Raw genomic sequence first — 70,869 nt, 5'->3', positions numbered from 1 at the left:
CAACAAAATGGTGTGGCAGAGAGAGAATCGGACCATTCTCGACATGGTTCGATCAATGCTGAAAAGTAAGAAGTTGCCAAAAGAATTTTGGGCGGAAGCTGTGCAATGTGCAATTTACGTGCAAAACCGATGTCCACATGCGAGTTTGGAAGATAAAACTCCACAAGAAGCTTGGAGTGGTAGAAAGCCGACAGTCTCACATTTCAGAATATTTGGCAGTGTGGCTTATGCACACGTGCCGGATCAGCGAAGAACAAAGCTAGAAGATAAGAGCAAGAAATTTGTGTTCATTGGTTATAACAAGAAGACTAAAGGTTTCAAGCTTCTCGATCCAATAAACAAGAAGGTAATGATAAGCCGAGATGTTAAGATAAATGAAGCAAGCGAGTGGGACTAGAAAAACTCTTCCGAGGTGATAGTAGAAAGGGGAGAATCATCAATCACATCGACAACAAGCTCCGAGATCGAGATAGTAAGAAGCCCTCAAACAACCGATGATGAGGAAGAATCTCGACAACCGAAAATACGAAGTCTGCGAGATCTGTATGACTCGACAAGCGAGGTACATCTCATATGTCTTCTTGCAAATGCTGAGAACATAAGTTTTGAAGAAGCAGTAAAGAACGAGAAATGGCAAGCAGCCATGGACGACGAGATCAAGTCGATCGAGAAAAATGAGACATGCGAACTCACAGAACTACCTAAAAATAGTCGGCCTATTGGAGTAAAGTGGGTATTCAAGAAAAAGATGAATGCTTAAGGCGAGTTAAAGAGGTACAAGGCACGACTTGTCGCAAAGGGCTACAAACAAAAAGCGGGGATTGACTATGATGAAGTCTTTGCCCTGGTTGCAAGAATGGAAACAATTCGACTTCTCATCTCGCATGCAGCATAGTTCGGATGGCCAATATACCAGATGGATGTGAAGTCAGCATTCTTAAATGGAGTGCTAGAAGAAGAAGTATATCTCGAACAACCACCCGGTTACATGAAAGTCGGGAAAGAACATAAGGTGCTAAAGTTAAAGAAAGCGCTTTACGGATTAAAGCAGACACCTCGAGCGTGGAACACTCGCATCGACAAGTATTTCAAAGAGAACGGGTTCATACAGTGCCCATATGAGCATGCATTGTATGTGAAGAAAAAAGAAGGTAAATTGTTGGTTGTCGCTATCTATGTCGATGACCTTATTTTCATGGGAGATAATCTCGGGATTGTTGAAAATTTCAAAGAAGAGATGAAGAGAGAATTCGAGAAGACAGACTTGGGGTTGATGAAATATTTTCTTGGTCTCGAGGTTCGACAAGGACCATCGGGAATCTTTGTGTCGCAAGAAACATACTCGAAAGACATCCTGAAGAAAAACAAGATGGCAGATAGCAACTCGGTTTTGACACCAATGGAACCAGGTGCGAAGCTCTCGAGGTATGATGGTGGAGATCGAGTCGATTCAACAAGATACCGAAGTTTAGTAGGAAGTCTGCGTTATCTCACATGCACGAGACCAGACATATCCTACAGTGTTGGAGTGGTAAGTCGGTTCATGGAAGAACCAGTCTATACACACTGGAAAGCATTGAAGAGAATTCTGCGATATATCCGAGGTACAGAATCACTTGGGTTATTTTTCTCGAGAACATATGAGTATAAACTGGTGGGATACTCCGACAGTGACTGGTGCGGAGACATAGATGATCGAAAGAGTACATCGGGATATGTATTCTTTATGGGAGACACAGCGTTCACATGGTTGTCGAAAAAACAACCCATCGTGACACTCTCAACATGCGAAGCAGAATATGCATCATGGTGGTTAAGGAAACTGCTAAGTGAGTTGAATCTCGGACAAAAGGAAGCAACCGAGATCCGAGTTGATAGCAAGTCAGCAATCGAACTCGCAAAGAATCCAGTACATCATGAAAGGAGCAAGCATATCGATGTTAAGTTTCATTTCATTCGAGAACAAATTCAGAAAGGAAGCGTGAGATTGAATCATGTAGCGAGTCATGATCAAGTAGCTGACATGTTCACAAAACCGTTACCCACGGTTTTGCTCGATAAATGCAAAATGGCAGTTGGCATGAAGGACGGAAGAGATTTGAGTTTAAGAAAGGAATTTGTGGAAAATAAACTCAAACAAAAACGGACAGATTTTAAGGCAGTTTTAAATGAGGAATTGAAGGGGTAATTCTAGATCATTCTGAGCAAATGAAGAGTCTATTTCGTGTGTTTTTAAGTCTAGTTTCTGATGGTACAGATTTCAAGTCGTTTGGAGTTATCTACAATAAGTTATGTCAGTTTTAGTTTTAGTAACAAAGGATCAGAATTTACTGCACTGCACGTTTTTCTGTTTTTAGTTGTTTTTGAATTATGTTTTAAATACGAATTTTAAGAGTCATATAATAGAAAGATTGATTGAGTAAGTAAGCTTGTCTTGTGTCTCTTCTCTCCACTGAAATAGCTATCTGTGTCTAACAGAAATCCGATTTGGGGCATGAATCAAGTAAAATTTGACGAAATTAAAGATAATTGGACACAATTTTTACAGAACGGGAACAGATTTTAATTGTCACTACTAAATTATGTTTGCTGAAAAAAGCATCTGAACTGATTTCTATGGTGAAACAAAATTACATGTTTAAGAATAAATGAACTTATATATGCAGGAGAACACGCTCTTAATCCTTTCAGGAAAACGACCTCACCTACACAGTAACACAGATACCAGCAGCACCACAGAAAGAGATAATTAGGGGGAAAAAAGAGAGGAGAGGTACCATTTAGAGCTAGAAAGAAATTAGGTAAGCCTGCTGATCACTTCTCAGAACCAGAGCAAGGAATCACGATGAGATTTCCAAGGAAAAACGAAACTAATGGTCTCGTTCTTTGTTTTTTTTTTTTTATTATTGGAGTCCTTGGTCTTTACTGGTCTTGTAAGTCAATACAATCAAATCCGGTTTCTATTTCCTTATCAATTTCAAGATAAGTATAGTGAGTCACTACTCTTGTTTAAGACAACTTGTTACACACTTGACCGTAGTTTTTTCTTCCTTGAGTTTGGGGGCCTTTTCAAAGTCGTGGAATTCATTATTTTATATCTTTTATCAGCCGAAATTTTTATTAATAGAAAAAAAAAATATATCAACAATGAGAAAGCATTTCGTGAAAATTCGATTTGTAGAAAAAATGTGATAGTTCATAATATTCAGGGGACGTTATAGACCACCACGGTCAGCTTAACGAAATCAAGTTACTGTTAATTAACTGAAATAAAATCTGGAGCTGGTCGTTATTGTCTATCACGGCCAGTGAAATTTAAAATAGAAAAAAATTATGGCCGTTGTTGTCTATCACGATCAGAGAAATGTCAAAACAAATTATTGAAAGAGTCCTAATTGAACTGGTACAAAGGTGTTGTAACTCATGTAATCTTGTGCATCAGATTTAGTTTTTTTTATCAAAATTAATGGTTCTAATTTGAAGAAAAAAAAAAAGGAAAAAAGGATAGCAACTCTTTGAAGGCCAAACAGAATCAGATTTATTCAAAACAAAAGAGAACTTAAAGGGAAAATTATGATAATGACTCTAATAATTGAATCTGAACAAACAAAAAGGATGTTCTGAATGCAAAAACAGATCTGACAATAAAAATATGCAAAAACTGTAGATTAATAAAAAACACTTCGCATGAAATGTTTGAACCACTTCCCCAATGCATTACTAAAAGTTTAATATTCTCCAACGCATGAGCTATATTAATAAAAACTGTAGATTATATTACAGTTAATTAGCAGTAACTTGATTTTGTTAAGCTGGCCGTGATGGTCTATAACGTCCCCTGGACGTTATGAACTATCACGTTTTTCCTACAAATCGAATTTTCACGAAATGCTTCCTCATTACACTCTTAAACCACAACAAGTTTACTATATGTTCTTAAATTGATTTATTTATTATTAAGCACCAAATATCATTAATCATTTCAGGTATACAAAGAAGGCTAAGATCATAAAAGAAGTGATTATATAAACAAAAATAATATATAGCTACATTGTTCTCTTCTTTTTTTTGCCAGTACCCATTCTTATATCTCAAAAAAATATATATATATTAATCATCTATGAACAACAGAATATGCTTTTAAAGTAGAACAGATATGAAAAGAGGTGTATTCTTAGATTGTAACAAATATTCATATAAACCCACTTCTATATTTTTTATTACAGAAAATTTGTTAAAGCTTTTCCAGCCCATTACTGATACATATTATCAAAAGCTACATAAAAGAATGAAAAATATAATCTTGTTTTAACTTCTGATCTTCTTGTTGATCTTCATTTGTGGGAAGAAGCTCATTACTTATTTCTTCCTCATTTTGTCTCTGGTTTCCCAATTGTCCAATACTCATTACTATATCCAGCTCAAGAAAGCTCATGTGTTTGCTTCGATACACTAACCTACATTTTAAAATTTGAGTAAATTGCAGAGAATACAAAAAAAAAGAACTAATCTCAGAAAAGCAAGACTAATCATAGAAAAGCCTCCAATTCCACATTTTAATCGAGTTTAGAACAACAATTGAAGCCAAAATTCATAGGAATGGCAGAAGAAGTGTAGGGGTAGCGGTGTGGATGCCGTTTCAGTTGTGGTTGCGGCTGCGATAAGAGAATAGGGATCGATAAAGGGAAGCACGATGAGAGCGGGGCTTGAGTGTTCGAGGGAGGCGACGGCGTTCGACCTTCTTTCCTTCTTTAGCGGAGCGGGAGAAAGAAAAATCATGGGAGACGGAGAGAGGAGATGAATTTCTGATCAGATCCATCGAGGAAAGGAAAGAGCTGAGAGTATTTTTGGAATATACGAAAATACTAAATATATTCTGTTTATTTTTTATTACAAATACTAAGTATAATAATATGATATTTGTGGCAATTTTCTTAATAAATGTGATTTGGAGTGTTATTTAGCAAAAGAGAAATTTTGAGATGGCATTTTCCTAAATTCATTATTTTAAAGTGGCATGGAACTAATTTCCCCTAATTAAAAACCCTGAACCCTATAATCGAACAAAGCTGCAATCAATTAATATTCAGTGGTATTATGTAAAGAAGGGATATCTACAGTTTGATATCTTACCTTAAGAGAAATGCAACTGTGAACGATCAGGAAAGGGGTAATCGTGCCAAAGAAGTGGGTTTTTTTGGTTGTGCGAACTGTAGAGAAGAGAGCGATGGAGGCTAATCGCACCAAAGAAGTTGTTTTTTCACGATGGAGAGCAGAGACCGACGGAGGCTAAACCCGATGGAGGGCAAATGGAGTTTGTCGGACGGACGAAGTCTTCTGTCGCGGTGGAGATCAGGTATTGTAGGAGCAAGCCGGTGGTGACGGAGAAAGAGACCGATGGAGGGCAAATGAAATTTGTGAGACGGACGGAGTCTTCTGTCGCGATGAGGAGCAGAAATCGTAGGAGAAAGCCGACAATTTTGGTGGTGAGGTTTTTGGAGAAGCTGCGCGAGGATAGGGGAAAAGAAAGTTGATCCGGGTCGCTGCTCAGTGGGACCCAGTTGTCATTCAGTCTGTAGATTGTACTGTAGATAAACAGTGCAGTGCAGCCTCTATCAAGGATTAGATTAGGACCGGCAAAAAAGCTCGTGGCTTGTGGCCTGCTTGGTATTCGCCCGTGACTCGATCGGTAATAGCTCGTTCGGTAGTGGATCGAGTTAAAATTAGCTCGCTTGCTACATACTCGAGCCAGAATTAATGAGTTTGAGTTTGGCCTGACTCGGCACGAGCCAACTCGGTCATTAACGAGCTATTTAATATACATAGTTTAATAGTTTAATCGGATCCGTTCACTTCAGATTGGGGATATTATGGTATATGGATGTTATAGCCAATGTTATGGCAATTGCACTTTGGACTGTATTTAAGTTGATTGGTAATTTTGTATAGAATATGTGTGAATTAATTATAAGCAATTAAGTTAATTTGTATAAATTTGTTTGATTTGGTATGCATGAATTTATTCTGTGAATATGTTTGTATGAATTTAGGATTTTGATATATTTGTATGTATGAATTTAGTTATAAAGTTAATTTATAGTAGTTGATTTGCTTAATTATAATTGAATTAAGAGTATTCATCAGTAATTAGTTATATAAATATTCTTTTGTTTTAGCTATAATTGATAAAATGTGTTATGAAAATTTAAGATATAACAGGAAAAAAAATATACAAATTTATAAATCTGCCAAGCTATTAACGAGCTAGCTCGGCTCGCTCGGACAAGCCACGAGTCGGTCTTGAGTAATAATTTTAGCTCAGAACCTAAAATCCAAACTCACTCACTCAGCTCGATACACCAACAAACCGAGTACGAGTGTGACCTAGCTCGCTCTTTAATAGCTTGTTGCCACCCCTAGATTAGATACATAGATAGATTTCAGTTCAGCTGTCACATTTTGCAAAAAAAAAAAAAAAAAAAAAAATATATATATATATATATATATAGAGGAGGGTTCAAATGCCTCTATTTTTTGTGCCTCCATCATGCCTCCATTTTTAAAAACTTAAATAACTCAAAGTTTAAAACTTAAAATTCAAAATAAAACCGTTGGATATGAACTATATCATTTTATCTATGCACGTGTAAAAAATTATGGCATTTCAACTTTATTTTGATTGTCATCTTGAGCTTGTAAAAATGTATACAAATGTGGATAATTTCTAGACGTTGATTTTTCAACTTATTGATTCATATAAAAGCAAAATCAAAATGTGATAATTTTTTATGGGCACATAGAGAAAATAACATAGATTACATCTAACGGTTTATTTTGACATTTAAGTTTTAAATTTTGAGTTATTTAAGTTTTTAAAAATGGAGGCATGATGGAGGCACAAAAAATGGAGGCATTTGAACCCTCCTCATATATATATATATATATATATATATATATATATATATATATATATATAGCTTTATTGAACTAGTGTTATTAACTCAGGTACACCTTTGTTAATTGTTAGTCTATAACGTTTAAAATTTAAAGAAATTATCTTAGTCTCCCGTCTCCAATCTCTCAAAAATTTCACAACCCACTTTTTATTTTTTTTTGAACTCATGTAAATTTAACTTCCATTTATTTTTTGCGCATACTTAATACGTTATGTTTCTCTTCTCTTATTAAATATGTATGTAGATATCATGATCCGCCAATAACATTGATTAAAAGATGAAATTTCGGATTGAATATCAACTATCCGATTAAATAGTCTGTTTTTTTTTATTTTACATGTAGAAGTCTAAATTTGCTCACCACACTTGTTTAATCGTCAGATACTCGATTTTTAGATTGGTCATGATTTATTTCTATTTTTAAAATGTCATTTAAGAAACTTTTGAATTGATTAATAATTGATTCGTCATGTCTTTATTTTTATATCATTTAAGAAATGGTATTGTCATTCATGATCACTTTTAAGTAAACATAATTATATTCTATTGAAAAGATGTGTTATTCCAAAATAATATATATAATAATACACACCACATTTGTTGTCATCGCTATTTATTTAACTACTTATTTAAATAAGTTGAATTTTATCAATCTAAAATACAGTAATAATTAATATTAACAAGTTGTAACATGTTTTGAAGCATACAAAAGAGAGATTGGTGCACAACTTACAACTTTTTTTCATAAAAAAACTAGCGTATATCTAAATTCATGTATTGCGTCTTAACTTAAGTTTTTATAATTAAAACATAAATTTGAAATTCAAAAGAGTATTTTTGTCAGTTACTATTCTATTAGTTGAAAAAATAAAATATTATGCTTAAGGAGTGTATACCAAAAATATAGTTTATCGAAAGGTTTTGAGCGAGAAATAAGATATATATGAACCATAGTAATTTAACGTTTATAATTTTATTATATGTTTTCAATTGTAGAAATTGAATTGGAGTCCATCTTTAATATTTTTTTGGAACTTTTTTTTTCTATTTTTTAAATAGGTGCAAAATTATTGTTTTTCGGAAGATTCTGAACCAATCAAAAACGGTAAATTTGTATATATCTAACATAATAGTAGAAAAAAATCTAAAAATCTAAAATTTGATCTCCAAGTACATTTTAATATGAATATCATAATCAACACTTCAGATAGATTGCTTTTACTTTGAAAGCGAAGATAAAAAAAATATAAGACATCATTGGAGCATGAAAACAATGTGACACTTTAACCTACTCTTGTTATATATAATAGTATAAGCTTAATTTAGGTACAAAATAGCTTAAAGAAAGAAAGAGTACAGTTCACAGTCACCAATGTTAGTTTTGGATATAAAGAAGATCATATAAACTTCTATTTGTTTGGCCTATAAGAACTAAACTAGAGACACGTTACCTAGAAGGTACCTTTCATGCATGCTATGTGTTGTGACTCGGCGTGTCGTGATTCGTGTAGTCTGTATCATGACTATTTTTTGAAAATTTTACACGATAAGGCACATCACGTAAAAGATTTTATCACAGCACGACACATGCAGTCACGTGTAATTAGGACCGTTAGATGTTGATCGAATGGTGAATTCTGAATAAACTAACCTAAATTATGAAAAAAAAAGTTAAACGTGACCAAACATGACCGGTCACGTTTGGACACGTCACATGTGGTCACAACGTGATTAACATATTCTGATCATTCACGTGACATAACCATCCTTCCAAATTTAATCACGGAAGAACACAACACGTGATCCAACTCACTGTACATATTTATATCCTTAGTAGTTGATATATTTTTTCTTCTAACGAATCAATGATTCTTCTAAATGGAATAGTGAATTAGACTATGTTTTTTTCTTTCTTTCTTTCTTTAACGCGAAACAGTCTGAACTGACTTTCTTTTCTACGCAATTTTCTCCACTGGACCGTGAATTAAATTTAGGGGTAGGCATTGTATCAATTCAAAAGTAAGCACAAATATCAAATACCACTGAGTTTAAAAAAAGTTTAATTTGAATCCCGGAATAGACACTTGCCTACTCCTAACTCCATTTGAGTCCGCCAATGAATATTGGCTTAATTTAGGTACAAGATAACTTAAAGAAAGAGTACAATTCATAGTCACCAATATTGTTAGTTTTGGGTATAAAGAAGATCATATAAACTTCTATTTGTTTGGCCTATAATAACTAAACTAGAGACACGTTACCTAGGAGGTAACTTTCATGCTATACGTACTAAGGTGGTCGGCACTAAGTATTTGCTACATTTTTTTCTTTCTCCGTCAAGCTGCTGAGATACTGACAGCAGTACACTACTATAACATTTTTCATCGATAGATTGGTGAGGTGGTCGGCACTAAGTAAAAGATACAAGGAAGATTAAAAAAAACAAAAACAAAAGAAAGTCAAATACTATGATGTTAGCATCTTTCTTTCATTAATATCTCCTACAATCTTATCCCTTTAAAGGGCTTCCTCTTACTTGGTCAATTTCCTAGATATTTTTTTTTTTTTTAAATGGATAGAGATCCCGCCTCCCTCTTTTTATAAACAGAGTTTTCCAAGATCTGTGAAAGCAAAACAAGAAGAAAAGAAAAGGATACCTCAAATGGAGCTCCTCTCAAATCAACCTAGGTATGACACAGTACCTGAGAAATACATCTTTCCACCTGAAAAAAGGCCAGTAAATAATGTTGTCAACCGTTCGATCAATCTGCCTGTGATTGATCTTAGAGGCGGCTGTATTGATTCCGATATTGGTCGGGATGAAATCATCAGAGATATTATGAAGGCGGGAAAAGAGTTCGGCTTCTTTCAGGTTTGTGTAAATGTAGTAATATACATATATAACTGAAAAGTCTCTATATATATGATTTTTTTTAGTCTAATGTACAGAAAGATATCCTACTAAACTACAGCAAAAGTTAAGAATTACCAGTTACCTCTTAAAACTGGAAATATAAAGGGGATTTTGAATGGAGAAAAAGAGATCATTTTGTTCACAACAGCACCGTATCAAAATTCCGTACAATCTAACAGGGTGAATCCATGAAATAAAGGAAAAAATTATGTGAAGTTCAGTGTTAAAACCATTTCCTTCAAAACATAAAAAAGAATTTTCATGGCAAATTGTAAAAGGTCGAAAAAACAAATGCTAAAGTTTTATATAATTGCTTGATAATATTTCTGAATTTTAACGTAGGTGATTAATCATGGCATTCCTGCAAAAACATTAAATGACATGCTCCAAGTTTGCGAGAATTTCTTCAAGATGCCAGCGGGAGAGAAGGAACGTCACTACTCGGATGATATGAGCAAAGCTTTCTTTCTTAATTCGAGCACACAGTACGATCAAAGTGAGACTCGCTACTGGAGAGATTACATGAGAATTTCTTGTTATCCTATTGAAGAGTTCATCAATCAATGGCCCGAAAAACCCGAGAATTTTAGGTAATTCATTCAATCTATGATATTGTTTGCATCTAAGAACATGGACAGCAATTAAAGCAGTGGATTTTAATTATGTATATCAAAATAAACAGGGCAGTTCTCTCAGAGTACACAGTTCGAGTTAGAGAAATCGCATTGAAGCTCTTGAAGCTGATTGCAGAAGGATTAGAGCTTGATAAGGACTACTTTTGCGGCGATTTGAGCAATGGTACAAAAATGGAAGTAAATTACTATCCACCTTGCCCTGACCCGAGCCTCACTATGGGCCTCTTGCCGCATTGCGACCGCCAGCTCATCACTGTACTTGCTCAAGGGACAGCTCCTTGCGGGTTGCAAGCCAAGTACAAGGAGGGATGGATCGATGTTAAACCGATCCCCAATGCCTTTGTTGTCAATTTCGGGCATCAACTCGAGGTAGAATTTCTAACTTGTTTTATTGATTTAATGCTATTAATAACAAATCAACCTTAATTGCTCTTGTTTTTGGTCTTAGAAGACCTCAAGGGGATCAATTTTAACTATTTACAATACATATAAATGTTTTATCTGATGCACATTTACTGGTTTTTCTTTTTTACTATGATGTCAATAACATATTGTCATCTTTAATCCAATTATTAGATAGTCACGAATGGGATACTGAAGAGCGTGGAGCACCGAGCAATTACAAACTCGACCGTTGCCCGGACATCAATTGCTACAATGACGGTACCGACGATGGATTGTCTGATTGCACCAGCAAAGAAACTAGTGACCGAAAACAACCCGCCCAAGTACAAGGAATTCATTTTCCGCGATTTCATCGAAGCGTACGATGTCGCTTTGGCTAACAGAGAGGGTGTTCTTGAATTCTTCAAGCTTTACTGAAACAAAAATTGTCTGTCACCACTCAAAACTTCGTGCCAGAAAATGGGAAAATTGTGCAACTTCTATGAGTACTCCTAGTTTTAATAAATTAAGATATAAGAATGTAAGTGGGCCCAGTTTTATTCCTGAAAAGAAGGTGGGCCGGCTATTGATTTTGTATTAAAAATTAGATCCAGTTATTTATAAAAAATGCTGATTTCTCGGATCTCTCTTTCAATTTCGCCTTGACCCGTCTCTCATGTGAGTATAACTTTTTTTTTGTGAGAATCAGAGCAGATGGTGCGCTAGTTTAGGAGAAGTTGAGAATTTTAAAATGTTGCTGTGACATGTGATGTCAGAAATATCTGAAACTAAATAAATAAAAATCAAAGATATTTCAATTTTACTACTAATGATACATTCTTATGAAATAAGTCAATTCTCTCTTTTATCCAATTTTACTAGTAACAGGAATAGAACTTATATTATTCTCTCTAGCAGAAAAGGAACAAATTCCTCGCCATTTTTTAAAGAAATTAAAGAGAGAGAGATAAGAAAGAAAGAAAGAAAGAAAAATCATGCATCTCATTTGAATAAAGTAACGATAGAAGTCGGAAGATAAGCCAAAAATCTTTTGTATGAAGCAAGGATAAAAACAAGAGTGAGTCTATGGTACTATGCATATCACGGGTTGTTACCGTGCTACAGCTCTATATTTGAGTTTTCAAATCTTAACGGTCGATCCGAACCATTCATCTTGTTCTCCATATTAATATGTGTTTGGAGACCAAATTTTACATTTTTTGAAAAAAATTTAACTATTTTTTTAGATATTTAGAAAATCACTTGATCTGAAAATTCTGGACCATCCAAAAACAGTGATTTTCAATAAATCTAAAAAAATAGTAAAAAAATTTCAAAAAATTTAAAATTTGGTCTCCAAACACATATTAATATGGAGAACAAGATGAACAGTTCGGATCGACCGTTAGAATTTGAAAACTCGAATATAGAGCCGTAACACAGTAACAAATTGTAATATGCATAGTACCATACACTCACTCTAAAAACAAACTTCTGATATCAGAAAATGGTTTTTGCTTTTCAGCTTTCCTACTCTTTCAAGTTTTCAGGTGTTGTATGGTACATTAATGTTTCATGTTTTCGGCTTTTAATAGGCTTTGTTTCAAAGAACATTAATGTACTACTCAATTCATCTAACATTTGCATAATTTTTTTTTTATTAATTTCAATTTTGATCTAAGTGTTTATTAATTTACATTGAACATGATATGATATGCGTGATCAATATAACAAAAATATACATCTGGTAGTATGGATCTTGTTAATTTGCAAAATAAAATCTAGGTGGCAATAATGGACCCCTTGTGTGCACATCAACCGAGAGATTAAAAGAATCTAGTGACACAGCTTTATCAAATGCATTGAATATAAGTATTCAAATTGCTACCAATGATGAGGACAAAGGTGGCCATCTGACCGATTCAATTAAATATAAAAAATAAGGAACCGGTCACCTGATTCCTCGTGGTATGTTTAGTTGTAAAATAAAGAACAGTACTTTGGAATAGTTATTTTATCATTTATCTTATTAGAATGATTAAATTTAATTTTTTTATAGATGCATTTGGATATATTAAGAATAGTACTAATCTGAAAATAACACTATTTTTTTTGAGCTATTTGATATTTGAATGGAGCAAGAATAGCACTATTCTTTGTTTATCTTATATGAGTTAGCTAACTATACTACTAACTCAACCAAAAGTTGGATTAGATATTATTCTCAAGTTTGAAATTAGCTCTATTCTTGCTCTATTTCATCCAAATAGGCTATTCTTATAAGATAAAAGAGTTAAATTCCTGAAATTTTTACAAATATTCAAATCAAATAACAAATTACGGAATCTACCCTGTTTTGCAATGAAATTCGAAAAATACCCAATCCGGTTATCCAATAACCGGATTTAATACAAATGTTCGGTTACCCACTCCCCGGACTCAACAAAACAAATCCGGTTAATGGTTAACCGGATTTGTGCATTTTTTTTTTTTTCAAAACAGAAATTTTTTATTTTTTTTTTGTATTAAAATATTAGAAATGTTGAATATATTTCTTTGAAAATAGATGGAATACAATATAATTTGATTTATTAGAAAGACTGCAACAAATAACCAGGATCAATATTTTTCAGATCGGATTTTTCGCGGCTGTAAGAAAAATTAATATATTTCTTTATGTGCTATTGGAAAAAAATAAAAATAATTAGATTCTGAGTTATTGATCCCGGTTCAAAAGTCATTTCTAGGTAATCCAGAAAATATTGTGACTTTTCTAGTACATTTAATTTATAAAAAGTTGTATCTATTTTGAGAATTCTTTTTGAAAAACAATCATTAAATAAATTAAATTTTTTGATTTTTTTCAAAAATAGATACAACTTTTATAAATTAAATGTACTAGAAGGATCACAATATTTTTTGGATTACCTAGAAGTGACTTTTGAACCGGGATCAATAACTCAGAATCTAATTATTTTTATTTTTTTCCAATAACACATAAAGAAATATATTAATTTTTCTTACAGCCGCGAAAAATCCGATCTGAAAAATATTGATCCGAGTTATTTGTTGCAGTCTTTCTAATAAATCAAATTATATTGTATTCCATCTATTTTCAAAGAAATATATTCAACATTTCTAATATTTTAATACAAAAAATAAAAAATAATAAAAAATTTCTGTTTTCAAAAAAAAAAACAAAAACAAAATGCACAAATCCGGTTAACTATTAACCGGATTTGTTTTGTTGAGTCCGGGGAGTGGGTAACCGGACATTTGTATTAAATCCGGTTATTGGATAACCGGATTGAGTATTTTTCGAATTTCATTGCAAAACAGGGTAGATTCCGTAATTTGTTATTTGATTTGGATATTTATAAAAATTTCGGGTTAAATTCACTATTCTAGCTATTCAACTCCATCCAAACAAAGAACAAACTATTTCAAATAACCTGACACACTAGTCTGAAGTGAATTTTAACATTTAAATACTAAATATAATTTTACCTCAAAACTTATCAGAACTCATATATCACTAATTTTAGAAACATGAATTTCCTGCCACAACAAAAAAGAGCTGAGTCGATACTGAAACCTATAAAATCTCACAAGAATATTAAAGGGTCAAAGACCCCCCTCTAAAAATAAAATAAAAAAAATCAAATTATACTAATGGGATCCATGATCCATCACTATTAATATTTAAACATTGTCAAAGCTGCATCGATTACCAGCTAACCTAAGACGTACCGGACAAAACAACAAAGTGGTCCAGATAGAGAACCACTCTAATTATAGTCTTATCCCTCCTAATTAATGTCCAAGATGCTTTTAAATTTTAATAGTAACTTAACGGAAACTTTTGTTTGTTTATACCAACTCAATATGGGATGATCAGATCTATTGCAATACTTGACTGATGAGTTCTGTGAGATCTGAGTTGTCAGTTTTAATCTAGCTAGCACAAATATCAAAACAGATTCTCTATATCGTACTTTTGGTATTGCTAGGATCAGAAGCAGACTCAGAAATTTGGCTAGCTAGGGATAGTAACTTGCCGATATTCTAGCTAGGGTATTAATGGTCGGGCGGGTACGGGTACCCCGGGTATATTCGGGATGGGTACGGGTACGGGTAGGACGGATACAAGGGTATTCGGGTACGGGTATGGTCGGGTATATTTTTCAAAAACCATACCCTACCCGTCCTGTACCCGTACCCGTGTACCCTTGACGGGTAGGGCGGGTACGGGTATTTTTTTTTTTTTTTTTTTTGCAGTTTTTTTCTTGTTTTTTTTTTGCTGTTTTTTTTTTTTTTTTTTTTTTTGCTGTTTTTTTTTCCGGGTATGGGTCGGGTCCGGATGGGATGGCACCGGGTGGGCGGGTGGGAGGGAACCGGTTTTTTGAATTTTGAATTAAAGTGAACAGTACTCGGGTATCGGGTAGGGGTAGTCGGGTACTCGGGTACGGGTATAGTCGGGTACGGGTAAGGTCGGGTACGGGTCCAAAAATGTGAGTTCGGTCCGGTTTTTGCCCCTACCCGCGTACCCGACCCATACCCGGGCTCGGGCACGGGTACCCTGGCCGGCGGGCACGGGCGGGTAGGGTAGGGTATACCCGTTAAGGGTATTGTTAATACTCTAATTCTAGCTAGTCGTTGAACCCGAACCAGAGATAAACAAACTTGTTTGGTTGCATGCAGTAGGCAAATAGTTCAAAAAACCATGAGCTATTTTATTTTCTCTTTTTCAAAAATCTAGAAGTAGCCTACACCGGAACGAAATCCGCTACTATTCAAAACCACCGAAATTATTTTAGTTAACACTTCAAAAATTAAGAATTAAACAACTATGCACTGTTTAATTCTCTAGATTTCAAAACATACCACCCACGCTTTCTAGGAGCGTGCACCGAACTTGACTGGTGCGCCAGATAAAAAAACGCACCAATTTTATGCCCCAGCTGAGGGTGCACACCAACTTGGTTATCATAGATATGATGGGAATCTCGATCAACTGTATGCATGTGTACATGTCTGCTTGTTATCTTTCAAAAACTATATATATTTGCTACGGAGCTTTATTAGTCAATATTGTTATAATGTTATTGCATGAAAGTTGAAGACATCATCATGTTCGTTCAATTGGTTTTATGTCGGCCGACTATGTTATATAAAGTGAAAACAAATCTAACGTTGCCTATAAGTGCAATGCACTAAAGAAGGCTTGTTGTATTTGATATTAATCACCAAGTTGTACTCTGAGGTTAATTACATACATATATATCATTGTTTTGTTTTGTTTTGTTTTGTTTTGTTTTGTGGTTATATACAGTGATACTATAATAGCTAGTAAATAATTTTATAGAAGTCGTTGATCCAAAACTGAAACCTTGACAATAAAGAGAAACCCACTTAAAAAATATAATAAAGAGATTCGATTAAATTTTTTAACATATATATATATGGTGCGCATGGGTATTAATAAATTGGTGTGCTTTCTCAGCTAGAACATCAAATTGGTGCGCTTTTTCAGTTGGCGCACCAGTTAGATTTGATGCGCGCCTCCAGAAGACATGGATTGACATGTTTTGAAATTCTGAGATTTGAGTGGTGGTTGCTTAATTTCTAATTTTTTAGATACTAACTAAAAAAAATTCGGCCAAAACTCCTGCTATCCCTATTATATATCATTTTTATCTCTCCTCTTTATCATTTTCTTTATCGAAGAGAGAGATAGAGAGAAAGGTGGACACCAAGGTGCTGCTATATTCTTCTTAGAATAGCAGCAGATTTAGATATGCCTATCCCTGGATCTATTTGAGCCGGCCCTGGTCTGCACTGAGTGCAATACTTGAGGGGATACATGCTTTAACATTGTTATGATTGTGGAGTAAGAGGTGGAGTAAACTTGTTAATATATCACATTTAAACTGTCAAATGAGAAGTACCTTCAAGTAAGATAGAGTAAAATTTGACTTAATTAGTTAAGAGTTATTTTGCCTCTTAAGGCAAATTGACTTTGCACTTATTTTATGTGTAGAGTTTACAAATATATAATTTTTAACATTTTACTTCTTCCGACGTATTAATTTATACAATAACTTAATAACTTAAGTTGACAAACAAATTATAAATTTAAGCAGTTTAATGGAATAATCAACCTGATCCTTCTTAAATCTAAGTAGCAATGAAACATTATCTATAACTTTATTATAATATTATTTTAAATTGGTGTATTCTTGACTCACTTAGTGGTTTTATTTATTTTAGTAGTTCAATTTGATAATAATGTGATAAAACCTTATTGTAGTTGTATGTGTGTTATGATAAAAAAAAAAAATTCTTTTGAGTTCATCTTTATAGTTGTCTATTTTTCAACTTTTTAGGCTTGCTTGCTACTTGTATCGTGCATTCTTGTTTTGTAGACGTGTAAATGGAGAAGTTAATATGGTATCAGAAACTTGAATATGACAAGGATGAGCAATTTCGGGAAGGGAGATATTTCATTAAAATATTAATAACGGAAGGAGGAACTAGATTTGATTAAAATATTATCCAAGCACTAAATTTGAACAAGTGAATTTTTGTCCTGATGCTGGCATAAAATTCAAACAAAAGCAAAAACAAAAGGTTCCTTTTTGATAAAAAGAAAAAGAAAAAGAAAATTCAAAACGTAAAATAATAAATGTAGAGTGAGGCTATGGTATTATGCACAGTGTAGGCTGGTTCGCACTATGAATCTACATTATTTAATTTTAAATTCTAAACCGTCAATCTGAACTATATCTATATAAATATCTACTTTAGCGTCAAATTTTTTATTTTTTTTTATTATCTTTTAGATAAATAAAAAAAAAGTTAATCTAAATATTATGAGTCATATGAAAGTATGAAAGTAGCGATTTTTTTCGTATCTAAAATAGTAACTCCGCTCAACTATTTAAATTTTAAAATGTTTTTTTTTTATATAATATAGACCGATATACATCATGCATAATTGCATAGTAAATTAGTAATATAGTAACCTCGCTCATTAATGTATTCTCAATTTAGAAGAACAACAAAATTATTAAATTTGATGATGCATGGCTCTCAAAAGCAATGAATAAGACTTATGGTTGTGCCTTGAAACTTATCCTTTGTCCACTTACTCACCTCTCAATAAATTTAGCCAGACAACATTCAACAAGAGCATGTTCTTCCCTTTCCTCCTTTCCATGCATATTCTACCAAAAATATGTATAAATTTGAGTCTTCTACGTCACAAGCATTATTGTGCCTTTTATTTATATTAGAAAGGTTGTGACTTGCGAGTCTAAATTTGCTTTCCTTTGTGGCTACAAACTTTATCTTGTGATAACTTCTTCTTTTTTTGTAAAGAGACCTAATTGTGTGAAATAAAACTTCTTTAATTTTTCCGGATCAAGTCATATATTAGTCATTGGACACAATTGTATTTTGGCTTTTTTGGTTATGTGACCACACAAAACTTAAATAATTAACTTAAATAATGAATTATGACTGAATTGTATCTATGTTATACTTCAATAACAAAATTTTAAGTTTAGCTTAATTATTTAATAAAATAATGAGTAGAACTAGGGTGTTCTTGAATTGGTTTCAAATAATGAATTGAAATCGATCTACTTTATGAGTGATGTTATTTACATACCATATTTATAAATTTTCAATTAATTTAGTATTAAAATCAAGCAATTAAAAAATGAGGAGGGTTCAAATGCCTCCATTTTTTGTGCCTCCATCATGCCTCCATTTTTAAAAACTTAAATAACTCAAAGTTTAAAACTTAAACGTCAAAATAAAACCGTTAGATGTAATCTATGTTATTTTCTCTATGTGCCCATAAAAAATTATCACATTTTGATTTTGCTTTTATATGAATTAATAAGTTGAAAAATCAACGTCTAGAAATTATCCATATTTGTATACATTTTTACAAGCTCAATATGACAATCAAAACAAAGTTGAAATGCCATAATTTTTTACATGTGCATAGATAAAATGATATAGTTCATATCCAACGGTTTTATTTTGAATTTTAAGATTTAAATTTTGAGTTATTAAAGTTTTTAAAAATGGAGGCATGATGGAGGCACAAAAAAAGGAGGCATTTGAACCCTCCTCTTAAAAAATAGTGAAAGATGATGGCATTAAAAATATTATATAATTATTATTTTTACTTCTTAACTTTATATTAAATTAAGTCGAAGATGTATACATTTTGCATTTAAATGCATCACTTGTGAAGTACCTTGATGTTAAAAGTATTTATACCTTAAATTATTATGAATAACAACTCTAAAATCTGTTTATTGACCAAAATTTAACTCGAATAATAAATGATCACTTAGAAATTAGAATAGACAAAGTGATAAACATCTTATATATTAGATAGAATTAACGTATAAATAAGTATAAATAAGATTAACTTTTTATTATTTAAAAGTTAAAACCGTAAATATTGTTGTAATACGTTTGAAAAATGGGAATAGACTGAAACGAAAATTTTCTCAAGTTTACTTCTATCCTAAATTCCCAATCGTGTCCAATCGTATTTATACTTCTGTGAAACGTGTCCTTAAATGTTCCATGTCGTGTCGTGCTGGAATTCACCCGGAAAAGCACAACATCCGTGTCGCGCTCCACCGTGTCCTTAAATGTGAGTGTCAACAAGTGTGTCAGACACTCGCCGCTAACTTGGGAGCGACAACAATGAGACTATGAAAGCGACTTTGTCTTGTTTAATTTGAGAAGAGCGGTGTATCTACTTGATCTCGCATTTTCACACAATGCTCAGTACACTGGAACCTCTCCCACTGAATTAATGGACAACCTACTCTCCAATGGGGAATTTCATCAAACAGTTCCTAAGCAATTCGTTCTCCCACCTGAGAAGCGCGTGCCCGGAGAGATCAGTTCTACTGTGAGCTTGCCAGTGATCGACCTGAGAGGTGGGCCTCACTGCCACGTGGACGACCGTGATCAGCTTATTGGAGAAGTCCTCCGCGCTGGCAAAGAATTTGGTTTCTTTCAGGTGTGTTGATCATCCACTCGTTTGCTTCTAAGTTGTAACTGTTGATTTGTGTATATATTAGTAAGTACCTTGAATTATGGTACCAAACCCACTGTACTGGTAACACCTTACCTGAACTGGTACCAGTACCACACCAAGCATCCAAGATGCTCAATATCGAGCTTCTTGTAAAATTACTTTTCACCTTAATTTATTTCAGAAAGGTAATATGTACTTTATCTTAGGTGATAAACCATGGTGTATCAGAGCAATTGATGGCAGAAATGATGCGGGTCACAGAGGAGTTCTTTAACATGTCGAAGGAGGACAAAGCAGCGTATTACACTGAAGACACGTCAAAAACAAATCGCCTTTTCTCTAGTACTATTTATGGAAAAGACGGGCCCAGGTACTGGCGTGATTGCCTTAGGCTAGCCTGCTATCCCGTACCAGAAACCATAAATGAGTGGCCTGATAAACCAGCAAAACTAAGGTATTGCCTTATCATTTCTCAGCTGTATAAATTGCATACAAAAAAGAATCTTCCTTTAACAACAGTGAAATTTTACAAATTATTAGGGAGGTTCTTGCAAACTTCATAGTTGAGGCAAGAGAGGTATCAATGACTCTTCTGAGTCTGATTTGCGAAGGATTGGGTCTCAAAAAAGGGTACTTTGAAGGAGACTTAAGTTCAGGTCAGGTTCTAATAAATGCTAATTACTACCCGCCTTGCCCAGAACCAGATCTGACGCTTGGCTTGCCCCCACACTCTGACCGCAACTTGATAACCCTTCTGCTCCAGGGAGCTGTTAGCGGCCTTCAAATCATGCACCAGGGAAAATGGGTCAGGGCAGAACCAATCCCAAATGCGTTCGTTATAAATTTTGGGCACCAGTTAGAGGTCATTTTTAATTTGTTTATATATTTATTGTTACATTTTTTTCTTTTTTTGGAAAAAGTTGGCAAAATACCTCCCCCTGCATTTTACATGTACCAGTATATGAATGACAAAATGGAAACATCAGCATGCAAAAGAATTAATGTAATCAAACTAATTTTGCCACTTACCAAAATGATACAAATTTTGATTATATTTTGGGAGTTATTCTCCAAGTGACTAATGTTTTAGCATCAAGCGGTTTCAACAGTTTGGTCAATTGATTATATTTTGATTATATTAAAAAAAAAGGACCGAGAAACAAAACTGAATTTTATAACAGGATCCAACATTTGGTGAAGTGCACTCTGAGCCATTGCTTTACGCATTAATATACAAATTTTGTTTCTATTATTCCCTTATTCTTATATGCATTATGATTGCTGGATCAGATAATAACAAATGGTGTATTGAAAAGCGTGGAGCATCGGGCCATGACAAATTCTGGTGCAGCAAGGACGTCTGTGGCTGTGTTTATAATGCCTGACATGGAGAGCTTCATTAGCCCGGCAAAAGAAATGGTTAATGAAGAAAACCCTCCCCTTTACAAATCTTTCATTTTCAAGGATTTTCTTAGAATTTATACGGATCTGTCGGCTAAGAAAGTGGATGTTATGGAGGCTTTCAAGATCAATGGTTGAAATAAAAGTATATTATCTACATAGCCTTTGAGGTTAAAATGCTGATTAGTGTCTACTTATAAATGCTTACAATAAAAAAGGAGGTTGTCTTTGTAGTGCTGAGATTGATGGAACTTATATATATATGAGAAAATAATTGAATATTCACCCAAGTATTCTGATTATTCTTCTCTTTCTTTCTTTGTTTTACTCTTTTTCCTTATTTTTTCTTTGGATTTAAAAATTCTGTCAAGATCTATATTAAGAGATAAATATATCATCTTTACCAGTAAATTATATTGTTTTTTTTTTCCAGATAACCAGTAAATTATATTGTGTATGTCATGTGGTCACCAAATAAATCAGTCTTTTTGACAAATCATTCACTTGTAAATTTTCGGTACAAAAAAGTAATATGCTGGGATACTTTGGTACCTACTAACTGTTAACAAATAAGAGTGCTGTCACAACAAGCGAAATGGTTTCTATATCTTCAAATTTGTACGAGTAAATTCAGTACTCATGTGTTCGAAATGTAGCTTTTGCAATCAGCCATGGTTTCTGAGCTCATTTCTCAATTTATACGTGACGTGATTGATTGCATTTAATTATTGCTTTCAAATTTTAAGTTAGTATAAAGAAAATAATAATAAAACATACTAAAAAATAAGAAACTATTCCAAAATAAATTATAATAATGAAATAATGTTGAAAATTTTAGTCATGGAATGTGTAATGTAACTTGACGTGACGTGATATGACATGACGTAGCTAAGATAGTGAAAGATAGACATGTTACGCGACACAACGAATCACGTCACATAATGACATGATGACACGATATAAATCATGGACGAATCTAAATATTGTGTAGTTAGGAGTGTAAATAAATAAACAAAAAAAGTTGATTCAATTAAAACAGCAGCTACAGTTTAACGGCTAAACTCCGACCCTAAAAATTTTGAGCAGCTCATCTTGATTTTATATCAGATAATTTATCCTTGCTTTCTATTGTACAACCTGAGGATGTGAACCAATAGGACGGATCAATTTTGATTCTGCATCTATCCTCTTCATTCTTTTTTTTTAATAGTTTCCTCTATGTTTTCTTCTAGTCACCACACCGACTGTACTTCCATAGTTACAAGCCCATGGGCCTTATTATGGGCTTCTTGATACTTGGTCTCAGAGCACAGGAAGCGGCCCATATATAGCATTCATTTCTGGACCAGAAAAGATGGTCCAAACTATTTATTTTAGCGAAAGCTGCAAAGTCAGGAGTTTGGAACCGTCAAGACTTTCAAGGCCACTAATTTAAAAGCCCAAGTCTATTCAATCTAATCATATCATTATCTGTCGCCAAAAAAAAGAAGCTCAAGTCTATAATTCTATTCAATCTAGAGTTAGGCTACTATGACATTGGTGTTATTTGAAATTAAATAACACCAACTTTTAAATCCTTAGATCTGCCTTGAGATTCGTAATATCCGCTTTTACTGTTCAAGCACTTTATTTTGTACGAATCTCAAGGCAGATCTAAGGATTTAAAAGTTGGTGTTATTTAATTTCAAATAACACCAATGTCATAGTAGCCTAGTCCTTCAATCTAATCTTATCATTATCTGTCGCACACATCGGATCTTCTATGCCAAACGAGCTATGAAGCGGGGAAAACTGGACAAAGAAATGTTTTGTCGCACACGGTCGGATCTTCTCTTAAATCTAATCGCAAAGTACGAGGAATGGATCGATGTTGAACCAATCCCCAATGCCTTTGTTGTCAACTTTGGGCATCAATTGGAGGTAACAATTAAAACTTTGCTAAAATAATCAGAGGGTTATATTATATGATTCCAACTAATTCAGTGAATATTTTTATGTTAATCGAATCAATTAGATAATCACAAACAGGATACTGAAGAGCGTGGAGCACCGTGCAGTTACAAATTCGGTCGTTGCCCGAACATCAATTGCTACACTGATAATGCCGAGGAATGATTGCCTGATTGCACTGGCAAAGGAATTAGTGAATGAAAACAACCCGCCCAAGTACAAGGAATTTGAATTTATATTCAGTGATTTCCTCAAAGTGTATGATGTTGCTGTGGCTAGTAGAGAGGGTGTGCTAGAGTTCTTGAAGCTCAACTGAGATCAGCTCTCTGTTACAACTTGTTGATTTTAATAAGATAGCGTGACAATCAAAAGGAGATTTAAAACTGTCTCTGTTACAACTTGTTGATTTTAATAAGATAGTGTGACAATCAAAAGGAGATTTAAAACTGGTGAGATATCAAGAAGATAAGATGCTGGTATAAAATAGCAAGTTGTATTACTTGTATAGCTGCTATGCATGTCAGCTGTGTTGTACTGCTTTTATATATATATCATAAGCTTGTTGGTAAAATAATTTTTCATGAATTTTAGAGAAAAAAGGAAATGGTAACAAAGTACGGTAGAGAGTTGTGGACTTACCTTGATCGAGTCTAAGGGATGTGGACTTGCTACTTTTGGCTTGAATGCTTTTGACTTTGTGGTTTTTGTTTCTGCCAGGGACAGATCAGGAACAAGTTGTTTCATCCAAGGACAGCCCTTGTTTCAAAATAAAGGGAGACCGAATTTTCAATTCGATCGAGAAAAAAGTAAAATGAGGAGACCAAATTGTGGATTCAGTCCTTATAATTTTTGTAAAAAAAAAAAAAATAATCATACTGCTTAATTATGATTTATAAAAAAAATTCGGCTAACTGCCTTTAGTTTTTCTCCTAAAACATATTGCAATAAATATAGCTTTTATTCCGCTCCTTTTTGAAAAATAAAAATAAAAAACATCCTCCTATTCTTCTTCTCTGTCTTTCTCTAAAAGGAGAGATATAAGAAGGGTGTTCATATTAATAGCTCGTCGTAGGATGAGAGAAAGACCCCATGTATGCGAAAAATTGTAATTTTATACTTGTCTACAAACACAGAACATGTTTTTTGTTTTTTCTTTATAGTGGGCACATTTTTTCAAATGAAAAGGAATAGATCTGGATCTAGTTTTAATGGATACACAAATTAATATAAGTGTAAAAATTCAAACATAGGGCACATTGGTCCATAATATGGACCCACATTTTAATTTTCAAAATCCAAACATTTGATCCTATCTGCTCAATATGATCTACTTGTGAAAATGTATTTTGAGACTAAATTTTACATTTTTAGAATTTATTTTACAATTTGTTTAGATAGGTAGAAAATCATCTAATTTAAAAATTCTAGACTATTCAAAAGTAGTAATTGTCTATCTAATTAAAAAAAATAGCAAAAGTTTCTATAAATATAAAATTTTATCTTTAATTTACATTTTCATATGAAGATCACGTTGAATGCTTTAGATCAATTGTTTATAAATCCATAGCTCGACTGATATTATTTTTTCCATCAAGCACCTATTAACTTGTGGTAAATGAGAATTAATCACTTTATCGGAGCAAATATGATGCGCAAGTCCGGGAGCAACTAATCATTTTCAGTTAAAAAAATTCGCTGTAGCCATTTTTTTTTTTTTTTTTTGACAAAAAAATCGCTGAAACTTGTGTGGTAGCTGGGACATATATATGTTCAAATGAAAAGGCATGAATAATGATTTATTGAGGCTATATAAACCTAACAGATACATTAGCTCACTAGCTCAGAGAGAGAGAGAGAGAGGAAGAGAGAGAGGAGGGGGAAAATGGGAAGTAACAGCAAGCCTCATGCAGTGTGCATCCCTTTACCAGCACAAGGCCACATGACACCAATGCTATCATTTGCCAAGCTACTCCATTCCTCCGGCTTCCACATAACCTTCGTCAATACCGAGTTCAACCACCGCCGTGTGCTCTGCTCACATGGTACACTACTCTCATAAATTCAAGTATTTCATATCTCTGATTTCCAATACCAGTAGCTGGTACCAGTTGTAGAAGACCAACTCTTTATATCGAAAATATATTGTTTTGGTCCTTTTTTAATTGGATTATTTTTTGAACTAGATGGTGATCTGGGAAGTTTTCCTGATTTCCAATTCATGACGATTCCAGACGGACTCCCGGAATCGGACGATCTCTCAACAAGAGATGCAACATCTCTCGCTCAATCAACCATGAATAACTGCCAACCGCACTTGCGACGGCTCCTTTCTAATCTCGAAAGTTTGTCTCCGGAAATACCAAAAGTGACATATATCATATCTGATGCATCGATGAGCTCTGCTTTAGATGCAGCGAACGAGATTGGTGTTCCATGTGCTCTCTTTAGGTTTTGCAGTGCTTGTGCCTTCATGGCATATCTTCACTATAGCAAGCTTCTAGAGAAAGGCCTATTTCCACTCAAAGGTACATGCTTAGTTTCATCTCTGTTTTTTCTTTTCCTGAGATAGCAATTACAAGTTTCCTTTTTATGTCTTCAGGAGTCAAAGACGTTATAGAATAGTTATTTGTTGACTTATCTGGGTTAATTTTGGCTGAACTAGAAAATTTATATTAGGAGTTGAAACGTAGTGACACATGTGATTAATTTAGTAAGGATAAATGAGGTCAATTAATCTCCATGCATTTTTAAAATTTTGTGGTTAGTATTTAGGCGTGATTTTGCTGGAAGCAAATCTGCTGCGATTCCAAGCTCAACCATTCATTTATTGGAATGCACGAATCTAGAAAGAAATTAGTTTTTGTGTACGAATCTCAAAACATACGAACGGTTGGGATTAGAATCACAGGGATCCTGCGATCGTTTGGAATCGCAGCAGATTTATTTCCGATTTTGCTATATAGTTTTAAGTAAAATTTTATGGATGTCGAAAAATTAATTTCAATATTTATTATGAGAATTTTATATAATTGATTTTATGTTTGATCCTATAACTTGAAAAAATATGTCTTTGTCTATGTGTGACATAAATGTAGACATTGGAATTTGAACTCAAATTATTACAACGACATTGATTAGGAGATAAAGGATGTGCACTTTATGAATATCAAAGGTTTAAATAGCGTTTATCGCATCATAGCGAACTGGTTAGAAAAACAGCACTATGCTCAAATAGCGTCGCTATAGTGTGAAATAGCGCATTATAGCGCTGATAGTCCCATAGGTTTTATAGTTTGAAAATGCTATCGCGGCGTTATAGTACGCTATTTAGAACCTTTATGAATATTTTATTAAATAGATTTGTAGACATATTCAGGAGTGGAGTTAGTCTTTCAAACTATGAAGAACAAACGTGAATAGAGATAAAAAAAAAATTTATGCTGCAATTGGGATCAATTTTACATTATTTATTGTATTTTACTCTTAATTATATAAAAAAAATAAAGCATAAATACAAAAAAGTTTAAAATAAATTTGAGTCAATTGATTTCTATTTCTTGAGAATGGCTCCGCCTCTGAACACACTAATATTTACTTGTATGAAGAAATATGGAACACACATAAAAAAAATCACAACATACAATCAATTTCAAAAATTAAAAGAGAGATTCAAAATTTTACGTAGAAGTTTTTTTGAAAAAAAAATTATGCAAGCACGATGCAAAAGAGATCACTATGATTGAAATCTTTGCAATACAAAAGAAATAATAGACCAGTAACATTTTCTCTCATACTCTTTTATAATTTCATAAACTAATTTCTTTTAATAAAAGTTAGAGGTGAAGCTACCTAACTATTTAATATCACAAAGTGATTATCTATTCAGATTTGGAACCCGTGACTTCCTAGACAAAGCACATTACCTTTGCCACTAGAGTAAAGAGTGATTCTCTCCATAAACTAATTTTAACATTATTATTTTATTTTAGTATAATATATAGGATTATAAGAAAGAAAAACTTAGATTTCGAAAAGAGAATTCACTTGTTGAAGAAGAAACATCATAACTTTAAGTGTATTTACATTCGGAGGGAAGACAACACAAAGGCTCATGATGTGAGGAAATACAACACAAAGTGCACACATTTCGAAACAACTCGACGGCTGAATTCAGAAAAGTAAAAATTTCATTAATACTGTCCACGAATGAGAATTTTAGCAAATTCGTTTCCCAAAAAAATATTTCTAGGTATAGGGAATTTTATTTTGATATTCGTATCAGAGTTAAATAACAGTCTGGATTTTCCTATGGTACTATTAGGTAACATGAGGGAATACGAATTCCTTTAAATATAATTGTATAATATTTCTTATCTTAGACCTTACTGTTTGCAATTTAACGCTTACGGACTTGTTGCCAAAAAATTAACATAATGGGTGGAGGAAAGAAAAGGAAAAAAAAGTACTAAACCTCCTATAAATTGAAACTTTTTATTTTTATCTTTTAAATTTTTTAAGTTTTGAGAAATACATTACTATTCCACACAAAAATAAAATTACATGATAAATATTTTTTCCACTTATAAAATAAAATTACATAACACTTATTCATTAGTTGTCAATCTTACTTTTCTAATTTCTGAGAAACACTCAACTCAGTTGATTACACAGGTTCTCTGTCCCTTCTCCTTTTCTATTTTAAGTTTTTCCCATTGTCTTTTGGGCTTCACGTTTACAACCTGTTTGGATGCAAAATAGAGGGAGGAATGTGAGGTAAATAATAGAAGGGAATGAAATGGAATAGAAAGAAAAATTAACATATTTAACCTCTTCATATTTAGATGATTAATGAGAGAAAATAAATTTAACTTTCCTTTCTGTCTTAATTCTTGTTTGGTTGATTAAAATTTAGAAGGTTAATAAGAAATTCGATGACTGTTGTATGTTTGAGAAAAAAAATTTGTATGAGAATTATATATGTAAGATATAGGGTTGAGCATTTGTGTTATTTTTTCTAAAAATATTTGTAACAAAATTTATTTCCATACATTACACTCCAATTTGAGAAGAAAACCAATTCTATTAATTATAACGATACAAGATTAAACCTTTCACTTTTTGTACCTTTCACCTCCGACATAATTTTATTAACCAAACACAATTTAACAGAAAATTTTTGTTCCTTTCCATTCTCTCTATCTCTCCATCCAAACAAGGTGACACGTTACAACAATAAATTATGAGATAAAAACAAAGGATATGTTTACAACATCAGAATTTTTGTCTTGCTTTTTATCGTTATGTATTGGTGAAAAAGTTACACAGTTCACATACAGCCAAAACTACTTTTACCACAGATTCTCATTGATTGGGTGCAATTTTAAGGGCCTGTTTAACCATGGTACTGTTCTCGTGAAAAAAAATAATTTAGTTAAAAAATAATTTAAATTTTCACTTTTTTTTATACCCACACTCATTTCCATCGGTGCACCAAACAAAACCTAAAAGAACAAATACACTGCAAAACAATTTTAAACGTGCACCTTTAATCTTTAAATTAGCGTTCATCACAGTAGGGGTGTTCATTGGGTCCGGTTTAATTGGTTTTAAACTAAACCGAATTAGATTGGATGAAACGGTTCAGTTTATTGGTTCGGTCCGGTTTATTTTTTGAAACCGATTTAATACTTCGGTTCTGTTCGGTTCGATTTAAAATAATTCAAACCCGACCGACCGAAATAATTTTAAATAAACTCACTTAAACCAACGTTGGTTCGATTCATCTCTTAACACCAAAGCAATTGAACAAGCTCCAGCGAAAACAAGAGCTTCACGTGTTTGTTTTGCTTCCAGCTTTCCCTTTTTGTTTTGTTTTAAAATCTTGACATTTCATAACCCATTTTTCACCTTCAAAAATTAGTCCATTACCCTTATACACCTAACCATTTTCTCTTCTTATTTCTCTTTTCTTTCTATTTTTATTTAATATCCATTTATTCATTATTTCTTTCTATTTGGCCTTTACCTAAGAGAAGGCACAGAGGCGCTCTCTCAAATACCGACTTCTCTCTCTTGGATTTAACTAAACCCACCTCAAATTCTAAATCTCTTCAAGTAACCTCCGTTGATCTGTTTTTATACCATATTCAAGATTAAAAAAAAAAAAATTGATCTTTAATCCTTATTCGTGTTTTTTTCTTTTCTGAGAGCAAATATGATTGTTCAACAGTTGGTTTGCTTTTTTTTTTTTCCTTTTTTTGAGTTTTATTGCTGAAAATTAATACTTCGGTTTGAACCGAACAAACCGAATAAAACTCTGGTTCGGTTGATAGGCTAAAACGGTTCGGTTCGGTTCTATTTTTAAACCGAAATAAAACTTTGGTTTTCCTATTTTATTTCAGTTTCAACCGAACCGAACCGATGAACACATTCATCAGTGATTTATTTTATTTTTATTTGTTATTGTTATTACCGTTGTTAGTACGTTGTTTTATTTTTATTTTTATTTTTATTTTTATTATTATCATTATTACTACTGTTATTAATAATAATTTATTAACTATATTATTACTGTTAATATTTAAAGACCGTTGCATGAATCTTTGTTGTGTGCTTACAACTAAATATTGCAGTGACTTCAACTGGGAACCCAAATTTAATTATTTTATTATCAGTGCTAACTGCTAACTATAATTAAAGGTCATGCAATTAAAGATTTGAATCAATATTTTCTTTTAACAGATGCTGCTCAGCTGCACAACGGGTTCCTCGACACCGTGGTCGATTGGGTCCCGGGTCTGAATCACATGAGACTAAAAGATTTTCCAAGCTTCATACGAAGCACCGACAGAAACAATATGATGTTGAATTTTATTATGCATCATATGGATCGTGCACCGATGGCTTCTGCAATCATTCTAAACACATTCGATGAGCTTGAACAAGAAGTTTTAACCGCAATGGCCGCAATTTTACCACCGATTTACACAATAGGACCTCTTCCGATGCTCTTGGAACAAATACCAGAAAACCCAATAAAATCTCTGAGCTTGAACCTGTGGAAGGAGCAATCAGATTGCTTGGATTGGCTTGAAGGGAAGAGGGACCAATCTGTAGTATACGTAAATTTCGGTAGCCTCGCCACCATCACAGAAGAACAATTGACAGAATTTGCATGGGGCCTAGCAAATAGTGGATATGCATTTATGTGGATAATTAGACCTGATTTGGTTAAAGGTGATAGTGCAAAGTTGCCACTAGAGTTTTTGGAAGCGACAAAAGATCGGAGTCTAATTTCGAGTTGGTGCCAGCAAGAGACTGTTTTGAAACATCCAGCCATTGGGGTTTTTCTAACACACAACGGATGGAATTCGACATTGGAGAGCATATGCGGTGGTGTACCGATGTTGTGTTGGCCATTTTTTGCTGATCAACAAACAAATTGCCGCTATGTTTGCGCAGAATGGGGGATAGGTATGGAGATTGATAATGATGTGAAGAGAGAGGAGGTTCAGAGTTTGATTCGAGAGATGATGGATGGAGAGAGAGGGAAGGAGATGAAGAAGAGAGCAGTGACGTGGAAGGAGAAGGCGGCTCGTGCGATGCAGCCCGGTGGTTCTTCATATGTTAACCTCAAAAGATTAATTAATGAAGTACTGGTTCATAAGAGGAGTGCTTAATTAACTTGCCTGAAGCATTTTATTATTTAATCATTGTTGCATCATTTAGAGTTGAGTGTTTAATATAATATTGATTACTTGTTATTGAGAATTGTTATTCAATCATGTAATGAAATTATTCTGTGACTCTTTTCAATTATTATAATTATATTAGCCAGAAGTTGAGAAAATAAAAGTTTGAATAAATGAGAAAATTATTTAACTAGAAACTACGTCATGGTAGAGGGATAAAAGAAACAAAAGTATATCCATGATCATGATTTAGAAAATAAATTTGCCATTTCTCCGGTTATTTATGTTTTAATTATATGGCTCACAGTTCTTTTCGGCATTTAGTTTATTGTAATAAAAGAAAACGAATGGAACACCCAAGTTAAAATAGAGGTAGTAAAGGAATATGATCTTACTAATTATCTCTACTAGTACTTCAGTACTTGTTATCGGTTAGGGAATTAATTAATGTAGATGAGAAGGTGAAGGAATTAAGAGGTGCATGAATGGAACTCGATCCTGTACTGTTACGTTGCTTGATCGATGAAGAGTGGGTTCTTTTTAAGCCAAGTGAAAAATTCCGACATGAAAATGGAAATAAAAATGTGAAGTCACAATTGAGACATGAAAGACACGAGTATTTGAACCCAACTCTATAAAAATTAACAGAAAAAAAATACCATCAACCTACATCACTTCATACCTATCCAAGGTGAACACAGAATTCTTCCAAAAAATTCATTCATTTACACAGATTTACACAGGTGTAAAGGACAAAGAGACATATGATGTGCACCATTACTAAGGTTCAGAATTCATTTATACGATTCAATTGTACTTAATTTATTACAAAACAAGAAGAAGAAAAAAAACTTTCTGCGCATATCCAGGCGGCGCACCGAATTGGTGCGCGTCCCCAGTCTGTACACCAATCCAATTTGATGCACCAATTAGATCCCATGGGTGGTAGATTTTGAAATATAGCTTGAAGGGTGGTAATTATTTAATTTTGATTTTTCGAGGTGATAACTAAAAAAATTTCGATAATAATTGGTGTACTCTTTATATTTTTTTCTCTCTCATTTTCTTTAATAATTTCTATTGATAAAAAATCCTCCACGTACGGAAAAAATTTGGACTTGCATCGATTCTCTGTGTCCAACTCAAAAAAATTCATATATGTTGTCATCTGTGGCAATACTGACAACATTTTTTTCTCAGAAGATGACAACTTCAGTTACAATTAGAAGCGAAACTATCAGCACTATATTGTACCACCCGATGATTTTTATATCTTTTTCAATTTTTTTGAATTTATTTATAATAATTGGAAAATTTAGAAGGTTTGAATTGTAAACTGCAAATTAAAAAAAAAAAAAAAAAGTAAAACTAAACGAACGTGGCCCTCATGCATGAAAGAAAAAAAAAAAACCCTCTCCCGCCTCCCGCCACCGAGTCCCCATGTGAAAGGATATCAGAAAAAAATTCGCTGGAGCTTGTGTGGTAGCTGGCACATATATTCAAATGAAAAGGTATGAGTAATGCTGTGGCGGAGCTACTGTTTATCAGGGGTAGGCAGTTGCCGGAATCGTATTATCTGTGGAGTCGTAAGATACGAAGCTGCGTGAAGCTTTTAATCTGGTCCATTCGTTTTGAATCGAGCGGATCAGATCAGATTTTGTTCGAATTGAAAAGCTCCGCACAAAATTTGCCCTGCCATCAGAGAATAAGCTTTTGGCCCCGCTCGATTCAAAACGAACGGAAAAGATTAAAAAAATATATATATTATTGGACAAGGTTTTTTCAGTGGGCCTTAGAAGTCTGCCTACCCCTGATTTCCAGCCTTCCAGTCCGCTAGAAGAACAGGTGAAGAAAAAACGAATGTGCGAAGCAGGTTGCAGCGAAGTAGCGAAGAGGTGAAAAAACGCTATGGTTGCGCAGTAGGCAGTAGCGAAGAGGAGAAAAGCGGACGCGGAGGGAGGGAGAAAACGAGATCGCGGGCCGCAGGGAGAAGGAAAGGAGATCGATTTTGGATTCAAGCTGTTGCAGAGAGGAGATCGCAGGTCCAGGTTTTCTCCTTTATACCATGGATTGATTGTCTTTTTTTTTCCTTTTTATAAAAATAGGGATTAATTAGCAACTAATTTTCTCAATTATGATTAAACAATTTACCCAATTATGATTTTGAATTGATTCTGAATTTACCCAATTATGATTATGATTCTGAATTGAGTCAATTATATTTAGCAACCAATTTTCTCAATATCACACGATAGATGTAAACAATTTACCCAATTAGCAACCAATTTTCTAAATAATTTCTCCCTTCAATATTGTAAGTCTTTGGTTGGTGGTCTTACAGACACATGAATTGAGTCAATGGCAGGCAAACAGTGAAACGGTATAAGTGGAAAGAATAACTAATTAAGTATAATTCAATGGTTAATTTTGCAAGATTTAAGTTTTAGTATCTTCAATTTAAGCTAATTTTTCCATGCGTAAGGGTATTTTGCTTGCTTCTGTTTGAATTCTTCTTTTAAAATTTAAAATTTGTAATTGGCAAATTGTAGGGCTGCTTATAAGGGACTTGGAGATTGTATACGTCTTCTTTTATTTCTGGATGCTCATAGGAGTCTAGGATCAATTTACTTCACTCTAGTATCCAACATTAAGATCAATTTTCTTTATGATTATGCATTTAACACTTGACCATTTATGATTTAAGTGTTTTGATTTGTGATTTTCTTTCTTTAAATTTGTCAATTAGAGAATGGACAGATACTATAAGAAGAAATCTAAATTTCCAATTGATTCATCTTCACAAGGATCACGACAAATCGGGTTTAGCTTAGGCCCTAATCGTTCTTAATGTTGTAGTTTTTGTTATGTTGGATTTTTTTTTTTTTGCAACTATATATATTCTTTCATACATTTTTGCCTACCCCTGGCAAAATTCCTGGCTACGCCATTGCAGCAGATGCACCGTATTAAATGTTGCAAAGTGATTTATTTAGGCCGTATAAACCTAGCATACATATAGCTCATTTTTTTCAGAGCTAGAGAGAAGGGGAAAATGGCAAGTAACAACAAGCCTCATGCAGTGTGCATCCCTGTACCAGCACAAGGCCACATGACACCAATGCTATCATTTGCCAAGCTACTCCATTCCTCTGGCTTCCACATAACCTTCGTCAACACCGAGTTCAACCACCGCCGTCTCCTCCACTCACATGGTACAGTACTTCATATCTCTGATTTCCAATACCAGTAGCTAGTACCAGTTGTAGAAGACCAACTCTTTATATTGAAAATATATGGTTTTGGTCCTTTTTTAATTGGAATTTTCTTTGAACTAGACGGTGATCTGGAAAGTCTTCCTGATTTTCAATTCATGACGATTCCGGATGGACTACCGGAATCGGACGATGTCTCAACAAGAGATATAACATCTCTCGCTCAATCAATCATGAATAGCTGCCTTCCACACTTGCGACGGCTCCTTTCTAATCTCGAAAGTTTGTGTCCAGAAATACCGAAAGTGACATATATCATATCTGATGCATTGATGAGCTTTGCTTTAGATGCGGCGAACGAGATTGGTATTCCATGTGCTCTCTTTAGGTTTTCCAGTGCTTGTGCCTTCATGGCATATCTTCACTATCGCAAGCTACTAGAGAAAGACCTATTTCCACTCAAAGGTACATGCTTATTTTCCTCTCTGTTTATTCTTTTCCTGAGATAGCAAGTACAAGTTTTCTCAAGACATTATATATAGAATAGTTATTTGGTTTACTTTTTATGTCTTAATTAATTTTCACATTGGCTGAACTAGAAAATTTATATTAGGAGTTGAAACGTAGTGACATCATGTGATTAATTTAGTAAGGATAAATGAGGTCAATTAATCTCTATTTATTTTTAAAATTTTGTGGTTAGGATTTAGACGTGATTTTTTTATAAAGTTTTAAGTAAAACTTTATGGGTACCTTAAAAAATTGATTTCAATACTTATTATGAGAATTTTATATAATTAATTTTCAATATGTGTTTGATCCCTGTAACTTTGAAAGTATGTCTGTCCATGTGTGACATAATGTAGACATTGAAATTTGAACTCAAATTATTACAACGACAAAGTAGATTTTTAACAACAAAGTTACAAGAACATATTTAGTATTTTATGACGAGCTAACTATTTAAAAAATTTATAAAATATTAATATAATTTTAATATACATGATTAAAAATTTAAAAATATGAGGGGGGCTCTCTAATTTTTTAACATTTTCTAGCATAGCTCAATGATTACTGAGCGTCTTAGCCAGCCAGATGGATAATAATGATTTAATGTATTTATTTTAGACACGGCACATTTTTTCCACTCTAACCGCAGCACAATTTTAATGGAAGATTTGCTTCCAAGTACCCTAAAGAATAAAAACATGTGCAACTTTAATCTTCAAATTAGCGTCATCAGTGATTTATTTTATTTTTATTTGCTATTGTTACCACCGTTAGTTGTTTTACTTTTATTTTTATTTTTATTTTTATTTTTATTTTTATTTTTATTTATTATTATTATTATTATTGTTATTATTATTATTATTGTTATTATTATTGTAATTGTTATTATTGTTATTGTTATTGTTATTGTTGTTGTTGTTGTTGTTGTTATTGTTATTCTTATTCTTATTATTATTCTTATTATTCTTGTTCTTGTTCTTGTTCTTGTTATTCTTATTGTTGTTGTTGTTGTTGTTATTATTATTTAAAGACCGTTGTATGAATGTTTGTTGTGTGCTTACAACTAAATATTGCAGTGACTTCAATTGGGAATCCAAATTTAATTATTTTATTATCAGTGCTAATTGCTAACTATAATTAAAGGTCATGCAAAGATTTGAATCAATATTTTCTTTTAACAGATGCTGCTCAGCTGCACAACGGGTTCCTTGACACCGTGGTCGATTGGGTCCCGGGTCTGAATCACATGAGACTAAAAGATTTTCCAAGCTTCATACGAACCACCTAAAAAAACGATATTTTGTTCAATTTTCTTTTGTATGAGACAGATCGTGCACCGATGGCTTCTGCAATTATTCTTAACACATTCGATGAGCTCGAACAAGAAGTTTTAACTGTAATGACCGCAATTTTACCACCGATTTACACGATAGGACCTCTCCCGATGCTCTTGGAACAAGTACCAGAAAACCCAATCAAATCTCTGAGCTTGAATCTGTGGAAGGAGCAATTAGATTGCTTGAATTGGCTTGAAGGAAAGAGGGACCAGTCTGTAGTATATGTAAATTTCGGTAGCCTCACCACTGTCACAAATGAACAATTGACAGAATTTGCATGGGGCCTAGCAAATAGTGGATATGCATTTATGTGGATAATTAGACTTGATATGGTTAAAGGTGATAATGCAAAGTTGCCACTAGAGTTTTTGGAAGCGACAAAAGATCGGAGTCTAATTTCGAGTTGGTGCCAGCAAGAGACTGTTTTGAAACATCCATCCATTGGGGTTTTTCTAACACACAACGGATGGAATTCGACACTGGAGAGCATATGCTGTGGTGTACCGATGTTGTGTTGGCCATTTTTTGCTGATCAACAAACAAATTGCCACTATGTTTGTGCAGAATGGGGGATAGGTATGGAGGTTGATAATGATGTGAAGAGAGAGGAGGTTCAGAGTTTGATTCGAGAGATGATGGATGGAGAGAAAGGGAAGGAGATGAAGAAGAGAGCGGCGACGTGGAAGGAGAAGGCGGCTCGTGCGACGCAGCCCGGTGGTTCTTCGTATGTTAATCTCAAAAGATTAATTAATGAAGTACTGGTTCATAAGAGGAGTGCTTGATTAACTTGCCTGAGACATTTTATTATTTAATCATTATTGTATCAATTAAAGTTGAGTGTTTAATATTTATTACTTTTTATTGAGAATTGTTAATCATGTAATAAATTATTCTGTGAACATTTTCAATTATGATAATTATATTAGCCTGAGCCCGGAAGAAGTTGAGAAAATAAAATTTTGAATAAATGGGGAAATTAATTAACTAGAAACTGCGTCATGGAAGAAGGATAAAAGAATCAAAAGTACATCCATGATCATGATTTAGAAAATAAACTTGCCTTTTCTCCGGTTATTTATGTTTTAATTATATTGCTCACAGGTCTTTCCGGCATTTAGTTTATTCTAATAATTAGAAAGGCCAGCGTGGAGATGTAAATAACTTCTGAATTTTAATATATATGTTGGCGGATATCACATCCGCTAACCTTAAATATATATATATATATATGGCTCACATGTTTTCAGTACATAAAAAAAACGAATGGAGCTCCCAAGTTAAAATATAGAGATGGTAAAGGAATATGATCTTACTAATTATCTCTACGAGTACTTATTATTGGTTAGGGAATGTAGATGAGAAGGTAATGAAGAGGTGCATGAATGAAACTCCAGTAGTGTTACGTTTCTTGATGAAGATTGAGAGAAGAAAGAAGATTAGGGTTCTTTTTAAGCCAAGTGAAAAATTCCGACAGCATGTAAAGCGCACGAAAGAGATTGAGCCAGAGTGAAATCAGAAAGTTGACGCACATCTTTTATACTTTCTAATTGTTATGGCCTCCCTGGGAAAAGAGGCCCACCGCCAATTACTTTCTTCATGTAGTAAATGATGTTTTACTCTATCTAACAATTCTCCTTAGTTTTCTCATTTCTGTAAAGATATTAGAATATAACTTAATTTGATGCCAAGCAAACTATTATAAAAATGAGCAGGTTCATATGCCTCACACCCTTGTCTCTGGTTTCAAAGTCCAACCGGTTGATCCAAACAGTTCGAGATGATCTCCATATTAAAATGTGATTTAACACCAAATTTTATGTTTTCGTGGAAATTTTTTACTATCTTTTTTATACGTACATAATCATTATTTTCCAGAAGATTCTAGAATATCCAAAAACAATGATTTTGTACACATATCAAAACAGAATAAAAAAAACAATCCAAAAATATATAAAATTTGATCTCTTAGCACATTTTAATATGGAGATAATGTTGAGCGGTTCATATCGACTATTTGGAATTTGAAAATGGAAATAAGGATGTAAGTCACAATTGAGGCATGAAAGACACGAGTATTTGAACCCTACTCCATTAAAATTAACAGAAAAAAAAATTTACCATCAGCCAACAAATTCTACATCACTTCATACCTATCCAAGGTCTTTTACAAACTAGCCACCAATATTACTAATGATTTACCAGCCCATCTCATACACATATGAGCCTGACCTAATGAACTTAAAAGCTCTTTTTTAATCCACTACAGTTATTCATCAATTAAAACCAAAAACCCCTCTAAAACTAACTGCCCCCCATAAGACAATAAAACTAGAAGAATATACATATAGAAATTATTCAGCAATGAGATAATCAAAGGTGACTAGGCCTCCTCTTACCAGTGTCAGATCGCATTCTCTTAACAGGTTTCGCCCATTGAACATCTCCAATGCCTGAAACCCCAGTCTCGACATTACTAGACCCTTGACCCCACCTGACACTCTGGTCCCGTTGAAATGGAGTTCTTGAACTCTTAACAACATTAGTAGCAGCTGGTGAAACGGGTCCCATTCTACCCGGATTCAGTGGACCAATCCGATTGGAACTTGAAGGAGATCCGACAGCAAACTTTCCAGTGGGCTTCTCTCTATCTTTTCTCTTCTTCTTGCATATGACAAGGTCACCTGGGTGCGTCAGAAGAGGGGCCGGGGTGGAGTCCCTTTGAGACTTGGAGGATCCTTGGGCCCGGTTCGCCATGTCAGAGGAAGAGTGGCTGCCACGGGTGGTGTCAGACTTGGGGGTCGATGCTTGCCGCTTGCTGGATTTGGGAGAAGCAGCAGTAGAAGTAGACAGGGTGGAAAAGTTGATAGAATTTCTGACTTCCCGGAAATCAGAATCCGGGAAAGCAATCTTCATGATTTCAAAGAACAGGCTGTGTAGCCTCTCTGCTTCATTTCTCACCTGTCAGACATGTTTACAATATTTTATTGCAATTGCAAATCATCACTACCTTTTGTTTCCAACAAAGACAGAAACCAATAAACATAAACAGCAAACTTACTAACCTTTCTGCACAAAAAAAGGAAAAGCAATCAACAGCCTTTGTTAATCAGATAAGGATTTCTACGTAACTAATATGGACAAGACATCATACAAAATAACCCTCGAAAATGCCAACAATAATCAATCAACAGAGAAATTCTTGTTATATGGATGCAGAAATGCTTTCCAAATTATACCAAAAAGCGCAAGTGAAGATTTTGACAGAACAGTTTTTAATTCATGCAGTGCACAGACAATAGAGTCAAAACGGCTGCATGAATCAAAAACCACTCTGTTAAAATGTTTACCCGAAAGCATAGTTGCTTGTTAGGCATAAGATACTTGACTATGGGCAGAATCCCCTGAAAGAGAGAGAGAGAGAGATGCAGACCTGGTAGAGAGTGTAGGAATTGTTGAAGTACCGAACAACGTTCTTGAGCATAAGCTGGAGATCGGCAATGAAGTCCATAACATCATTGTACTCTGATCCATCAACTCTAAGCTCAATTCGACGAAGGTCGAGAAGGCTGCTGCCAGATGTCATGAAGGTAGCCTTCTCATTGCGCCTCCACCAGTCTGATAACAGTGGTATTATCTGGTGCCCATCCCGGTCTATCCTCTTCCATAACTTGCTTATCACATTCTTACACTGCACCATAAATAATTCAATCTTAGCCTCACCTATGATGTACGGGTAGTCTTTTATCACCTCAATATGATACAGTGATTCTGGTATTTACCACAATGAAATACCACATGATATACCAACATAAATCGAATGGTAAAGCAATGCAGGTAAAAGAAGAACACTTCAAAAGACAAAAAAAAATGATAAGTTGAAAAGGGCAAAATGGTACATACCTTCCGCTGAGTACTGTCAGTCATCCTTAATTCAGATCCAGATCCAGATCCTGACCCGCTACTAGGCTTACCACTCCAACCTCCCTTCGAAGGGCCATCCCTTGCATCGGCAGATCCAGAACCCGACAAGTTACTCAACCTACCTGATTTCGGGGTAACACTTGGAGAACCCTTCTTACTCTGAGCATTTGCATTCTTCTTTTGTTTCCCCGCAGAAGCAGAAGCATTTTCTCTTGACAGTGTATCAAATGACGGCTGGGCCACACTTCTCTGGCCCAATGATCTATAGGCCGGTGATCTCTCTTCAGACTTCTCCACATAAGAGATGTTGTTGTTGCTGTTGTTGTTATTGTTAGTAAATCTGGGACGGTTGCGCATGCTACGCTTGCGCTTGATCTTGGGAGGGATTTGCTGCAGCTCATCCTGCGGCAATTGCTGCTGCTGAGTTCTAAGTTGTATTTTTTCTTCATAGCCCTCTTCTCGGTCCGGATTCCAGTTAGCACTTGGCGGCACCTCCATGTGAGAATCACCGGATAGTGCAATCTCCCCCTCTTCTAAATCATCAGTCTGTATCACATTATATTATATCAAACCAGAGTAAAAATAGTATTACCAAATATTTACCAAGAGTACGCAAATTAGTTAAGAGCGAGGCTACAGTACTATACATGGATATCGGTCTGTACTATGGATCAATATGTCAATTTTAAAGTTCAAACAGTTCATCTGAACCGTTCAACATGATCTCCATATGAAAATGTACTTGTAGATCAAATTTTACATTTTTTTTTTATATTTTTTAGATGGGTAGAAAATCACTTTAGACCAATCAAAAGTAGTAATTTTCTACTATCTAAAAAAGTAGTAAAAAAAATTTATAAACAATATAAAATCTAGTAAGCAAGTACAATTTCATATGGAGATCATGTTGAACGGTTCAGTTGACTGTTTGGACTTCGAAAACAAAGATATTGATCCATAGTACCAATTCACTCTATACATACTTACATAGTACCATGACCTCACTCATTAGTTAAAAGAGAATGAATACGTACAGTTCGTTTGGAGAGAGAACCAGGACGAGATTCCAAAGCAGAGAGGGACCCAAACTTTTGAGAAGACTCTGATGGAGTAGCGGGTTGCGGTAACCTCTGAGTGCCACCACCAGATGAAGACCCGGTAGACATGCCACCCGTTTCCTCGTCATATTTTCCATCATTGTTCCCAGTTTCATCCCCACCATCCAATGCATCTTGATAGTAATAATCACCATCAGCACCATTACCACTATTGGTGGGCCCGGTGTCATCTTCTTCTTCCTCATCCTCTTCTCCCTCTTCCGGAAGGTTCTTGTTATCCTCCTCTTGTTCATCTTCTTCTTCATCTTCAGATTCTCCCATCTCTCCTTCCTCCTTGACTGCTAAATTAGCATCTCTCTCCTCCTCTTCTGACTCCTCTAACCCATCATCAGACTCCTCAACCTCCCGGTAAACCGGCCTACCCCGACGCCTTGCCGAAGAACTCTCGCCATTGTTATTACTCTGTAAATTATTTGTCAATCCATTTCTCCAAGGTTTTTTTGAGAGGCTAGCCACAACAGCATCCACCTCAGCAGTGTCCGTACGAAGCCACTTTGGCACCTGGGTGTGTCGTACCATGTCTCCTGGCCAGTCATATTCCTCATCCATTTGATCAAACATCTCAACCTCTTCTTCGGTCCTGGCAATCATGCGGTTCACCTGTTGCAAGGATGGTACATCATGCACCATCTCCTGATACCGTTCTTCGTCATGCAATAAGGTCTCTAAAGTCATGCGCCTCTCTTCATGTGTTGTTCTTTGGTCAAATCGTCCTGCATTTATGACCTCGTCAGCCATGTCAATCTTATATTGTTGTATATTATTGCGAATAAGGCTCTCAATTGACCCAATGTAACGGTCCTTCCCAATCAAATCATCCTCAAAATCTGTGCCAGAGCCACCTGCCCTTAAATCATCCTCCCTTTGGAAGCTCGAAATTTTATCCACAACTGCTTCTAAATAGATAACCTTCACCTCCCTGGTTTGACCAATACGGTGGGCCCTGGCCACCGCCTGCTCCTCATTTTGCGGGTTTGGATCTGGATCATATATCACCACTGTGTCTGCACTCTGTAAATTCAAGCCTCTCCCGGCAGCACGAATACTCAACAAAAATATAAAGCATTCCGAATTAGGAGCATTGAAATCCACAATAGCAGACTCACGCTCCTCTAAACTTGTTGTGCCATCAATACGTCGGTACGCCAGTTGCCTCCACTGCAAATACTCTTCCATTATATCCAGCAATTTTGTCATAGTGCTGAATAAAAGGACCCGGTGACCTGCTTGATGCAATTTCACAAGAATGCGATCCAGTACCCATAACTTGCCACAAGAACGCACAATGAAATCTTTGGTGAAATAGGCAGTGGAAGGGTAGCTCAGGACGGGGTGGTTGCACACTTTCCTAAGCTCCATACACTTGTTATTTAAAGTTTTGTAGCTCTTGGGTTGGTAATTAGGGTTCTTTTGTGCCTTGAGGGACTCATCCTCGGGATCCACACGGATCGTACCAGTTGACTTGATCCAGTCATACACTGCACCTTGCATGGCTGACATTTTACATCTCAAAACAATTGCATCCTGAAAGCAAAAATAAAGACCACATGCAATGTAAGGAAAAGAGGCAACATTTGTAAGTGAATTGGACAGTACATCCAGATAAGAACAAAGAGCATAGACATATACATGGGTACTTTGCTTCAGACTCTCCAAATCTAAAATGGTGAAAATAGTACAGTCAGTAAGAAAGATATATAGAAGGGACTTCACCTTGCGAGGGAGAGAACCTTCAACATCCTCGACACGGCGCCGGAGCATAAAGGGTTCCAAAATCTGGTGAAGACGATGTATAATAATGACCTTTTTTTCGGTCTCCAACCAATCGTCTTCATCGGGGTCAGAAGGGCTATCTCTTTGGAAGGGCTTTGAGAACCATTCCTGGAATGCCTTTTTGTTGTCAAATACCTCAGGTAGTAGTAGGTTCAGCAGTGACCACAGCTCCTTCAGGTCATTCTGTTGATTGAAGTATTATATTAATATTATTATATTGCAGAATACAATTCAATTTAAAAAAATGGTAAATTTTTGCATGCTTATAAGCAGAGATAGCTACACGTAGGGGTGTTCATTGGGTCCAATTTATTTGGTTTTCAACCGAACCTAATAAGTTTGGATTAAATGGTTTGGTTCAGTTGAATTTTTTAATCACTTCGGTTTTTTATATTTGGTTGGGTTTATATTTTTCAAAACCGAAAAGACCAAAACGACTGAACTCTATATGGTTTAAATCCATGCTTTAGTGTGATTAATGGTTTGCCAACTTGTTTGGACTAAAAATGAAGCAAAATTTTGGTTTGGATATTTTAGAACATCTGCATATTTTGTATGGAATTGAACAATGTGTGTAATGTCAACATACTGAAATTTACTTTGGTTATTTTGGTTTGGTTGACAAGTTTAATTCGGTTGGTTCAGTTGTATTTTTAAAAACTGAATAAAATTCTGCCTGTGTAGTTTTTGCACAGCCTGTTCTAACAATTGTTTCAAATAAACTTCTCTATCTTCCTACCATTACCTAATTTACTGTCAGGAAAAAACATCTGTATGACTAGTTCTAATGAAATATCTAACAAGGAAAATGTGTGTGCATGCATATATAAGAGAAGATGGAGAAATGATACCTGAAGAGGGGTGCCAGTAAGAAGCAAACGCCTCTGGCACCGATACCTGTCAAGGTCACGAGCCAGTACAGACTCTCTATCTTTCATCCTTTGGGCTTCGTCTATTATAATATACTTCCAGTCTATCCTTGACAGCTTTGATCGATCATACATTATGAACTCATATGTCGTCACGAGCACATTGAATTTGACAGCAGAGACCTTATGCGAAACATTACACAAGTAAGACAATTGTTCAATTGGATGTATGTGGGCCCCTTGGACCACTAAGAATGATGCATCACTTCATGGACACCAAGTATATTAATCTATACTAGTAAAGTGTTACATGTACTTTGAGGCGCCATTTCTGACATTCCTCAACCAAAAATTTTGTAGCAGTTATCAAAACTTCATGATGTACCCTCAAGAAGCAATTATACTATAATGCAAAAAATTGGTGCGCACAAAGTTCATATATGACCAACAACTTGAAAATCATCCCAAAGATACTCTTTTGACATGATGACCAAGCAAGATGATACCTTATAGTTCATCATATAAACTGTGTCCTATTTTCTTTTATGTACCGAATGTCAAAAAATTACCTGTTGGAAGAGCTTGGCTCTGTGATCCTTGTTGCCAACGTAAAAAATGCAAGATACCGATGGCAACCAGTTAAAGAGCTCACTCTGAAAGAAAACAGATCAGTGTCAGTGATAGGGATAAATTTTAGTAAATAGATTTCAAATATGAACAGGAAAACACACCTTCCAATTAACTAAAACAGCATTAGGAACAATAATGAGGTGGGGCCCATAATTTCCTTTGAACTCCATGAGATATGCAATCAATGCCATAACCTGTCAATACACAAAAAAAAATAATGTGTAATGAATGACATGCCTCAGTGGGTACATGGAGATGTAGATCCACAAAGGTACAAGGGTCATTCAAGTAAATATCTTACCTTCATAAATTTCAAAAACTAAGGGGCTAATTTAATTTACGATATCCAGCAACCCTTTCAAGGTATTTTAGAGATTTATTGTACAATATTTCTCAATTTTATGTTCTCGTCAGTTCAAATATTTAGTTATTGCACCCCCAAAGTTTAAATCAAATACAGTGCCCTAACCGGTAGTCAATCTACATTTGAGAGATAAGAGAGAGAGAGAGACCTGAACAGTCTTTCCAAGACCCATCTCATCAGCCAAAATTCCATTCAACTTGTTGTTATATAAAGAAAGCATCCATTGGAGTCCAACCTTGACAAGAGAAAAAAGAAATTGAAACAACTTTCTGATAGAACTTAATAGATGAACTCATCCAGCTTGTACCACTAGACAGCTGTAATTATTTTTGTCAAATTATAACTTGTATGACGGATCATGACAGCTGTCTTGAAACCTCATTCCTAACAGTATCACAATAGAGTGAACCTCGATCATAGATGATCGTATAAAATTATTTGTATCAAATTTTCGCTTAGATTTTATGACATACCAGCTGATAGTCTCTAAGAGTTCCTTTTCGTAACATAGATGGTTGCCTTGCAACCTTTTCATTTACAGCATGAGCAAGATTGTAGTACCTGAAAAGGGTTCCCGAGAGAGCGAGAGAGTAAATAAAGCCTCACAAATTCAATCATTTTGTTATAAAAATGCCTGAATAAAATCAGGAGTAAGAAATATACTTGTTAACAGAGGTGGAACTCTCCTTGGGGGCATTCATCTCTGAAAATTGATTACGTATCATAACTTCCTCCCTTGCACAAGCTGCTGCTACTCTAACCTCTTCCTCTGATAACCCCTAAATATCCCAGAAAAAATACAATTCACTCTCCACAACTTACCTTGAAATATATATCTTTAGATGGAAATAAAAGGGTAAGCAACTATTCTTTCATGAAACCTTGGCAGTTCTTACAAAGGTGGAATAATCTTGTAAATTTATGATTAGCTACATCATTGTCCAAATTGAGCTTACTACATGATAGGGGTGATTAATGAGCGAGCATGAGCGAGTTAGGGTATGCTCATGCTCGCTCATTAAGTAAATGAGCGAGTTGTTAATGAGCGAGTTTAAATGAGCGGATAAATGAGCGAGTTGTAAATGAGCGAGCTTTTAATGAGCGAGTTATGAGCGGCTCACGAGTTATGAGTCATAACAAAATTATATAGTGTGCCCACGCATAACAAAATTTGTTAAAAATCATCATAACAAAATCCAACAAATTGTCATAATTCATTTAAATGAGAGAGTTGTTATGACTATTACTTGTTTTGGGATTTAGGCGGAGGTTTTGGTTCTGCCGATTTACAAAAAAAAATGAATATGAAACTATGAATATTAGTATATTACACACGTTACATTGTGCTCACCATATTACACAGGATCAAATATGAAACTATGCTTACTATCTATCAATCTTAATGAGGCAAGGTTGATGTTACACATAATTACATATGATTAAATGTGGCAAGGATTAGATGTGGCAAATGCTTAATGAGCGAGTTATGAGCGAGTTGGGTCATGCTCATGCTCGCTCATTAAGTAAATGAGCGAGTTGTTAATGAGCGAGTTTAAATGAGCGGATAAATGAGCGAGTTTAGACGAGCTTTTAATGAGCGAGTTATGAGCGATTTACTCACCCCTACTACATGACATGCATAATTTTTCTAGAAATAGAATTCACATGCATTGGATTGAAATTTTCACATCAGATGAGTTCATATACATATTAGAGGAACCAAAGATTATACCTGAGAACGAGCTGCAGCTGCAGCTGCACTTGCAGCCTCCTCAACCTCTTGATTAGCTTTGGAAGAAGTGATCTTTCCCCCAAGCTTCAGCAAATACTCTTCCGTTTGTGTAAGGAATGAAGATAGCACATTGTACCTCTGTGCCGCATCCCCTGGTACACTAGTCTGCTGCTCTAATAGCATCTGCCGGTACCTGCTCATATACATGTGTTCTCATATCTGATTGAAATCCATCTAATCAAACCCTAGCAATTCCTAAATATAACTATTTTGTCAACTCATTGGCAATCAAGGTCCAGTAATATATCCTCATTGGATAAGTGTTGAGACAAAAACATTAGTTAAAGTACTAGACAAAACTTGGTAGTTAGTACCACTCGGATCATAGCTTTCATATTTGTTTTCTTTCTTTATCTCCATACTTTAGTTTGTTTGTCACTACTCCATGCTTTGTAATGTTTAATCAGTACTTTGTCAATGCATCTAATTCAAATGTAATGTTAGGAAGCTATTTATTACCTCTCCACATCATTGTTTTTCAATGCCTCCATGCGCTTGTTCCTATCATCATCCTTCCTCTTTGCGAAATCCTTTAACATCCTCTCGTGATACTTCGCCACCCCCCTGTTCCTCTGTGTTCTTGCATCCCGCACAGCCCAGTGTGCTTCTAGAAACTTCTTCCGCCACTGTAACAACAACTTTAAGTGTTTCTCTCTCTGAGCGCGTTGAAGCTGCAGCACTTGCCTCGACAGCTCAACCCTCTGCCTCTCACACTGCCTAACAAATTTTCGATATGGCCGGTCTGGCATTGCCATAATTTCTTGTTGCTCTTGATCAACCTCTTCTCTGACACGGGATTGAAGTTCTAGAAGTTTCAGCTTTTTCTCTTCGATTTGCAACCGCAAGACCAGATCAGGTCGGATCCGCTTCCTCTCTAAGTTGATAGCCAATAACCCACTTATCTTTTTCAAATTTTCCTGTCTCCTTTTCTTCATTAGCAAAGGCCCCGCTTCACCCAGTAGGTCCTTTATATCATATTTCAGTGCAAGGCTAGAATTGTAATTTGCTGCGCCCATGGCCTCATTTTTGCGAGTAAATGATGGGAAATCAAATATCGGACCGTTGTACTTTCTTGCCACTGGGGGAGCGCCACCTGTAGAAGTAGAAGCAGAGGTTGCGGCTCTCTTGGTCTGATCAGTATCTCCTCCAGTATTAGTAACAGCACTAGTACCAGCATCAGCGGGCACAACAGCCTTTCCCTTGTCACCCGCACTGCCATCACTCTGTGGGGCCGATGAAGGTCTCTGAATTGGAACTACCTTCTCAATCTCCTGCTCAGGTTTAACAATTACTGGATTGATTTGTACTGTGCTTGTACCAGGAATGGTTTGCTGAGTTGGCATGGGCTCCTTTGGCAAACCAGAAGCTCCCATGTGGGCCGGGTTATTGGATCTGTCTTCTACAGCCATGGGGGATATACAGGTGGCCTCTGGTTTTGGCACAGGTTGAGGCACTCTGACCTGTAAAGGTATACGCTCTTGTAGTGGCTTCTCACTGGTTGGATGTAATTGATTAGCAATAGGTTTTTCTTCTGTGATGGTGTTAGCCGGGAATCTTTCACGGTGCTGCCCCATTGATGACGCTGGTGAAGAGTCAAGTGGTGGAACCATAATTGCTTCCAGCATTTCAGACGGTAGTGAACGGTCACTCTGCTTATTACGAAAAAAAAAATATATATACTTTATTTTCAAAAATATTAGAGAAACATGCCCCAAGCAAATTACAGCAACTTCAGGTTGAAGTATTCTACATATATTATAGATTTGAATCAATACTCCGAAATCTGTTCCAAAAAAGATGCGATGACACATGGATCAAACTGAGAATTACCTATATACAGTAAAATTGATGTTGACTAGCAGGAAAACCTCTTTCATATTGTCAAAAAAACCAAACCAATTATCAAAATATTTAGGAAAAAAATATTTATTTAATAAAAACTCATTATGAGTTGCTAAATGAAAAATAAATAAAAATTTGTTATTTTAGATACAATAGCACCTAGCGGACCCAAAACAACAATCTTCTGTACCTAGTATTCTAGAGCAGATCACCATAATATACCATGAATATATACACTGCTTTGCAGTACCTAAAGCTGGTACAACAACAATCTTCGGTACCTAAAAGGGTTCAATTCTAAAATAAAGTAGAAAAGGCTAGTGATATGCAATTTCTTAGAAGTAGCAGCACAATCTTATACATCTAGGTATATCAATTGTTGGTCTTTCAAGAAGAGTAACTAAAGGTTCTACAAAATCTAGCAATGTTTATCTACCTTGATCCTTTTAAAGGCCAAAATCTGAGCTTTAAGCACATGAAGCTGCTTTTTCGTGAAACCGAAACCTGGTCTCGCACCACCTTCCCCAGATGAGTTACTGGGACCAGGATTCGGCATCCCTGCAGAAGCAGTTGGTGGTAACTGCACTTGCTGCATCTGTTGCTGTAGGAACTGCTGCTGCTGTTGTTGTAACTGCTGCTTTTGTTGCTGCTGCTGCTGCTGATGATGTTGTTGCTGCTGCTGCTGCTGCTGCTGATGTTGTTGCTGCTGCTGCTGCTGATGTTGCTGCTGCTGATGTTGCTGCTGCTGCTGCTGCTGTTGCTGATGTTGTTGCTGCTGCTGTTGCTGTTGCAGCTGCCTCATGTACTGCATTTGTAACGGCTCAGAACTTGGACCGCCCATGAAAGCACTCTTCATAACTGGAGATTCTTGACCAGTACCGGGACCCACATTATTGTTATGATTAACACTATTAGATGCCTGACCTAATTGCATAACTGGAAGCCTGGCTCCTCCTCTCTCCTGGTGTTGGAGATTGGTAAGCATCCCCGGCAAGTTGTCCCCAGAAATCACTCCCGGCTGAACTGGTTTCCTCGATTTCAACACCGCACCGTGTTGTTGACCTGACATCTCACTTAATTGGTTCTGGTTGCTTCCATGCGAAGCAGATCCTTCACTACCACCTGGCGAAGGCATGACCATCTGTTGGTGCTGTTGTTGCCCCTGAATGGTAGTAGCACCACTGCTCTCTCCAGCATTTTTCTGTTGCTGTTGAATTGCAGCCATTCGTGTTGCATTTTGTTGAAACATTTGAGCAACTAGGTTCATATTTGCTGGCACAGATAAGTCCAGGTTCTGTTCCTTGGCCCATGCTTGCATCATTTGCATTTGGTGCAACATTGCCAGCTGATTTGCAGGGGGCGGGTTACCAGGCTGCGGTTGCGCGGGTCTCGACATATGGGGGTTGCTGTTATTACTGCTGTTGCCGCTGCTGTTGTTACTGTTTCTCTGCATAGACATGAGCTCCTGCACTTTCAAAGCATTTGCAGTAGCAGCATTACCCTGTTGCTGTTGTTGAGGTGCAAGTAGACTTGCATGCGACTTCTGTTGCTGTTGCTGAGCTGCTTGTTGTTGCATCGCATATTGAAGGTACGCTTGTTGGAGGATTGGGTTCGGCTGCATTTGCATGTTCTGCACTCGCATTTGCTGTGGGGCCCCAGATGTGGAGGGGAAGTTGGGAAGGTTGTTGGAGGTCATTAGTTGGTGAGGCCCATTGCCAGGTTGGAAGTTAATCTGCTGTTGCTGTTGCTGTTGCTGTGGCGGTTGCTGATGGTGTTGTTCCTGTTGCTGCATCGCCTGAAATATACAGAACAAAGAAGTTGTATTGAAAGAGACTTGAAAATAATAAAAATAACATATTTTCTTAACAGACTATAATTTGTTATAGAAAATGAGATTAATTTAAATTTTCAAGAAAAATAAGAATAACTAAACAGGAAGGATGACAATCAGGAAAGAAACACAATAACAAGGGGTACTTGTTATAGGAAAAAAAATGAAAATATTATCAGACAAACAAAATAATGCTCATAAAAGCCCACAATCATAGGATATAAAGAAGAAAAAAGAGAGAATCATTTTGACATATTAACAACACAATGTAACCTACCATCTCTCTCTCTCTCTCTCTCTCTCTCTAAAACACATAAACATGCACACGTACAACTGCACAAGCCCCCACTTTTGCCACTAAATAAGGAAACACAATCTAATCACCAAAAAGATACACTGCTTATTAAAATTAGTTAAATGGCCCAAAACAGTATTTGCCGATTGCCACTAAACTCTCCCTTGTTCCCATACACTCTCTTCAGTAGAAAACCAGTCAAACCAGTCAAAGCTTCTGACACAATTTTTTCAACAGCTAAAAACAAAACTAATAAATTCGTACCCAAAAAAAAAAAAAACATTATCCAAACGATACCAAGAGCGAACTTTAGGATACCTAAGAACATGCCAAGTGGAATGCTCTAATTGGCTGTGCAATACATGACTTCTCTAACAAACGGTTACCCTACATTACTTTGGAGTTCTAAAAAAATGGGTATTAAACAAATAGCTGAAGGAAGATAAGAAAAATAAACTGAGAATGTGAAGGGATTTCAAAGGTAAAATTATACAAAATACAATGAAAAAAATAAAATATGGCTAGTAACTTAGTCCCAATTAATCATAATTGAGCTTCAATTCAAAAGGGAAACAATAAAAGTAAGTATCGACTACTCCAAATGAATGATTGAAAAATTGCCACAGTGAAATCGAAGGTGTTATCACTCAATCTAAAGGGAAAAGAAAAACTTCTCAATTTGACCCAAATTTTGTATCGAATCAGAGCAGCACATAGGTGTTTCTCATAACCCACAACCCCAAAAATATTCTACAAAAATTAAAAACAAATAAATTTCAGTCAGCTGGAACCTCCAGAAATTCAAACGAAAAATCAAAATCCCAGTAAATACCCAGCTTCTCATAAACTTAGGAAAGCTAAAGAAGAAAAGAAATTCACTATTGGATGGAAACGAACAATTTCAACCATACCCACAAAAACTGAGAAATGAAATCGCAGCTCACCTGTCTAAAAGCCAAATTCTGCTGTTGTTGTTGCATTGGATCGAAGCCTAGCTGACTCTGACCCGTAGAACCCTTGGAATCTCCGAAATCCTAAAATAGCCACAGATCCCGCGCCATTCGCGGACGATCCACGCACCGTGCACCAGATCGAGGCGAGGGGGACCTTGTTTGCAATTTCTCTTATCGGATCCGATTGGAGCTTAAAATTGCACTTTTTTCAGCATCCTGTTTGGTCAAACCCTAACCACGGTTTTGGTATTTACTCTCTCCCCCCTCTGTTCCCTGCAGCTCTGTTTTAATAAGCAGATTTTTTGTAGATTTTCCGCTTACGTCCCTTAAAAAATAATATTACAAAGACTCTGAAAAATTAGTCGGATGTTCGACGAGAGCATGTGTAAAAAATTAAAAGAAAGAAAATCATTACGGATCGTAAGTTTTTATCAACAATTGTGTATAAATTCAAATTTGAAAGTTAAGGAAATTTAAATTTCTTTGGTAAAGAGATGCATTTAGAATTTATAATTTCAAGTTTGTTTTTTTAAATTAGTCGGGATATGTATTTATAGATCAAATAATAAAGATAGAGTTATAATAGTCAATTTAGTATAAAATCTTCATAGAACTATTTGTGTTATTTAGTTTTTGCTGGAATATGAATATATTTTTTACATTAAAATGGTCCAAAAAAACTATGGGTACTAAATAGTAAATTAAAAGAAAAAAGACGACCCGCATGGGGCCCGAGATTAAAAAACATAATGGGCTAACATTATAACTGGTCATCCATCATTTTCAACAGGCAATTATTGTGCTCATTGTTATTACCTTTTAATATTTTCAAATATGATATCAATTATATCATCGGATAATATGGAAATGTTTATCTTTTATTCCATAATAATTTGATTAAAATCTTGTCATCAATAATAATTCAATTATAATATGAAATTGAATGCACTTTTTTCGTTAAAATGGTCCAAAAAAATCTACGGGTAATAATAAACTAAAGAAAAAAGACGGTCCGGCCCGCAAATGAATCCCGACATAGAAAACATAATGAGCTAATATTATAACGGGCCATCTTTTATTTATACCAGGCTATTATTGTGCTCGTTGTTACTCAATCAAAAGAGTGTTTTTCTTAAAAATACAATCTCCACAGTATCATGAGATTAATTAGTACATATATTCTTATCTTTATTTATTCCATAATAATTTCATTATAATATTTTCATACAAATAATCCAATTGTGACTTTTAATATTATAAAAAATATATTAAAATGACCTTCAGATTTATTTTGAAACTTTGTCACTTTGTCACTTTGTCAAACAATTAATAATTACACAATCTTACGAGGTTCAGATGCCAATTTTTCGTAATTCTTTACTATTTTTGTAAGGTCCCATTGTCATGTAGCTGTATCAAGCTTAACCGTAGTAAAGAGGTTTCTTAGTGAAGAGCAGATATTAAAATGACCTTCAGATTTCTCCATAAATACGATTTTGCACCTGAGCAATGGCAACTGGACGCTAAAAATGCGGATCCCAATGCATTGTCCATTTCCATATTTCTCCTCGTAAAGTACGGTCAACTCCCTAAAATGACGATTTTGCCCTTATTGTTAAGTTGCTTTCGCGGTTTACTTTGGCTCGAAAGAAACTTGTAAGGTAAGTTATACTCTAATAAATCAAAATCTTTAGGAAATAAATATTGGTTCTATTATTCCGATCCCAACCATTCAATTTCGTTGAGATTCACATATGAAAAATTTTGAATGATTGAGATATGTTATTCCATTGGAATCACAGCAGATTTATTTCCAAATCTTTATTCTGTTCCGATATTTAAAAATTGATAATAATATTTTTATTTTTAAAAATATAACGAAAAAAAATTGAGGTGAAAATTTAACAAAATTACATCTACTCTTTGACACGTGTTCCCATATCATATTGACCGAAATTTTTATTAATATTCCAAAAAATTATAATATTTCAAAATGATATTTGCAAATTTGTCCAATTTGAAGAATAATTCTCCGAATCTAGTTTTTCTTTTCAGAGAATAATTCTTCAAAAAGAAGGGTTGGATTCAGAGAATTATTCTCCGAATTGGACAAATTTAGAAATAACTTGATAATGAATGCAGATTTTGAAATTTTGTAAAAAAATTTAATATTAATAAAAACTTCGATCATATTGAATTCATGCATTCAAACGGGAAAATAATTTTATGGAAAGAGAAGAAGTGGATCCTAAAAATAATTCTCCAGAAAGAAGGACCGAATTTGGAGAATTATTATCCGGATTAGACAGATTTAGAAAAACTTGAAAATGAATGCAGATTTTAAAATTTTGTAATTTTTTTTAATATTAATAAAAATTTCGGTCATATTAAATTCATGCATTCAAACGGAAAAAACACGGGAAAAAAAATGTAAGTATCGAATTATCTAGGGTAAATTTCGTTGTAAGTCACTAAACTTTATTATTTGTCACAAATTGGTCACTGAAGTTTGATTTGTCCTTTTTGAGTCACTCAACTTTGTTATTTGTTCCAATTAAGTCCTTCTATATTTTTCCATCAAAAAATTTAACGGAATATTCCTATTCCGTCCAAAAAATTAACGAAATATACTCATTTCATTCAAAACATTAACGGAATGATCATATTTCATCCAAAATACTAACGAAATTAGCATATTCCGTTAAAATTTTGGATGGAAAAATATAAAGAGACTTGATTGGGACAAATAACAAAATTGAGTGACTCAAAATGGACAAATCAAACTTGAGTAACCAATTCGTGACAAATAACAAAGTTTAGTGACCTACAGCGAAATTTACGCAATTATCTAACTAAACACGTGTCGTGTGAACATGTTCATAATTCAGTAGGAACCAATTGAATTGTGAATCTTTGCATTCTGTTCATTTTGTATGCATGCGTTCAGTTTGTTTGTTTTGATACTTAATTTTTTTAACCGTTTTTAAGTTGTTTAAGCACATTAGTTCAGTAAAACCTTTTGAATGTATTCATTCAAAAACAAGTACAGAATTGTCACACTTATTCAACCAAGGATATATATTGCTGTTCAATATTAATTCAATAAATCACTTGATATTGATTTTGAGCGGTCGTAGAACTTGAATTCGTTATAAGTTGGATTAAGTTTGAATTCGTTATAAGTTGGATTAAGTTTGAATTCGTTATAAGTTGGCTCGTCTGAGTTACATGCGAGCTGATTTTAGGAATCCGAGTTGAAATCTTAGCTTGAAATCGTCACGAGTTGAACTAAGCTGGTCACAAGCTGATGAGTTGGCTCGTTGGGTCTGACTAAATCTTGTTTTAAGAAAAAAAAATTATATAAATTTTTGAACTAAGCTAAACCGAGTTAAACAATATAAAATACACATAAATTTATATAAATTCACAAATTAATATCTAACTGAGCTAGACTTTAGCTTAAATTTTTAAATTTTGAACCGAATTAGTGGCGAACTGGCTTGATAACAGCTCGGTCTAATAACGAGCGAGCTATTAGCGAACGAGACAAGTAGGAGTCACAATTAAACCACGAATAAGTCGCCCGCATGTTAGCTGCGTGTGCATGCATTTACAATTGTTTCGAATTATGAATCTCGTAGAAGACAAAATTCTGTGCATGAACGCGATAATTTATGACAGCATTTAAGTAAGAATAAAGTAGTTTGGACTATGGAGTATCAAATAAATTGCTTTCAATGGCGCGCATGCGACAAATTTGCTGCACTAAAAGATTTCTGTCGTTTATTCTTGGTTTGGGACCAAATTTTAAAGAAAGCCAGGTATGCAAATGTAAAATACAAGCCTAGCTGCCACTTGCCAACTTGCCATGGCCAATCCATGCATAACGTGCGCCGAAATTTTTATTAACACCATTCCTAAAAAAAAAAACAAAAAAACAAAAAAAAAATTATGGACGTATGAAATTACTCAGACAACAATAATTTAATTATAAAGGCTGTGTTATTGAAATTAATTTTTATAATTTAAAAAAAACACACACACACACAGATTTAACAGAATTTCAAGTCTACCAGAGTCGCAGCGACAATTATCAGCCGTATTCTTGGGGGTCCCACAAAAACTAAAAAAAAACAAAATATTCGGTTGATTTTTATTTATTTTTAAATAAAAAGAACAATTAATAATTTGAATATGTTAGAAAGAACATCAAATAAAATAGATGAAACATCTAATAATTTAAATGCACTAAAAGAATTTTGAAGCTTGATTTTTTCCAGCTATAAAAAAATTAAACTATTTTTTTGGATTTATCATTTATTTTATCTAATGTTCTTTTTAACATATTCAAATTATTGATTGTTCTTTTTTTTTAAAAAAATATTATAAATAAATATTAAAAATCAACCGAATCAAAATTTTAGATTTCTTCAACTTTTTAAAGTTTTCGCAGAGGCCGCAACGACAAATGGCGACCCCTCAAGAATAGAGCTGTCAATTATCGTTGTAGCTCTGGTATTTTTTGAACTCCTCATCATTTATGGTTTTTTTTTAAATGGTAAAAATTTCGGTAACGTGCGTTATATTTATTTAATTATCCGTGTAAATGTAATAATTTTAGCGTTATATTTATATATATTTAAGAAAAGTTATACTCAACCTTTTAAAATATAAATATTATTTTAGTGTTGACCTCTATAATTACAACCTAATGATTTGATGAGATCATTGTATTGACGTTAATATCTGATATAATATATGACTTATATTTAAATATTTTCTGACGATCTATAAATATATCGATACATAATTAAATTGGACACATAAAATTAGTACGGTAGGATATTTAATTCCAGGCCCCACCAATTCTAAAATCGCAATTAAAATTTAATTAAAATATTAAACAAATTCCAAAACTCAACGGAGATAAAATAATTAGTTCTCGTAATTATTAGTTATCGTGAAAATATTTTTAATTTAAATTTAAAAAAATATATTTCTTAAAGAAATCGTTATCTAATTGTTCTCGTAATTTTTAATTTAATAAATAATTACTGTCGTATCAGTCAATTTCACGAATGTAAAAATTTAGAAATTAAAATTAACTTAATTTTTTTTAGTGCTCGACAATTGTCTGATTTCTTTTAAATTTTACTGATGTAAATGTTCTCAAGCTAATTTTCATTTCTATTAAATCGGATATTCATCTTTGTTGTGACATTTCTATTAAAATAAGAGGATAGGATAGAAAATGTTGTTTGAATCTGTTATTGTATTCTTTTGTATTTTCCTGGAGCTCAATAAAAGTTTATCATTTCCTTTTTCATTTTTCCGCTTTTACAGTGCATAATTTTATACAAAGATTTTGTAACCGTCGCCTCTTTTTACAAAGACAGTAGTTGCAACTTGCAAGATTGCTCAGCGCCAGCCAAAGTAAATAAATAAAACATGTGACACTAAATAGGAAAAATAATGCTGAAATAGTGAGGCCATAGATACTTTATACTTAGCAATGCGCAAGTAGATCCCTATTATGAGTATTAATAACCGATTTTTTTATAAATATCCAAAAAAATAATTAAATTTAAAAAAAATGATCAAAGTTGCACCGGATTGTGAAATCTACCCAAACCACAAAAAAGGTTTTGCAAAAATTCAGTCTAAAACCGCAAAAAAAATTGCGGTTTTAGAATTCCAAAACAGCAATTAAAACAAAAGAAAAAAGAAAAAGAAAACCCGCAAAAAAAATTTGCAGTTCCAACTTTTTTTTCCATTTTTTCAGATTTTTTTAATTTAAATAGAAATATTTATAATTTATTTATTTTTTGTATTGAAATGCTAGAAATATTTAATATATTTCTTTGAAAATAGATGGAATACTATATAATTTGATTTATTAGAAAGACTGCTACAAATAACCCGGATCAACATTTTTTATGCCGGATTTTTTGCAGCTGTAAGAAAAATTAATATATTTCTTTATGTGTTATTGGGAAAAAATAAAAATGTTTGGATTCTCAGTTATTGATCCTGGTTCAAAAGTCATTTCTAAGTAAATATAGAAAAATTGTCATCTTCTATTACATTTAATTTCTAAAAAAATGTATCTATTTTGGGATTTTTTTTAAAGTTATTTAATGATTGTTATTAAAAAGAATTCTCAAAATAGATACAAATTTTTATAAATTAAATGTACAAGAAAGATCATAATATTTTCTGTATTACCTAGAAGTGACTTTTAAACCTAGATCAATAACTTAGAATTCAAGCATTTTTAATTTTTTCCAATAACTCGTAAAGAAATATATTAATTTTTTTTACAACCGCAAAAAATTTGGTATGAAAAATGTTGATCCGGGTTATTTGTAGCAGTTTTTCTAATAAATCAAATTATATAGTATTTCATCTATTTTCAAAGAAATATATTTAATATTTCTAATATTTCAATACAAAAATAAATAAATTATAAATATTTCTATTTAAATAAAAAAAATCTGAAAAAATGGAAAAAAAAGTTGGAACCGCAAAATTTTTTTGCGAGTTTTCTTTTTTCTTTTTTTAATCGATGGCTTTGGCAAAACCGCAAATTTTTTTTGCAGTTTGGATAGATTTCAAAATCCAGTCCAACTTTGATTCATTTTTTAAATTTAATTTTTTTTGGATATTTATAAAAAAATTGGTACACTATTTTCATGCGTTATAGATATAATTTATAAGAGAACAAAAATAAATTTGTAAAAAATAACATATTTTTACAATATAATTTAAATTAAATAATAAATAATATTTCTTAAATGACATGTACATGTTATAACATTTCTTAAATGATTTTTTTTTTATCTTTTTGATATATTTAACAATATAATTGCTCTGTCTTCTAATTAGTCATTCGTAAATCGATTGAGTTTTCAATAATTTGGTTCCACAAACTTTCAAAAGTCAAAACAATCAATCTAAACCATTCAACATGATCTCCATATAAAAGTCCAACAATCAATTTAAACAGTTCAACATGTTATCCATATGAAAATATACTTGTAATTTCTAATTTTGTTTTTTTACTATTTTTAAGATAAGTAGAAAATCAGCTGATATAAAGATTTTGCACCATTAAAAAGCAATGATTCAATCTAAATAAAATAGTAAAAAATTTCTTAAAAACATAAAATTTAGTGGGGAAGTACATTTTCTTATGAAAATCACATTGAATGATTCAGATTGACAATTTGAACTTTAAAATGAAAATATTAATCTATAATACGAACCAATCCGCACCAATCCGCATCATGCATAGTACCATATCCTCAATCCCAACAGTATACACAACTTATAGGGCTCCATTACGTCCAAAAGCTAGATTTTAATTTGCTATTTGCACACCACAAGATCCTCCGAGACTTTAAAAAAATAAAATTAATAAAGATCTAAAATTTCGATTTTACATTCTCTACTAATCAGCACATGCAGAGGAATGAAGGCCCCAGGAGTATTACCAGTACATAAACAGTCCTCTAACTTCTGTTCACAAATATCAAATTTTAAAAATAGAAATTTAAAAACTCAACTAGCATATTTTCCTAGTGTACAAAACTTCACTTGGTTTGTCTTGTCCCAAATGCTCTGATAAAACAAAGAAAAATGTTCCTCACTCGCTCAGTTGTTTTTCAGAAGATTTTGTCTCACTAGAACTATCCGAAATAGGAGGACCTTCTGAAGGAGTTGCAACTGCAGCTGCCTCACCTGGAGTTGCCTCAACTGGTGTTGCTTCAGAAGGCATACTTGAAACTGCAGCATCTGAAGTAAAGCAAAGTAAAAGCAATATGAAAATAGATAATAAATCAGTGAAATTTTTTTTTTTCAGATTGAGTATTTCGCACTGTCCTCCCTCCCCCACCTAAGGTAACAGAATATTTCTGTTTAGATCCGGACCGTCCAATCAGAATCTGCACGAGTATTAAAGGGACCCCATGCATTCCACCTTGGGCCGCCTTGGTCCGGATCTAAACAGAAATATTTTGCTACCTCAGAGGATATGGAACCCAACACACCCCCCGCCCCCCCCCCCCCCCCCCCCCCCCCCCCCCCCCCCAAATTCATATCACCTAAAGTAACTCAAATTTTGAGTTTGGATCCGGACTGGCCTGGATTTTGAGCAGACGGCCTGGATCTAAACTGAAAATTTCAATTATTTCAGAGGATTTGGACTCAACCCACCCCCCCAAACACACACACTGACAGAAAACATTTGAGGTTTTAAGATACCATCATACCATCATTGCAAACTGTCAGAAAGATTTTTTAACAAGCTTGTTTCCTAGAGAGAAAATTTTAAAACCTTCTGGCACTTGGGAGTTGGTGGTGGGTGGGGGTGTATCAGCAGTTGCAGTGGCCGTAGATGCAGATGCAGCAAGTTGTTCCTCAGTTACTTTTAAAAGTTCTTCACTTGAATAAGCACTGCTTGTTGGCTTCCCATCTCCAATTAAAACCAGCACAAAGCAATAAAATCAAAAGACAATTGAAAGAAATGATTTCATCAGTTTTCCAATAATAAAGGACCGTGCAATTTGATACAAGACAGGCAGCTACTCTTTGAATTTCTCCTTTTGTTTTAAATGAATGAGAAGACAGAATTGAGGCTGAATTGGTAAAATTGAGGTTATTTTTAATCTTAATCAGGGTTTAAGCTGATCAAAACCGAGGCCTAGTTGAGAATTCAAATTCATAGTTTTACAATTACAGGTTATTGTGCAGTATCAGCACCTTTGTTAAGGTAGGAATGGCACGATTCTCCGATAGTTACTGCAACCCAACTACTCAAAAAATAAAGTTACCCAAAAAGAAATAAATTTACTACTTACTTGGGTCAACAGGAGGTGATTGCTTGGTAGCGGTAACAGGAGAAGAGTTATAATTAGGGGGAGAAGAAGATGCCACCTCATCTAACCCAATCTCACGCTCTAAGGTGCTCTTAAATTCTTTTGACACTTCCTATCCATAATAACAAGCATGTAATTAATTCATACAAATTAACTAGTTACCAGTACAGATTGGTTGGGCAGGGGTATGAAATGTCTGGTATAGTAAACTCCGTTACAAGCCATAAAGGGGCTTTAGTTCATCAATTTTTAATGTTCTACAAGTCTAGAACAAACTGCCAAAAGATATGAACTTGAGACTCATACAACAGGTACAGATCTGCTGGGTTACAAAATCGTGCAGTGTAGGCTTAGTTCTACAAGCCTACCGGTGTTTTCATGACCAATTTTTGGCCATTTTGCAAATAGAAAACAAAAATCGTGCTCACCTGAAGTTCCCGGATCGTGGGTTGGAAAGCTCTTAAGGTTTTACCTAAATTCCGTGCCACCTGTGATTTTCATCAACCACTTAAAATCCAAAATCAAATTAAGGTAGAAAGGAACATGTAAAAGATATTATCAATAGTACTGATACTCTCTTATGACTATAAGAAAATAATGATACTGGTTTATTCAACAGTACCTCAGCTAGACCTTTTGGACCAAAAACAAGCAAAGCAACCACACCTATGACCAAAACCTCTGGTGCACCGACTCCAAAGAGAGAGGCCACCACCACATTTCTGCGGTTTTTCCCTTTATTCTCTGAAATTTGAAATAAAAACGAATTTAATTACCAAATCTATAAGGGGGTAATCAGAAACGTTTATTCTCAGTATTAAATCAGTAAATTCTTGCTTGCTACAGAATAAAAATGCCATTTAATTTAGCAAAATAAGCGACAAACCAACAAAGATTACTAGTGTTCTACTTCTACCTATTGATTGAAAGGGCCTAAAAAAATATAAATTAACCTAGTTGATTGGGACAAATCAAAGTTGAGTGACCAATTCGTGACAAAGTACAAAGTTTCACCTATTGATTGAAAGGGCCTAAAATACTAGTAGAAGTAGAGCACTAGTAATCTTTGTTAGAACACTAATAAACTTCTACCTATTGATTGAAAGGGCCTAAAATACTTCTACCTATTGATTGGGACAAATGGAAAGTTGAGTGACTTGATTGGGACAGTGACAAATCAAAGTGAGTGACTAATTCGTAACAAAGTACAAAGTTTAGTGACCTCTGGGGAAATTTACCCAACAAAAAAAAAAAAGTTATTATAACAGGTTGTGAATAAGAGACCGTTGATTTTCCAAAAATAAATAAATAGAAATAATAAATAAACAGAAGTCGAGCTAGGAGAGCACCTCTAGCGAACGGGTAGTGGCGAGAGGAGAAGCCAGAACGAAAGTGGGGCCCACTTCGTAGAGATAGAGCTGAGCAGGAGAAAACGAGACCTTTGTTGGAGTGTAGCTTGGGGTAGAGGAATAGTTTACAGGAATAAAGAGCGGAATAGGAAGAAGATGGAGGATTTGAGGGCACTTTCAGGCGGAGGGGGCGGAGCGCCGCCGTCGCCGTAGCCGAGGCCATTAATTGGTTTCTACAGAGAGGTAGAGAGATAGAGAGAGAGATGGCGCGACCGAGTGAGGAAGTGAAAGAGGGGAGTCTGTGTGTGGCTTGGGTCAACAGGTGGATCCGTATCCTCCCAGGTACCTGACTCAACACAATTTAAATGGACGGATCAAATTTACTCTTAGACGGTCGGGATTCGGGATGGCAGAGGGGGCAGGATATTTCTGCTTTGAGATGCGTTCCAATCCATTTTCGGACCGTCCGATTTAATTCTACTCAGTCAGGTAACCTGAGGGGATAAGAATTGAGGGTTCACAGTTCGATTCGATCTGCCTTTTTCTCAGAGCCCTTGAGGCTGCTTAATTCATATCACCCAAGGTACCTCAAATTTTGTTTTTTTAATATGGACCGTTCGATCTTCTTTAGCATGAATATTGAAGTATCCCGGCGCACTACTCTTCGGAACCGGATTGGTCCATATTCCGATTATATGGTCCGGATCTAAACTAAAAAATTGAGTTAATTCAGAGGATCCGTCCGGACTCTTGCTGGAAAACTCTTTACCTTAAATTAATGAGTTTCAATCCAGACCATCCGATCTGCTTTAGCACAAATATTAAGAATTCCGCACATTTTTTTTTAATTTAACATTTTCTCATTTTTCGAGAATATATGAATAACTTCTTAAATATTAATTTTAACACTTTAAATATCTTTTCCTCCTCCTTTCAAAGATATATATTAATAAAAATAATAACAAATATTACCCTGGTCATGGAATGGTTTGCATGCATGGTTCCCTCTAAATAGGAAATTTTATATTCTTCAAGCTCGAAGATAAATTAGACAAGTGACCATATTAGAGTTCAACAATAGTCTCATATCAGAGGGGATTAGTTGAGAAAATAGAAAAAGGTCTCAAGTATCACGTTAGTATTTTAGTAGAAATTAGAAAAATTTTAAATTTCAAAGTATTTTAGGGTGTTTTGTAACAGTATAACACTATTTCATTAATTTTGGTAAATGCTTGTGTTTTTTGTTTTATTTTAGTGAATGCATTCCTCCTCTTTTGCTTTAGTTTTTGACACCTTTATAAATTGTTATTAATTTATTTTGGAGTAAATGCGCCTAAAAAGAAATGATCTGGTATCAATGATTTGAAAAGCTTGAATCTTAATTATGATCTTATCCATAATTAGTAAAATTGACATTTATATACTCTATGGTTACTGTTAGTGTTGAATGAGTACTTTCGGGAAAGAATGAGGTGAAAAATTGAAGATGAATGATTGTTTGGTTATGTAAATTGTTTATCCCTTAAAACGGTATATCAATATGAATGATTGCAGGGTAATTACATTGAGAAAGATTTGTCTGATTTTATAGATAATGAAATAATTATCCGAAGGTTTCAAAATATGAGGACTCCAAGAAACAAACTAATTTAATTATTTTTCTTGATAATTTTGTGCATATATTTTGTTTATGATATTTTGGACGAAATTTGTAGTCTTCTAAATCTATGTTATGTTATTGGAACATATAAAGAATCTGGCTTTGCCTCTGCTCATAAATGCACCAAACTAATAAGTTTTGGAATGACCAAATCAAAGTGACATATTAAGTATTACCATTTATTAACCAAATTCATCATCGTTATAGTATCAATGCAACATAGAACATTTAGTGCTTTATCATTTTAATGGAGCCCAATTAAAAAATACTAATATAAATGATGAACATTATTAATCGTCCTTTCATGCATTAACCCACAAGTGGTTTAAGTTAAAAGAAGAAAGGAAAAATTCACCTATTGACACAAGAAATAGAAAGAAGAAACAGAGACATGATCAAGCTAGAACAAAAGCAATTTTGCTAGGTTTACTTATCAAAAACTGATAAAAGATAATAATATATATATGAGCTCAGCTGAAAGAGAGAAAAGATTCTGAATCCAATAACAGATGTAATTAATAGTATATTTAAAGAATGCTTCTAACTAGTAGAAGTCAAGTCATCAAGAACCAAATTAAATTACAAAAGTGTAGCTAACTTCTACATACATTTGAACTAAGTAACAAAACTACGTACTTAACCAAAAGAACAATTCAAAACACGAGAGCCTAAAGATTTCGATAAAGAAATGAAAAAACATCGATGAAACCAAGACCGCTCCCTTCTCTGCCTGATTAGAGCTTGGGAACATCATCGGCTTTCCTATCCAAGTCCAGGTTGTCCGGCAGTGGGCCCGGGCCCCATCCATCTATATCCGTTGTAATGAGAAGATAGAGGGATAAAAGATCATCCTCGTCAGCTGTCGATGGGCCACAAGGGTCAGGCTGAGCCAAGGCCGCTCCTTTCTTCCTCTGACTCGCTGTCAACTCGAATTTCCGTTTCTGACGAGGTGGCTCCCACTCATCATCAGACTCATAAACCTCCCACACCTTCAGCCCACCAGCCCACCAGCGAGAAACCGGCTTTTTCTGACGAACTTCCCTCTCGTCATCACCATCATATTCTTCATCATACCGGAACTGCTTCAAGCAAGTGCGGCAGGTGTGGCTGCAGGTGGCAGGTGACTCTCTGTGTGCAAAATTCCTCTTTATCATGCCACCCATTATGGAGCTTAATTGGCAAGAAAAAGAGACGTAATAAAATGGTGATGGGGTTTATATAAGATTAGGATTTCTTTTTTTATACAGATTCTATATTGGTTCATAGTTAATTTGGTACTTTCTATATATATCTCTACGCTCTTCTTTTGTTTTTTTGTGTTTTTTTTTCCGTCTGAAATGTAGTCATCCTTTAAAAGGTCAACTATATATATAGCTGATGCACATATAAAGTACTCGACCAATAAATGTTAGTAGTCACTTCATATACATTTAGCTAAAGCATGATGAATTAACGGTAAAGTTCATATATGTTATTAATAGCATATTTAAAAGAAGAGCGTAGAGATATATATAGAAAGTACCAAATTAACTATGAACCAATATAGAATCTGTATAAAAATAGAAATCCTGATCTTATTTTCTAGCAACATTGCTTTTGTTCTAGCTTGATCATGTCTCTGTTTCTTCTTTCTATTTCTTGTGTCAATAGGTGAATTTTTCGTTTCTTCTTTTAACTTAACCACTTGTGGGTTAATGCATGAAAGGACGATAAATAATTTTCATCATTTATATTAGTATTTTTTAATTGGGCTCCATTAAAATGATAAAGCACTAAATGTTCTATATATGTTGCATTAATACTATAACGATGATGAATTTGGTTAATAAATGGTAATACTTAATATGTCACTTTGATTTGGTCATTCCAAAACTTATTAGTTTGATGCATTTATGAGCAGAGGCAAAGCCAGATTCTTTATATGTTCCATAACATAACATAGATTTAGAAGACTACAAATTTCGTCCAAAATATTATAAACAAAATATATACACAAAATTGTCAAGAAAAATAATTAAATTAGTTTGTTTCTTGGAGTCCTCATATGTTGAAACCTTTGGATAATTATTTCATTATCTATAAAATCAGACAAATCTTTCTCAATGTAAATACCCTGCAATCATTCATATTGATATACCGTTTTAAGGGATAAACAATTTACACAACCAAATAATCATTGATCTTCAATTTTTCACCTCATTTGTTCCGAAAATACTCATTCAACACTAACAGTAACCATAGAGTATATAAATGTCAATTTTACTAATTATGGATAAGATCATAATTAAGATTCAAGCTTTTCAAATCATTGATACCAGATCATTTTTTTTAGCCGCATTTACTCCAAAATAAATGAATAACAATTTATAAAGGTGTCAAAAACTAAAGGAAAAGAGGAGGAATACATTCACTAAAACATAACAAAAACACAAGCATTTACTAAAATTAATGAAATAGTGTTATACTGTTACAAAATACCCTAAAATACTTTGAAATTTAAAAAATTTCTAATTTCTACTAGAATACTTGAGACCTTTTTATATTTTCTCAACTATCCCCTCTGATACTGGATCTTAGAAAAAGCAAACAAAATTAATATGAGACTATTGTTGGACTCTAATCTGGTCACTTGTCTAATTTATCTTCAAGCTTCAAGAATATAAAATTTTCTATTTAGAGGGAACCATGCAAACCATTCCATGACCAGGGTGTTTCTCCATTGGATACAATGTAGCACCTTCTGTATATTCCTGATGTCTGATTGCAGCCTCTCTTAGTCCAGACTGAACCATATTCTCTCTTTTCTCCATTGCTTTCTCTCTCCTCCTAATGATAGAACAGGCACGCAATGGACCCTCCATTCCTGCTCCTACCCTCCTAGTATGTGCCAAAGGGGGGAACAATAAAAGTTAAATAACACTAAATAAATCAACTCGTCAGAAAAAAAAATAATATAAATTAAAATCCCTATCGCTTACTGAGGTATTGTTGCTAGAATTTTCTTTTAATTAGTCACCTTCCGGTGCTAGTCAATCAATCTCACCAGTTTATGCATCAGACCAGGGTACTGAATATGTTTGTACTAGGAACAGTACAGTGATTATCTTTTATGCAGAGGTGAACTCTTGACAATTAGTGGGCAATAATAATAATGAAGCACTTAGAAAGAGTTGGAGACAATTACCGTAAGATTTTCTCAGATGCAACTCGAGCAGCATTAATTATTCTCTGGCTTGGCGACCACCGTAATACTCTATTAGGGTTTGCTCTCATTGGAGAGTGTATCTTCACAAGCTGTCATTATGTAAGCCATCAAAACTTTGTTCAAAATAAGATTCTTGTGGTGTTTATTTCCACAGTTAAGGACACATCCAGATTACTTTGGCTTAATTGAAGCTAACTTGATGCTTCCTTTAAATGTTTTATTGGGGTTAAGAGTGAGGGTATGGTAATATGCATATTACGGATTGACCCATACTATGGATCTATATCTCTATTTGAAAAGTTCAACCAGTCAATCCGAACTGTTAAACATTATCCCCATATGAATATGTACTGGAAACCAAATTTTACATTTTTTTAGAATTTGTTTACTATTTTTTTATAGGTAGAAAATCACTGCTTTCGGATGGTCTAGAATTTTAAAATCAAGTGATTTTCCACCTATCAGAAAAAAATAGTAAAAAAATTAAAAAAAAATGTAAAATTTGGGTCTGCAAATGCATTTTCATACGGAGATCATGTTGAGTGGTTCATGTCATCTATTTCAACTTTGAAAACGGAGATACAAGTCCATAGCATGAGTTGATCCATACTATGCATATTACTATAACCTCACTCCTGGGGTTAATAACACATTTACCACAGAGGTAGATTTGGTGGTACAGTCAACAATAAATTTGTTGCAAAAGTTTGAAGACTGAATAGTCAAAGCAAGTCATACCCCAAGGCATTCCATCATTTGATAATAAGCTCGGCCAAGCAAAGGAGTATGGCCTCCCCTTGATTCTGAAAAATATCTCGTCCTGAAAAGAAAACATATAAAACTTAAATTTGGTTCTCCGCAACCATGATGAGAGGTGGGAACATTTTTTTTCTTAAAAAGTATTTTCAAAATAAGGATTTTTTATGGTACCATTCTTTATAGCCAGGATCAACAGTGAATCCATACATATCAACAGAATCACACATAGACAGCGCAAATTCAAGTGCTTTGAGACCTGTGCCTTTAGCTGAAGAACCAAATGAGGTGCCTAGCATTAGGTACACTGGGTTTTTTATTGGAATTTCCTATGTTTCACAGATAAAAAAAATATATAAAAAAGATTAAATTAAAATGAGAAAATTTCAGCTCTTTATACAAACTAACAACAGCAAAAAAAATGTACCTTGATCATTTTATTCATGATATCATGTATGGTCGTCTTTACAATCAGCACCTCCTTTCTACTTTCTACATTGAATGTACCTTAATTAATACACTTTGAAAACTGTATTACCATAGACAACGAGTCTGGGGTAGCGCTGACTTATAATGACTAATCTAGCTCACCAGCTCTATATTTTTGTAGAGAATCACCTCAATTTGATAATTATATTCATAGGATTGGTAGGGTCACAAATCAATGAACTTTATTTGTCCACACCAGTTAATTAATCACATGCTTTGATTTTCATAAAACAAAGTCAAAACATAATGATTTTAAACATATGAACATAAAATGTTTTGCAAGTATTTAACGACCATGAAAGTTTACTTACCATCTAATTCAACAACTTTATCAAGTGCCTTGGCAGATCCTCTGTTAAGGATCCTGAAAGTACTCTTTCTCCCTACGTGCTTGGTATAATTCTGTGACAAGACAGTAAGAAATAAGATCAAATACTGCTTTATTAATAGCAGAGTCAAATTCAGAAGTTAATACATGATTCACATTGGTTATTTGCAATTTGACACCAATTTTTTAGCATATCGTGACACAAAAACAAACCATGTACCTTTGAACAAACTACTTAATGTAACTCGAGCTCAGGATTGCAAAGAATGTTGAAAGCAAATAAAAATATCAGTTGAATTAAACTAAAGTACATATGCAATGACAAGAGATAGATTTGACATTTTATCCAACTTAATACTTGTAACGTGCTATTTCCTGTGACAGTAATGATGCAGGGACCTAATTGCAAATTTAAAATATGTTTTGTTATCTGAAAAGGCAGTCTTCAAGAGATAACACTAAAACCTGGATAGGAGCGCCATTTTCTCGAATTACAACATCAAACTTGTCAATTTCTTCTCCAAAATTTGTTTTCAAAAGGTCCCCTGAATTGCCAACCACAGCGCACCTTCCAAACTGACGAGGTACATAAGGGGGTGTTTCTGGAAGAACTAATTTTAGTTTTTCCATGCACAATGTTTTGTTTTTGCAATTATTTCTGAATAAATGAAAAAGAAAAATATAGTTAGCACCATAGACCCGAATATTTTAGGGGTGTATTTATGTGTTCCCGGCTATTTCAAAATGCTCAGTCTTGCAAATAAAACTAGCATACAAAACTGTATAACAATTTCTGTTCTTACATGACATACTCGTACAATCATACCTATATCAAACATGCCTTCCCAATATAATGTCGGAACAGCAATGGATTGAATTCCAAATTTCCAATTTTATTACAGAGAATCAAGGACGGCAAGGTGATGAATTTCGCCTTTAGGTCAGGAGGAAGAAACCGTACCTCATTTGATTATAAATAATCCTTAGCTAGGGTTTTGGGTCAACAAGAATTCATATTGTGGTTTCTAATTGTGTTAGATGAGAAGAACTGAGGGGTCTTGAACTTAAGTTGTCTAAGGAAAGATTTTTTTTCTAGAAATCATCACATTTAGCTTTTTGAGGGTAACTTGGAATGAACATAACAGACCAAGTTTTCAAGGGGATTCATGCAAAAGTGTAAGAGCAATTGCTTCCCTTATAATCTCTTTGTTGCATTTTTTGACAAGGAAATTAGGAGAAACAGAGAAACTCATAGAATTGATGCTTGATGCACATCAAAGAACCACTGATACATAAGTCAGGGAGGTGCATGGGAATTACAGAAATAGGGGTCTCTTAGTCGTGAGAGAGCTCGAGAGATTATAAGATAATAATTGGTGTACAAAAGTGAGCTTGCATGATTTGTAGTTTGTATTATATAACAGTCATTGTAGCTTTGGATTTGGTACTAGACTAAAATTCATGTCTATTTTTGGAATTTTGTTTGGGTGGCTCAGGCTGCTGTCGGGGCCACCATTTTGGGGGTTTCTTAGTTGGTCGATGACGGTTCCTGAAACCAGCTTATTTTTTTTAATTTTTAATTAGATTTATCTTAGTGAAAGTTGGTGTCTAGTTCAAAGGGACAGGCAGCAATAGTTTCTCTTTTCAATAATAGAAAATAAAAAGTTTTAGCCTCCCCATTTACTTCAAACTCTGCTTCACCTAAACATTATAATTATGCTTTTATTTTTTTATTTTTTATTTTTTAGGGGGGGAAGGGGGGTATTAGATATTTCTGCCTTTCTGGGGGGAAATAGAAAAGTCATTACAAATAACATATGGCACTTACAAAAGGGTTCCTTTGTTGATCCTGCGCCATGCGTATTCATGCCAACCATTTGGAAGAGCATCAATATACTCCTTCGTCAGTATGGTTGTACTATTTCTAACCTGCATTAAATAAATCCCTTAGCCTTATCTTTAAATTATAAAATGTCATATTTTTTGAAAACCAAAGGAATTCCTCTAAACTAGAAAATAGAACATAAACCTTTGGAAAATTGGCTTTTGTGCAACTAAAACCCAAATTATCTAACAAAGACAACCCAAACAAAACAGAACCAAGAACCGGCAACTTTTTTTCTTATTTGAGAACTGTTTAACTGACATTCAACCCTCCGAAAATTATCATTAGATTAGGTATTTTAAATGATAAGGTGAGCTAAACGTGGAAAAGGTAATGCTCTTTATTTTTACAATAAGGAAAGACATATTTCCTACCTGTTCCCACGTGGCAACAGCTTCACAGAGATTAAAATCAAATGATAAGCCCTCTATGTGTCCTGTTTTTGCATCCCTCTGTAATTTGAAAGAAGAGATAGTTGAATAGAAGTAGTTTAAATATACGAAAAAGGTACAATAAATAAATTCAAGTGTTGACCACCAAATATTAAATCTTAAAAGTCTACTCCAATAAAATAAAAATAGTAGTTAAAATATAAGAGAACAGTAGACTACAATAAATAAATTCAAGTATTGACCAATAAAATAAAAGGAGGGCTGTACGCATCCCCTACTGCCCCAGCCCCCCAGCTGCAAGAAACACACATACATGAAATGAGGAATTCATGTGCATCTTTCCCTTCCGAATCATAAGTGTCCTCTGGACCCTTGACGTCCAGAGTAACCCTTATCTTCTAGAATGGTTTTTGTATATCAGAATAAATGATAAAAGGAGCTTGAGGTACTTTTGAAGAAACTCGGTATATAAGAGAGT

The 70,869-nt window shown here is 34.3% G+C and overlaps 6 protein-coding genes and 1 pseudogene across 12 annotated transcripts in view; 4 read left to right on the top strand and 3 right to left on the bottom strand.

Moving 5' to 3' along the window:
• The first annotated feature begins 9,520 nt into the window (after positions 1-9,520).
• Positions 9,521-23,844, top strand: LOC144572492 (2'-deoxymugineic-acid 2'-dioxygenase-like). Of its 2 annotated transcripts, XR_013517741.1 has the most exons (5): positions 9,521-9,828; positions 10,213-10,460; positions 10,553-10,874; positions 23,378-23,704; positions 23,768-23,844. XR_013517741.1 is itself a non-coding variant. In XM_078322084.1 (4 exons), the coding sequence occupies exons 1-4, from the start codon at positions 9,619-9,621 to the stop codon at positions 11,325-11,327; spliced, it is 1,026 nt and encodes a 341-aa protein (XP_078178210.1). In that variant the 5' UTR covers positions 9,525-9,618; the 3' UTR covers positions 11,328-11,442. The 2 variants fall into 2 exon arrangements, 1 of the variants encoding a protein (XP_078178210.1); XM_078322084.1 differs by lacking the exons at positions 23,378-23,704; positions 23,768-23,844 and adding an exon at positions 11,082-11,442 and having other exon boundaries at positions 9,525-9,828.
• LOC144572493 (2'-deoxymugineic-acid 2'-dioxygenase-like) lies at positions 19,453-21,662 on the top strand. Its single transcript, XM_078322085.1, has 4 exons — positions 19,453-19,944; positions 20,169-20,416; positions 20,503-20,824; positions 21,253-21,662. Exons 1-4 carry the CDS (start codon positions 19,735-19,737, stop codon positions 21,499-21,501), a joined length of 1,029 nt encoding a protein of 342 aa, XP_078178211.1. The 5' UTR covers positions 19,453-19,734; the 3' UTR covers positions 21,502-21,662.
• A 1,281-nt stretch (positions 23,845-25,125) lies between the features above and the next one.
• On the top strand, positions 25,126-31,045 carry LOC144572439 (7-deoxyloganetin glucosyltransferase-like). The gene is made up of 3 exons (XM_078322022.1): positions 25,126-25,355; positions 25,497-25,838; positions 30,055-31,045. The coding sequence occupies exons 1-3, from the start codon at positions 25,196-25,198 to the stop codon at positions 30,990-30,992; spliced, it is 1,440 nt and encodes a 479-aa protein (XP_078178148.1). The 5' UTR covers positions 25,126-25,195; the 3' UTR covers positions 30,993-31,045.
• Positions 31,046-32,786: 1,741 nt separating this feature from the next.
• LOC144572895 (7-deoxyloganetin glucosyltransferase-like) lies at positions 32,787-36,980 on the top strand (annotated as a pseudogene). The gene is made up of 4 exons (XR_013517823.1): positions 32,787-33,052; positions 34,038-34,216; positions 34,340-34,681; positions 35,908-36,980. The product of XR_013517823.1 is annotated as a 7-deoxyloganetin glucosyltransferase-like (transcript).
• Positions 36,981-38,138: 1,158 nt separating this feature from the next.
• BRM (transcription regulatory protein SNF2) lies at positions 38,139-51,718 on the bottom strand. 2 transcript variants are annotated; one of them, XM_078321820.1, is made up of 15 exons: positions 51,443-51,718; positions 48,809-50,167; positions 46,990-48,179; positions 46,471-46,663; positions 45,402-45,517; positions 45,212-45,299; positions 44,887-44,973; positions 44,476-44,568; positions 44,314-44,397; positions 43,727-43,927; positions 42,816-43,058; positions 41,019-42,626; positions 39,964-40,530; positions 39,494-39,751; positions 38,139-39,021 (listed from the first exon to the last, which is right to left on the bottom strand). In XM_078321820.1, the coding sequence occupies exons 1-15, from the start codon at positions 51,476-51,478 to the stop codon at positions 38,434-38,436; spliced, it is 6,711 nt and encodes a 2,236-aa protein (XP_078177946.1). In that variant the 5' UTR covers positions 51,479-51,718; the 3' UTR covers positions 38,139-38,433. The 2 variants fall into 2 exon arrangements, with proteins under 2 accessions (XP_078177946.1, XP_078177945.1); XM_078321819.1 differs by having other exon boundaries at positions 46,990-48,182; positions 51,443-51,716.
• A 7,127-nt stretch (positions 51,719-58,845) lies between these two features.
• On the bottom strand, positions 58,846-62,001 carry LOC144572288 (sec-independent protein translocase protein TATB, chloroplastic-like). Of its 2 annotated transcripts, none has more exons than XM_078321797.1 (6): positions 61,677-62,001; positions 60,950-61,071; positions 60,756-60,815; positions 60,310-60,439; positions 59,787-59,924; positions 58,846-59,245 (listed from the first exon to the last, which is right to left on the bottom strand). In XM_078321797.1, exons 1-6 carry the CDS (start codon positions 61,897-61,899, stop codon positions 59,097-59,099), a joined length of 822 nt encoding a protein of 273 aa, XP_078177923.1. In that variant the 5' UTR covers positions 61,900-62,001; the 3' UTR covers positions 58,846-59,096. The 2 variants fall into 2 exon arrangements, with proteins under 2 accessions (XP_078177923.1, XP_078177924.1); XM_078321798.1 differs by having other exon boundaries at positions 58,846-59,236; positions 61,677-61,995.
• A 3,749-nt stretch (positions 62,002-65,750) lies between these two features.
• LOC144572286 (sialyltransferase-like protein 4) overlaps positions 65,751-70,869 on the bottom strand; it is a 7,107-nt gene continuing 1,988 nt past the window's right edge. For all 3 annotated transcript variants that reach the window (XM_078321794.1, XM_078321796.1, XM_078321795.1), the window contains exons 4-12: positions 70,374-70,451; positions 69,943-70,043; positions 68,580-68,772; positions 68,098-68,188; positions 67,725-67,789; positions 67,472-67,626; positions 67,280-67,361; positions 66,521-66,630; positions 65,751-66,213 (exon numbers count right to left, since the gene is read on the bottom strand). In XM_078321794.1, coding sequence (XP_078177920.1) covers positions 66,006-66,213; positions 66,521-66,630; positions 67,280-67,361; positions 67,472-67,626; positions 67,725-67,789; positions 68,098-68,188; positions 68,580-68,772; positions 69,943-70,043; positions 70,374-70,451 — 1,083 coding nt within the window. In that variant the 3' untranslated portion in view covers positions 65,751-66,005. The remainder of the gene's footprint in view (positions 66,214-66,520; positions 66,631-67,279; positions 67,362-67,471; positions 67,627-67,724; positions 67,790-68,097; positions 68,189-68,579; positions 68,773-69,942; positions 70,044-70,373; positions 70,452-70,869) is intronic.

This window comes from Carex rostrata, chromosome 20 (assembly GCF_964058835.1).
Source record: "Carex rostrata chromosome 20, lpCarRost1.2, whole genome shotgun sequence".
Taxonomy (NCBI): Eukaryota; Viridiplantae; Streptophyta; class Magnoliopsida; order Poales; family Cyperaceae; genus Carex; species Carex rostrata.
This window is presented reverse-complemented; position numbering and strand designations above follow the sequence as displayed.

What these genes read in the sequence shown, in the direction of transcription:
- LOC144572439 (XM_078322022.1), top strand. Translation starts at nt 25,196, where the DNA reads ATGGGAAGTAACAGCAAGCCTCATGCAGTGTGCATCCCTTTACCAGCA. An exon ending in CCGTGTGCTCTGCTCACATG is followed by an intron (nt 25,356 to 25,496) that starts GTACACTACTCT and finishes TTTTTGAACTAG; the next exon opens with ATGGTGATCTGGGAAGTTTT. An exon ending in AGGCCTATTTCCACTCAAAG is followed by an intron (nt 25,839 to 30,054) that starts GTACATGCTTAG and finishes TTCTTTTAACAG; the next exon opens with ATGCTGCTCAGCTGCACAAC.
- LOC144572492 (XM_078322084.1), top strand. Translation starts at nt 9,619, where the DNA reads ATGGAGCTCCTCTCAAATCAACCTAGGTATGACACAGTACCTGAGAAA. An exon ending in GAAAAACCCGAGAATTTTAG is followed by an intron (nt 10,461 to 10,552) that starts GTAATTCATTCA and finishes CAAAATAAACAG; the next exon opens with GGCAGTTCTCTCAGAGTACA. An exon ending in ATTTCGGGCATCAACTCGAG is followed by an intron (nt 10,875 to 11,081) that starts GTAGAATTTCTA and finishes TCCAATTATTAG; the next exon opens with ATAGTCACGAATGGGATACT.
- LOC144572288 (XM_078321797.1), bottom strand. Translation starts at nt 61,899, where the DNA reads ATGGCCTCGGCTACGGCGACGGCGGCGCTCCGCCCCCTCCGCCTGAAA. An exon ending in CCACGATCCGGGAACTTCAG is followed by an intron (nt 60,440 to 60,755) that starts GTGAGCACGATT and finishes TATTATGGATAG; the next exon opens with GAAGTGTCAAAAGAATTTAA. An exon ending in ATCACCTCCTGTTGACCCAA is followed by an intron (nt 59,925 to 60,309) that starts GTAAGTAGTAAA and finishes TTTTAATTGGAG; the next exon opens with ATGGGAAGCCAACAAGCAGT.
- LOC144572493 (XM_078322085.1), top strand. Translation starts at nt 19,735, where the DNA reads ATGGACAACCTACTCTCCAATGGGGAATTTCATCAAACAGTTCCTAAG. An exon ending in AAGAATTTGGTTTCTTTCAG is followed by an intron (nt 19,945 to 20,168) that starts GTGTGTTGATCA and finishes ACTTTATCTTAG; the next exon opens with GTGATAAACCATGGTGTATC. An exon ending in ATTTTGGGCACCAGTTAGAG is followed by an intron (nt 20,825 to 21,252) that starts GTCATTTTTAAT and finishes TTGCTGGATCAG; the next exon opens with ATAATAACAAATGGTGTATT.
- BRM (XM_078321819.1), bottom strand. Translation starts at nt 51,478, where the DNA reads ATGCAACAACAACAGCAGAATTTGGCTTTTAGACAG. An exon ending in TGGCCTTTAAAAGGATCAAG is followed by an intron (nt 48,183 to 48,808) that starts GTAGATAAACAT and finishes TTTCGTAATAAG; the next exon opens with CAGAGTGACCGTTCACTACC. An exon ending in GTCTTGGAAAGACTGTTCAG is followed by an intron (nt 44,569 to 44,886) that starts GTCTCTCTCTCT and finishes GTGTATTGACAG; the next exon opens with GTTATGGCATTGATTGCATA.